We start from the raw sequence: 72,089 nt of genomic DNA, 5'->3' as shown, positions 1-72,089 counted from the left end.
TGCCCATCTTCGAATTCGATCTAAGTTTGACAATAATATTATGATGTACCAAGTTTGGACTAAATCGGATACTCCCTTCGAGAGTTACCGTGCACACCAGCTAGACAGACAGACGGACGACATCGCTAGATCGACTCCAAATGTCCTGAAACGGATTTGGTACAAAGAGAGCTTGGATCTTAAATCGTTATTTCGATAAGGTATATGGCTGAGAGTTTAGAAAACTCAACCTGGCCGAACTTACTGCTATATTCTTGATCAGCGTAAAATTCTAAGTCGATTTAGCGATGTCCGTCTGTCTGTCTGTTGTTATCACGCTATCTTTCGAATTAATTGAGATAGATGGCTAAAATTTTGCACACATGTTTATTTTTCCAGTAGGCAGGTTATGTTCGTAAATGTGTCCACGTTTTCATATAGCCCCCATATAACTGTACCTCCCTATATTCGGTATTTTGATGATTTTAGCGACATTATTCACCGGAATCGTTTCAAATTTGGTATTTAAAGTTCAAAATGGATACTACACCCTAAGACAGAAAATTGTCTGTGCAGGTCCACGTTTTCGTATAGCCCTCATATAACGGTACCCCCTATATTCAGTATTTTGATGATTTTAGCGACATTATTCACGGGAATTGTATCAAAATTGGTATTTGAAGTTCGTTATGGGAACTACAGTCTGTGCGGGTGCATGTCTTCGTATAGGCCCCATATATCAGTACCTCCCTATTTTCGGTATTTTGACGATTTTAGGTACAATACCCACCGAAATTGTTTGAGATGTGGTATTTGAAGTTCGTAATGAATGCTACAGCCTGTGACAGAAAATTGTCTATGCTGGTCCAGGTCTTCGCACAGCTCCAATTTAACGGCAACTCCTTATATACGATATTTTGATGATTTTAGCTACATTATTCACCGTTTATTTCAAGTTTCGAATTTGAATATGGTAATGGCTTATGACAAACAATGCCTATGTATGTCCACGTCGTATAGACCCCAATATAACGGCTATATTCGGTATTTTTAAAATTTTAACAGAATTTTTTAAGGATTTTATTTTTTGAAAAATTCCAAATTCGTTGCAAATGGTGGAGGGTATTAAAAGTTCGGCCCGGCTGAACTTACTGCTTTTTAACTTGTTATATATATATATATTTTTTTTGTACGATAGAAATTGAGTTATTGGCTTTACCAGGAGAGTAATAATTCGCGCCACCGGATATTTACTTCGGTCTGCTGAGCTTTTGGTGTCCGAAAATCCGAAATGAAAATTGCTGAACGCATTCCTGTTAAACAGTCAATTTTGTTTTCTAAAGTCAATTTTGTGGTGATTGGTCAATTATCAGGATTTACTCTGATTAAGATTTGTATGCAAAAGCATTTTAACACAACAAACTTGGTGCCTTAAAAAACTGTTTTATTGATTGGTGATATAAAGGGAATTGCTTTTTGTAGGTATGTTCTGCTTTGTAAATGCTACAGGAATAATTCCTTATTTTTGGCTTACTGGTGATGCAGAAGATAAGTCGTTGATTTCAATTTTGCCCTACTGGTAAGGCAGAAGATATGATGTTGTCATAACTGAAAGTGACACACGTGTTTACCAAATTCTTTCTAGGTACATGTTGACTAAAGTCAACTCTGGAATTTAAACACTGTGCCCCTTCGAACCAATACATGATGCATTATTACTATGAATAAAAAATAATAAAGTTCGCAGCGATAGTTTTGCTCGATTGAATGGTTAGTCGTCAGATGGATGGTTGTTGATGATGGTGTTTTAAGTTCATTGTTGCAGTTGCCGTTGCTGTTGTTTTTGTTATTGTTCATGGTGGTGTTTTTCATGGAGCTCTCCTTTTCACATGTTGGTGCAAATTTGTGTGTGTTTTTTTTCGTTTTGCCAACGATAGTTTTGGGGTAAACAAAAAAGAAGGAACTAAACACAAATGCAGTAGCATTTGTTGCTCTTCTTGTTCATTTTCTTCTTATTCTTTATATAATCAACGACGATCATATGGACTGCTGATAGTTTTTTCTCATTTTTTTTTGTTGCAGAAAAAAATTTTGCGAAAACAAAATATTTAAGAAAAAGTAATGAATCGGTCGTCGAGCGTTCAGGCTTTGGGCTGGTGGTCAGTTTAGTTGGTTGGGTATGAAAGGGATTGTTGCACGTAGTTCAAGATGTTGATGATGATCGTCTTCGTTGTAGTCGATCTTTACATAGATGTACTAATATCGCATCACATCATACAACTACTGTGTGTACGCTGTATATTAAGTACACACTCGGGTCACTGAACGAACGTATGTATGTATGTGTGTTTGTGTGATTGTACGTAGCCCATGGTCCCCTTTTGCGCACCATCATCAAATGTTTGGCCAATGGACGCTTTGAATTTAATGCAGGATGATTGCAGCTGCATCGGTAGAACAACAACAACATTAGTAGTAGCTGCAGCAGCAGCACCAGTTCCAGCACCAGCCACATCAGCAAAAAAAACATAATTTTAACGTGGTGGCGTCGTTTAAGTTTTAATTTTTTTTCGACAACATAATTGCAATGCATCATAGTCATCCACATCCACAAAGTGTGCATCATTGGTAATGTCCACTTCTTGATGATTTTGTGTGTATGTGTGTTCATGCGTTTTTCATCCTCTTGTTTTTGCATTAATTTAAAGTTTTTTTTTTCGGCTTTTCATTTTTATACCCTCCACCAAAAACGGTATGGAGGGTATATTAAGTTCGTCATTCCCTTTGTAACTCATCGAAATAATCATTTTAGACCCAACAAAGTATATATATTCTTGATCAGCGTAAAATTCTAAGACGATCTAGCCCTGTCCGTCCGTCTGTCCGTCTGTTGTAATCACGCTACAGTCTAAACGAATTAAGATAGGAAGCTAAAATTTTGCACAGATCTCTCTTTTGTCTGCAGGCAGGTCAAGTTGTCTATATAGGTCCACGATATCGTATATCCCCCATATAACTGATAACCGATATTCGGTATTTTGATGATGTTAGCCACATTTTTCAATGGAATTGTCTTAAAATCCACACAAGTAGTTCCTTGTGAGTACTTTACATCCTGAGAGAGAGAGTTGTCTATACAGGTCCACGATATCGTATATCCCCCATATAACGGTACCCCCCCCCCCCCCCCCCCGATATTCGGTATTTTGATGATTTTACCCACATTTTTCAACGGTGTTGAGAATACTTTGCATATAACTACTTTAATTCAACATTATTATTTAATCAAATAATCCTTGAAGTCTTTCTTTGTCATAGAAAATAAATTTTATATTAATATAAAATATTGTCTCAATAAAAGCAATACTTTTCAATATTCCATTGCGCATTTATTCTGATTCAATAGGTTATGGGCCCAGCGCCATAACGGGGATATAAGGAAAAATCTGAAGGATTAATTTAAACAATAATTTGGTGAGAACAAATATATTCAATTTTTGGGTTGTGTGAGTTAAGATCTCGTGCTGAAGAACAAATAATGACATCGTATAATGGCCGTATTCCGTTATTCAACGGAAATAATTATTTGACCTGGAAGACACAGATGGAAGCTGTTTTGCACAAAAACAGACTGCTTAACATTGTGTTGGGAGTGGATAAAGCACCAAATATAGGCAGTCTCCCCAGAAATCCTACAAACGAACAACGAGCTGAATTTGAAGAAAAAATGGAAGTTTTACAAAGGTTTATCGAAAAGGATATGGATGCAAGAGCCGAGATTTTGATAGCATTGGAACCGAATATAGTGAACACGGTAAGGAATATAAAAACGTCAAGCGAAATGTGGAAGCATCTTCAAGATACATACGACCGCAAAACAACAAGAAAAAAAATTGAGTGTTATAGGAAACTGCTGAACTTGAAAATGTCGGATAATCAAACTATTTCTGAGTTTTTTATCGAGTTTGAAACGTGTTCATCATCAATATCGGAAATGGGGGTTGAACTCGATGAAGATCTGCAAGCTGTTGTAATTGTCGATGCGTTACCAGATAAATTTTCAGCCGTTAAGGCGGCTGTTGATACTGCTAACGAATTTCCAAAACTTGATGTCTTGAAGGCAAGGTTGCTTGAAATTGGCGAAAAAGTTGAAGTAAGCCAAGATGCTGCAATGAAAGCAAAGCATTTCAAGAAGAAGGCAGAAACGTATCCGAATTACAACCCAAATCTAATGGAAGGTAGGTACAAAAAGACAATAACATGTTTTCGGTGTAAGAAAAAAGGACACAAGGCTAAAGACTGCAGAGCGAAAATATCTATTGAATGGAACTCAAGATCCAGTGAAGACAAGGAAAATTCTTTGGGCGCTACAGAAAATGCATATTTTGTCAGATCTAAACAGGAATGGGTAATAGATAGTGGCGCATCATCACACATGTGCAATGATAAATCTCTTTTTCTTAATCTTGACACGAGCTATACTGGAAACGTCAAGTTAGCGGACGATAAAGGAATAGATATCAAAGGCATAGGGAAAGTGGCGATTTGTGTAAATGTTAGCGGAGAAAAGGCCATTTACTTAAATAACGTCTTATATGTACCAGATTTAAAGCACAATCTCTTGTCTACCAGTAAGGCCACTGATTCAGGTTGCAAAGTAGTAATGGAAGAAAATAAGGCATTTATTATGCGAAAGGGCAATATCCTGATAGAAGGCTGTAAGAAAAATAGCATATATACTGTCAACATATTTGAAAAGGAGATAGCCGCAAATTCTGTGAGTAAAAGTGCTGAAAATGAGTTTAAATTATGGCATGGGCGTTATGGTCATTTAAACTGCAAAGATCTGAGTAAGCTATCATCTTTTCAAATGGTGAAAGGATTACCTAGCTTGAAGACAATAAAAATTGATTGTGAAGCGTGCATTCGTGGAAAACAAACAAGAAAATCTTTTCCCCGAAAGAATGAAAAATCATCCACCGATGTGTTGCAACTTATTCATACAGACCTATGTGGTCCAATGAGGTGTGAGTCAATGGGAAGAAGCCTTTATTTTGCAACATTCATCGATGATTTCTCACGAAAAGTTTTTGTCTATTTTCTCAGACATAAAGATCAATATTTAGAGGCTTTTAAGGAATTTAAGGCAATTGTAGAAAATGAGACTGGAAAGAGAATTAAGATATTGCGAAGTGATAATGCCAAAGAATTAGTCAGCGAAAAATTTTCAAAGTTCTTGAAAGATTGTGGTATTCATCGTCAGCTTACTGTAGAATACACCCCACAGCAGAATGGAGTTGCCGAACGTATGAATCGGACGTTAGTCGAGATGGGTCGCTGTTATATGTTAGAGGCTGATCTACCGACTTCTTTGTGGGCTGAAATTATAAATACATCAGCATATATTAGAAATCGATGTCCAACAAATTTAAATAATGGAAAAACCCCTGAAGAATTGTGGACAGGTAAGAGACCGTGCGTGAAACATCTGCGGCAAATAGGATGTAAAGCATTTGCCCTAAATAAGAAGTCTAAATCCAAATGGGAAGCAAGAAGTAATGAGTATATATTAGTGGGATACTCAAATGAATCAAAGTCATATCGGTTGTGGAGACCGGGCACCAAAAATGTTATAAAGAGCTGTGATGTAAGATTCATCGAAAACGAGTTATTCAAGAATACAAAAAAAGCTGATACTGATTTATTTTATGAATTTGAAATCAAAACTCTTGACAATATTAATAATGAAATATCAAATGATGATGAGCAAGAATCAAACGACGGGCTTTTGGAACGTGATGATAAGGAGCTTGACATAGAAATTTCCAAAGAAAGAATCAATCAGAAGCCAGATAAACCTGATAACAATAACACCAAATCTGTTGGAACGAACAGTCAAGAACCACTTGAATCCATTAAACATCGACTAAGGTCATGGTCATTTAGGAAAAATAATGAATCGTCCCATATGGTTGATGAAAAAAGTATGGACCCAAGATCAATTAAAGAAGCATTATCATCAAACCATGCTGCCGAATGGAATGAAGCTATTAATGAAGAATACGCATCATTGATGAAAAACAAAACATGGACATTAAGTGACTTACCAGAAGGAAGAAAAGCTGTTGGTTGCAGATGGGTCTTTAAATCAAAAATTAGACCTGATGGAACAGTAGAAAAACGCAAAGCAAGACTGGTCGCCAAAGGATACTCCCAAGTTATGGGTATAGATTATGTGGATACGTTTGCTCCGGTTGTAAGACAGACATCATTGAGATTGATTTATGCTCTTTCAGCGGAGCATAATCTTCAACTACGGCAACTAGATGTATCTTCAGCATTTTTAAACGGAACATTAGACGAAGAAATCTACATGGAGCAGCCAGAGATGTTTGTAGAAGAGGCAACAAAACATAAGGTATGCAAGTTACAAAAATCTATCTATGGACTCAAACAATCTGGAAGACAATGGTTTAAATGTATTGATGCTATAATTTTAGAGTTTGGTTTAAACCGATCAAAGTATGACCAGTGTATGTATTACATCAACAATGCAGAATCTTGCATGATTGTTGCACTCTATGTTGACGATATAGTCATTGCGTGTAATAACAATATATTGACAGAAAAATTTGTTAAGACACTTCAGTCAAAATTTAATATCCGAGACATGGGTATTCCAAAACATTGCATTGGTCTTGAAGTATATGTAAAGAAAAATGAAATTTCAATATCACAATCAGGATACATAAAACTGTTAGTAACGAAATATAATTTAGAGAAATGCAAACCAGTCAAGATGCCCATGATAGCTAATATGAAGTTAGAAAAGGAACCGCAAGTTGCAGGAGAAAAAGAAAAAGTTGACGAAAAGCAATATCAAGAATTAATAGGACATTTATTATACATATCACTGCACAGTAGGCCAGATATTACGTGTGCTGTTAATATGTTATCGCAATTTTCAACAGATCCGAGGAAACAACATTATTCTGCTGCTTTACAAGTAGTAAGATATCTTAGTACTACAAGAAATGCAGTTATTTCTTACAAGAAAACGTCAGCTCCTATCGAGGGTTTTTGTGATGCAAATTGGGCGCAAGATGTCAATGATAGAAAATCTCAATCTGGATTTTGTTTTATTCTAGCAGGAGGAGTGATCTCTTGGGAATCTAAAAAACAGAAAGTAGTTGCAACATCCAGTGCTGAGGCTGAATATGTAGCTCTTACGGAAGCGGCTAAAGAAGCCTCGTACTTGAGTTACCTGCTGGCAGAAATTGGTTTTCCTAATGAGGAATCTATAATAATAAACACCGATTCTCAAAGTGCACAAAAAATGGCAGAATTTGGTGCTCACCATTCTAGAACAAAACATATACACTACAAGTACCACTTCATAAAGGAGAAGATACAAGATGGGACTGTCAAGTTAAGCTATTTATCAACGAAAGAAATGATTGCGGATGCCCTTACAAAACCTGTACCCAAACCAAAACATATATTTTGTTTTACCAATATGGGCATTGTATACAATTGAAGAAATAATATGTTGAGGAGGCATGTTGAGAATACTTTGCATATAACTACTTTAATTCAACATTATTATTTAATCAAATAATCCTTGAAGTCTTTCTTTGTCATAGAAAATAAATTTTATATTAATATAAAATATTGTCTCAATAAAAGCAATACTTTTCAATATTCCATTGCGCATTTATTCTGATTCAATAAACGGAATTGTCTGAAAATCCACACAAGGAGTTCCTTGTTGGTACTTTATGCCTCGACAGAGAATTATCTATATAGGTCCACGATATCGTATAGCCCTTATATAAAGGTACCTCCGATATTCGGTATTTTGATGTTTTTAGTTGTATTTTTCAAATGGTCACAAGGGATTCTTTGTGAGCACTTTACCCCCCAACAGAGAATCTATATCTATAAAAGAGGGAAATGTTTGTATGTTTGTTTGTAATTTATGGACTCGAAAACCGCTGAATAGATTTTCCTGAAAATTTCCATATATACTGCAACATCGCCTGAAAGTAACATAGGCTATATACATTTTTGAATTTCCACTTGGAACTGGAGATATAGCATCAGAATCGGAGGTACCTCCCAAAAATTTAGATTTTATATGCACATATCTATTGATTGGTTGAAGATACAGTCTCCAAATTTGGAATACGTAACGGAATTTGGAACAAAAATAAGTTTGCCAAATTATATTGTAATCTGTTCAGATTTGGATATAGCTCCCATATATATTTTCGACCGATTTCGTTCATTTGATGCCTCAAACACAATATGAATGTTCGATTCCAATGAAATTTGGAATGTGTGACGGGATTTAATCCGAAAATAAATTTGTCAAATTATATTGAAATCGGTTCAGATTTGTATATAGCTCCCATATACATTTTCGGCCGATTTCAAGCATTTGATGCACCAAACACGCTATGTATACCCAATTTCAACGAAATTTGAAACGTGTTATAGATTTTATCTAAAAAATTGATTTCCCAAATTATATTGAAATCGGTTCAGATTTGGATATAGCTCCCATATACATTTTCGGCCGATTCCATGTATTTGGTGGACCAAACACGATATGTATTTCCAATTGTAATAAAATTTAAAATAAGTAACGGAATTGGGAGCCAAAATGAATTTGTCAAATAAAATTGAAATCGGTTCAGATTTGGATATAGCTCTCATATATATTTTCGACCGATTTCATCTATTTGATGCACCAAACACGCTATGTATCTCTAATTTCAATGAAATTTGGAATGTGTAGCGGAAATTAAAACAAATATACATTTGTCAAATTATATTAAAATCGGTTCAGATTTGGATATAGCTCTCATATATATATTTCGAGCGATTTCATGTATTTTATGCACCATACACGATATGTATGTTCGATTCCAAAGAAATTTGGAATATGTAACGGGATTTTGATTAGAAAATAAATTAGTCAACTTATATTAAAATCGGTTCAGATTTGGATATAGCTCCCATATATATTTTCCGCCGATTTCACATATTTGATGCACAAAACACGGTACGTATTTCTGATTCCAATGAAATTCGGCATGAGTGGCTAAATTTGATACAAAAATAAATTTGACAAATTATATTCAAATACGCTCAGATTTGATTATAGCTCCCATATATATACTCAGCCGATTTCACATATTTGATGCACCCAAAGCGAGAGAAACAAAATCTGGCACCAGAAAAAATTGCCAAATTATATTGAAATCAGTTGAGGTTTGGATATAGCTAACATATATATTTCGGCTGATTTCATACATTTTATGCACCAAACATCATATATATGACCGATACCAATGAAATTCAGAATGTGTGGCGGAATTTGGTTACAATAATAAATGTGACAAATTAATTGGAAATTAGTTAAGATTTGGATATAGCTCCCATATATATATTCTCGGCCGATTTCACATTATTGACGCACCAATTTCAATGAAATATGAAACGTGTGGCGGAGTTTGGTGTAAAAGTATTTTTTTTTTTAATTATATTTAAATCGGATCATATTGGGATATGATTTTAATAACAACCATTGACCCACAACGCCTTAGGCTAACACTAAAAAACAACACAACAATTGGTTTGAAATACGCTTATTACGGCGAAGTATGTTGCTATCTCGAATTCACTAATTGCAATAGAAATTCCACTCAACTTCAAAAGATTGCAGTTTACTGCTATGAAATAAATAAATCCGAAGGACAAACCCTTCGTGTATGTATGTCATTTTGGTTATTTACGCATTAAAGTAGTGCAATAATTTTTTTTTTTAATTTTTAAATTTGTTTTTTTTTTAACCAACATATATTCGTAAATAAAATTTTGAATGCATATAAAATCAAAAGGGGTAGCGAAGCGCACCGGGTTCAGCTAGTTCTCTATATAGGTTAACGATTACGAATAGCCCCCATATAACGGTACCATGCGATATTCGGTATTTTGATGATTTTAGCCACATTTTCCAATCGTATTGTCTGAAAATCCACACACGGAGTTCTTTGTGAGCACTTTACCCCTGAAACGGAATTGTCTTTATAGGTCCACAATATCGTATATCCCCCATATAACGGTACCCCCGATATTCGGGATTTTGATGATTTTAGCCACATTTCCCAATGGAATTATCTGAAAATCCACACAAGGAGTTCCTTGTGAGTACTTTACCCCCAGACATAGATTTGTCTATATAGGTCCACAATAGCGTATATCCCCCATATATCGGCACCTTCCGATATTAGGTATTTTAAAGATGTTAACAGAACTTTCAATGGATTTTATTTTTTTGAATATTTTCTAATTCGTTCCAAATGGTGGAGGGTATTCAAAGTTCGGCCGGCCGAACTTACTGCTTTTTTACTTGTTCTTCATTATACCCTACACCACAAGGTGGTCATTGTATTATGTATTTGTGCATTTGTTTGTAACAGGCAAAAGGAAACGAGATAGACCCACAGTTCCTTTTGATGATCTATATAGAATCACATTCTTAGTCGATTTATGCATGTCCGTCCGTCCGTCTGTCCGTCCGCCCGTCTGTCCGTCCGTCCGTCCGTCTGTCCATGTATTTTTGTAAACAAAGTACAGTTCGCATTTATTGCCCTATCCAGATGAAATTTTGTACGAATCATTTGTTTGGCCCAAGGACAAACCCTATTTAAATTGGAAATAATCGGTCAAAATTTAGATATAGCTCCCATATATATATATTCGTCCGATTTGCCTTTTATTGTGCACCAAACGTGTAATATCAGTCTGAATAGTATGGAATTTTGCACGTACGATCAGATTGGACCTGAAAATAAGTATGCCATATTTGATCGAAATCGGTTCAGATATAGCTATAGCTCCCATATATATTGTTCATCCGATTTGTCAGTTTTATCCTCCGCAGCTATAATATGCACTCTGTACCAACAATATTTGGGGAAATATATCAAACACAGCTCAGAAATACATTTGCTAAATTTTATCGAGATCGGTTCAGATTTGGATATAGCTCCCATATATAAATTCTTCCGATTTACCTTTGATTGTGCACCAAACGTCTAATATTTGCCCAAATTGGATGAGATTTGGCAATGACGACCGAATTGAGTCTAGAAGCTAGTATGTCAAATTTGGTGAAGATCGGTTCAGATATAGCTATAGCTCCCATATATACTGTTCATCCGATTTGTTATATTTGTTACCCACAGCCGTAATATGCACTCCGTAACAACGATATTCAGGGAAATATATCAAATACAGCTCAGAAATATCTTTGCCAAATTTTATCGAGATCGGTTTCGATTTGGATATAGCTCCCATATATATTTTTATCCGATTTTAAATTATTTGTGCACCAAATGGGCAACACAATTCCGAATTTAAAAGATAGAAATGCTTCGGCATATTTAGTCCTTTGAACTTTAAATTATAATTATAATCATAGCGTGTATGATTGAATTCTCCCATTAAAACTATTAATTGTTATGTGGAGCTCTACTAAATTAGCAATGTGGTGTAGGGTATCATAAAGTCGGCCCTCCCGACTTTAAGGCTTTCTTTATTGGTTTTTATATTATTTTCGTCGTTTTCGTTATTGTTTTTGGAAGAATAAACGCAATTGACTTTCTTTTTGTTTTATTTTTTATTTATTTTTTTTATCGACCTCCAGTAGATGGAACTTCTATTTGTTGCAAACATTGCATTGCCTATCCTAAGCCAGACGGCATCTATCCACTTGTTGCCATCGCTCCGTGTCTCGATGGGAATTTTCTGTTGCATTGGTCAATTTTGTGTTGAACTCCAAACATGACATTCACTTATTTTTGTCCAGTTTTTTGTTTATCAACAAATCGCATTCTTCACAATATGATGTCGACATGATTGAACAAAAAACTTAAAACAGAAAAATCTTCTATTAGGATGGAACCAAATGTACTCAGATGTATGATAACTATTTCTAAAGATATACTGTTGATATTTCAAGTGGATAGGAAAATTCAGAGGAAATGAAAATTGTTTTATAAAAAAAACCTAAATAGGTACAATAAATACATGGTAGAATAATAAAGCTTTTATATACGAAATTTTATCTGGACTAATAGCGCATGTACCACTAGGTTTATTAGAACCAGTGTGTTCAACTTGTGTGTTGAACTACACCCTTGGGAGGATATAAATGCCGCTCCGCTGATGTTAGTTTACGTATACAGGGTGAGATAAAAAAAAAACTACAACAAAGTCAAGCGACATAAGTTTGACATATTTTTTTTAATTTTATTGAATGAAAGCAAAAAATGTCGGAAATAGCATCAAATTTTAGAATAACTTTAGATTTGTTCGAATTGGTTACCTTTGTCACGAATTATGGCCTTCAAACGGCCAATGAAACTGTTATACGGCCAATGAAAGCGTCACACGCTGAATGTTGCTCTGCGGTATTTTGACCCATTCTCGGCGAAGCGCTTGCTTGAGATGATCGACACTTTGCTATTCTTTAGTGCCAACCATGCTTTTCAAAATACTCCAGACACAATAATCCAACGGATTGGTACCCGGAGATTTTGTTGATCATTGTGCGCTAGAAATGAAGCGAGGAACCTCATTTTGTAACCATTCTTGGGTGGCGCGTGCCGAGTCCTGTTGGAATGTCCAAGGTCTGCGGCCAAAATTTTTTCGTGCTCCAGAATATTTTCGCGATAATATTCGGCATTTATTCTGATGCCACGGTCGATTAATACGAGCGGAGAGCAACCATCGGCTGTTATGGCGGCCCACACCATCACCATGGCCGGCACCTGAGTTCTGGTGGCCAACCGAAGGTGCACAGTTTCGGCCAAGCTCTTTTGAGTCTATTTTCATTCTATTGCGGTGTAAGTTCTTGTACTTTTTGGAATTACAATGATTTTACCCCGAGCTCATTTTTCAATATTTGCCGAATGGAATATTGCGATATGCCAAGCTCACGAGCCATTTTTCGGCAACTGCGACGCGGGTTTCGATCAAGTCGCTTCTTTACTTTTCGAACCATTTCTGCTGATGTTACTGTTTTCTTCCGTCCACTTCCATGGAGGGTATGTTCGTCATTACGTTTGTAACTTATCGAAATAATAATTTTAGACATAATAAAGTATATATATTTTTGATCAGCGTAAAATTCTAAGACGATTTAGCCCTGTCCATCCGTCCGTCTGTTGTAACCACGCTACGAATTAAAATTGGAAGCTATAATTTTGCACGGATTTGTCTTTTGTCTGCAGGCAAGTCAAGTTCGAAGATGGGCTATATCGGTCCACGATATCGCATAGCCCCAATATAACGGTACCCCCCGATATTCGGTATTTTGATGATTTTAGAAATTGTCTGAAATTCTACACAAGGAGTTCTTTGTAAGCATTTTACGCCCTAGAAAATTATTACCTATATAGGTCCCCGATATTCTGTATTTTGATGACTTTAGCCACAATTTTCAACAGAATTGTCTGAAATTTTACAGAAGGAGTTCTTTGTGAGTACTTTACGCCCAGACATAGATTTCTCTTTATAGGTCCACAATATCGTAAGGGCACCTTCCGATATTCGATATTTTAAAGATTTTAACAGAATTTTTAATGGATTTTATTTTTTTTGGAAAATTTCCTATATTGTTTCATATGTTTGAGGGTATTCAAAGTTCTGCCCGGCCGAATTTACTGCATTTTTACTTGTTTATCATAATACGGAACATCAGAAGGGTACCCTTATATGGTGAATATATGATATCGTAGACCTATATACCATTACATTTTAAGCATTTCTCGATTTTTCAACGGAATTTTCTGGAATTTGGTATTTAAAGGTTGTTACGGGATCCTAAACCCTTAATAAAAACAGTTAACATAGTCCCACATTGTGGTATATCTAATGGCCTTACACTTACAAAATCAAAATGCTGGGTCAGGTGCGAAAATGGACAAACTTGACCCACTCCATCAAGTACCTCTCCCATAAAGTGTCAACATTTGTAATAAACTGTTATAATATGTGAAATAAGAGTTTGTTAAATTTTTTTGTTAAATTTCACAGATCCCAATATTTTTGTTTACACAAGATCTGGTGTGACAATGGCATATATCGGTTCACTTCTTTTGGTGCCTAACCAACAACGGTTCAAAATTGCTCATAAACAGCTCATGAAATGCGAATTGAGCATCAATTATCTTATTATTTCACATATCCCAATATTCTTACCAGGACAAGATCTGGTGTGAAGATGGGATGTATCGGACAACACTTTATGGCACCTCCCCCACAAAAGGCCAACATTTTGAATATTTAAAGTTCTCATAAAATGAGAAATAAACATCCGATTATCACATTTGGGCAAATATTAGACGTTTGGTGCACAATCAAAGGTAAATCGGACGAAGTTATATATGGGAGCTATATCCAAATCTGAACCGATCTCGATAAAATTTAGCAAATGTATTTCTGAGCTGTATTTGATATATTTCCCCAAATATTGTTGTTACAGAGTGCATATTACGGCTGCGGAGGACAAAAATAACAAATCGGATGAAAAATATATATGGGAGCTATGGCTATATCAGAACCGATTTCGATCAAATTTTGCATACTTATTTTCAGGTCTAATCTGATCGTATGTGCAAAATTACATACTATTCGGACTGATATTACACGTTTGGTGCACAATAAAAGGCAAATCGGACGAAGATATATATGGGAGCTATATCTAAATTTTGACCGATTATTTCCAATTTCAATAGGGTTCGTCCTTGGGCCAAGCAAATGATTTGTGCAAAATTTCATCTGAATAAGGCAATAAATGCGAAATGTACTTTGTTTACAACAAAGACCGGCGGACAGACGGACGGACATGCATAAATCGACTCAGAATGTGATTCTATGCAGATCATCAAAAGGAACTGTTACAAACAAATGCACAAAGACATAATACCATGACAACCTTGTGGTGTAGGGTATAAAAATTGGGCAGACGGACAGGCATGCATACATCGACAAATAATGTGATTCTATGATGAGCAAAGACACGATACTCTGTATCATAGCATGGGAATAAAAGTTAAGGAATAAAATGTCAATTACGACTTACATATTCCTGAATCCGTCTTCTGTGTTCAATACATGTAGCTCTTTTGACATACAGTTCCCTCCCTCCCTTCCACATTTCATATAAAATTATAAGATTTTTATAAGACTTCCATATACTAAAAATCTCCCTATATAGCTCATTTTTACAGACCATGAATATACGTTTCTCAAGTGGTAGGCATGGGCTTCTCACAAACTTGTGTGCGTTTGTAGATCACATAATTTGCTATATTTTTCTCACGAAATATTGAAAGAATCCACATTCAGCTTTAAAGTAGTAAAAGTAATAACTATCTCTCCAATAAAACACTATGAAATACACATCGACAAATATATTGCATGTCTGCAGAAAATAAAGTTATCACAAATATGCATGAAAATGTGGAGTGGTTTGTATGAAATATCATAGACATATGAAGACGAACACATTTTACAATTCTAAATCATCCCTATACGCATACTCATTTTGATTCTAGATGATGATTTTCGAAATTTCAAAAAAAAAACTTCTTCCCTTTCCCAGGTGATTTTTAGCTATTGTTTTGATGGAGTTCGTATATTTCCCTTCCAGAAAATAGAGTTGGAATGTGCGTATGTGTGTTTGAGTATATTCGAGAGAGTGCGTGCAATTTAATGTCAGGCGTGGGGATATTTTTACAAAAAAAAAAAAAATAACTCAGGCAACGACATTGCTTTAATTCCCCCTTTTTGGCTTCTAAAATTCATTTAAACGATTCGCTGTTGACGATAATGATGTTGATCACTCTGATCGTCGTCATCCTTATTATCTTTTTTTATGATTGTTGGCGATGGTGGTGTCTTGATGCACATTGGGATGCAATATTGAAGTGGGTTATTTCAGTTTTGTGAATCAGTTGATGAAGAAAAAATATTAAGTTATCTATAGTAATAAGATAATAAAGTGATTGACTGACAAACTTAATGATTCATCAACGGCGAGACGAATTATGTTAGGTGAGGGTCACTCTAGTCCGAATGTGCCAGGAAGTCAGGGTTTCTGGAAATTAGTAAGAGAACGATACGAATAGTACTAAAAGGTACCAAATATGGTACTATTTGTATTTGACGAACCAGAAGAGCTAGAACTCATTAGTTTAGAATGAGGGTAACTGATGGAGTGCTCAATGGATGTACCAAAGGGTTTTTGGAAACCCGCACCATAAAGTACACGAAAATTTACTACATTTGGTACCATTCCGTATCATGTCAACGGTTAAAGGTAAAAACTTGTAATTTTGGGTGGGTTGAGGAGTTGGGTCGATGTAAGGAGGTAGTTCTGGAAGTGTGTACTCATGTATACAAAAACTACTAAACTGTGTTAAATTTGATAAAATTTGATACAATTCGGAGGAACGGATTGATTTGGAATCCTCAAATTTGAAATTAACATTACTGGAGGAAAGTTGAATTGGGATATGGAGGTAGCTTTTCAAATTCATACTTATGTGCCCGAAAGGTACTAAATGGTACTAACTTTAATAACATTTTGATTTGGGAGAGCCGATATAGCTGAAATACTGAAATTTTGAAATAATACTATTTTTGCATTCTAGGACTAAGGTTTGTAGGTAGTTTTGAAAACTCGTACTTAATGGTACTGAAATTGGTACAATGTAAGTTTTGGGAGAATCTATAAAGTTGGAATCCGGAAGTTAAAAAAAATACTATTGCATTATAGGACTGAGGTATGTAAGGGGTTTTGAAAATTCGAAGTTATGTGTATTTAATGGTACTAAATTTGGGAGACCCGGACCCGGAGCTGGTATATTGAAATTTGGAAATAAGAGCTTTATAAGATTGCATGATGAAGTTATGAAAACGTGTACAGGGTTGCCCATATTCGACGGACCCATCTGGCAACGCCATAACTTTTGACAGAGATGTCACAAGCTGATTTTTACCATGAACCAATACACGCGCTCTAAAATAGTTGAAATTTACATTCAACAGAAAAAGTCAATTGTGAAAACTCAACGTGCTCTTAAAACATTAAAAATGTGAGAAGTGCGCCTTCTAAGAACACCATTAAGCGTTTATACGAAAATTTTTCGACTAGTAAGACTCTTTCTAATCCAAAGAGGCCATATGAAAGTCGACCAAGGCGATTGGCCGAGAATATCGCTGCCGTACGAGCCAGTGTTGAGAGGACCCCAAGAACATCCCAAAAACGCCGTTCTCAGCAGTTGGGCATGGCTCGGTCCACTTTACAACGGATTATTCGCATTGATTTGCATTTGTTCCCGTACAAAATTCAATTGACGCAAAGAATGTTGCCTGCGGAAAAGCCTCGTCGATTGGAATGGGCCCAAAGGGTCATCGAAAAAACATGGGTCCGTCGAATATGGGCAACCTTCTACTTATACACGGTGAGATGAACAAACTGCAACCCACTTCAGACTGCTGTCATGCCTAAGCCACTCGTCCGACAGCTGTTAAAATTATCCCAGTGACAGCTCATTATATTGTTTACAAGCGTGCAAAAGCATTTTGGTGAGAATTTTCCAGAAAAAAAGTTATTCGTGATGGAATTCAAGCGTGATAGTGTGATTTCTATATATATGGCTGGAAAATTACAAGTGGCTATCGTTAGAGCACTCCAGCATTTAAATGTGAATAAATCGTTTGTGTCTCGTACCATCGCTCATTACCGTGATACGTCGAGCTACGACGTCAAGGAAGTGGACGGAAGAAAACAGCAACATTAGCAGAAATGGTTCGAAGAGTAAAGAAGTGACTTGATCGAAACCCGCGACGCCGAAAAATGGCTAGTGAGTTGAACACATCGAAATATTCCATTCGGCAAATATTAAAAAATGAGCTCAGAAATTCCACAAAGTGCAAGAACTTACACCGCAGCAGAAAGAAAATAGACTCAAAAGAGCTAAAGAGTTGCTTCGCTTGGCCGAAAGTGGTGAACTGCCGAATTTGATTTTCTCCGATGAGAAAACATTCGTTGTCCAGCAGTTTGTAAACAAACAAAATGATCGTGTTTACTTGCCAAAGAGGTCAGCTGAAAATGTGCACCTTCGTTTGGCCACCAGAACTCAAGCGCTGGGAATGGTGATGGTGTGGGCCGCCATAACAGCCGATGAATGCTCTACGCTCATATTAATCGACCATTGCATCAGAATAAATGCCGAATATAATCGCGAAAATATTCTGGAGGTTGTATTAAAGCCTTGTGCACGCAAGCAGTTTGGCCGCAGAACTTTGACATTCCAACAGAACTCAACACCATCGCACTCAGCACGCGTCACCCAAGAATGGTTACAAAATGAGGTTCCTCGCTTCATTTCCAGCGCAAAATGGCCACCAAAATCTCCGGATACTAATCCGTTGGACTATTGTGTCTGTAGAATTTTGGAAAGCATTATTGGCACTAGAAAATACCAAATTATCGATCACCTCAAGCAAGTGCTTGGCCGGGAATGGACCAAAATACCACAGAGCAGCATTCGGGCTGCGTGTGATGGTTTCATTTGCCTTTTGAAGGCCACAATGCCAAAGGTGACCAATTCGAGCAAATCTAAACTTATTCTAAAATTTGATGCTATTTCCGACATTTTTTACTTTCATTCAATAAAATGTAAAAAATGTAAAAATTATGGCGTTTGACTTTGTTGCAGTTTTTTTATCTCACCCTGAACTAAATTTGATACAACGTGGATTTGGGTGAACCGATAGAGCTGAAATCCTGTAATTTGGAATTAAATTTACTGTTGCAGTGTAGGATTGGGTTATGTAGGAAGTTTTGGAAAAGCGTACTAATGTGTTACATGGTACTAAATTTGGTTTAATTGTACGTGAGCGAACCGATAGTGGGAATCCTTAAATTTGGAATTGGCATTACTGTGGCAGTGTGGATTGAGGCATGTGAAAAGTTTGGAATTTCGTTCGTTATTTGTACCAAATTTGGTACAATTTGGATTTGGGGTGAAAAGATATGGCTGGAAACCTGAAATTGGGAACTGTGGATTGGATAGTATGAAACAGGTTGTAATGGAAATTTTTGCTTACGTGTACTAAAAGGTACTAAATTTGGTATTTGAGAAAGGATTGAGTTGGATGTCTAAAATTATGATTACCTTTTTTGGGGTTTGATTGATACATGGCGGGAGATTCGGGAATAAGTACTATAAAGTACGAAAAGTACTAAATATAAATAAATTTGGTATTTCGGGAAGTATAGAGTAAGAAATCTGAAAATTGGAGTGAGTGTTTTAGATGTTGTGTTGGATAGATAAACTAAAGAGTTTTTCGAAATTCTAACGATAGATGTACCAAAAGTACGTAAATGCACTAAATTTAATAACATTTGCATTTTAATGAACAGAGGTAAAAACTTGAAATTTGATATGAAAACAAGTAAAAAAAGCTGTAAGTTCGGCCGGGCCGAACTTTGAATACCCTCCACCATTTGGTACAAATTTAACAATTTTCAAAAAAAAAAAAAAAATAAATAAATAAATAAAAAAATAAAATACCTTAAAACTCTGTTAAAATCTTGAAAATACCTAATGTAGCCGTATATAAGAGTCTATACGACGATGTGGACCTGCATAGGCAACTTTAGTTTATAATGCACAGGCAATTTTCTGTCATAGGCTGTAATATCGAACTTCACGAATTTCAAATGCGAAATTTGAAACAATTCCGGTAAATAATGTCGCTAAAATCATCAAACTACCGAATATCGGGGGGTACCGTTATAAGGGGGCTATATGAAGACGTGGACCTGCACAGACAATTTTACGTCATAGGCTGTAGCATTCATTACGAACTTCAAATGCGAAATTTGAAACAATTCCGGTAAATAATGACGCTACCGAAGATCGGGTGGTACCCTTATATGGGGGCTATACGAAGGCGTGGACCTGCACAGACAACTTTCTGTGAAAGGCTGTAGCATCCATTATGAACTTCAAATGCAAAATGTGAAACAATTCCGGTGTATAATGCGGCTAAAATCATCAAAATACCGAATATCGGGAGGTACCGTTACATGGGGGCTATACGAAGACGTCGACCTACATGGCCCATTTTCAGTTTTATGCTGTAGTATGTATTAAAAACGTCAACTACCAAATTTGAAACAATTCCGGTAAATAATGTCGCTAAAATCATCAAAATACCGCATATCGGGAGGTACCGTTATATGGGGGCTATACGAAGACGTGGACCTACATGGCCCATTTTCAATACCAAAAGTCCTGCAGACAAAGTACACATTTGAGTAAAATTTTATCAGCCTATACTATGGTGGACGGTATAATTAAGTCTGAGAAATGGGGTTGTTATAGGAAGGTGGTTTTGGAAATGCATACAACATTTATATAAAAAGTACTAAATGGTACTAAATTTTGTATAATTCGGATAGTGCTTGAAATCTGAAATTAGACATAAAAGTTGAATTAGGGTTAAGAAGCGTTTTTTTTTAAAATTCGTACAAAAATACGGAAAATACTCGTACTAAATATTACTAAATTTTTATAATTGTGGTAGAAAAAGGGCTAGAAATTTAAAATTTGATATTTGGATCACTTTTTGTGTGATAGGGTAAATACATGGCCGTCGATTTGGAAATCTATATACATATATAAAAGAAAGTTATGTTAGTTACTACGCTTTTAATTAAAAAACGGCCGGCCAGAAAAGGATAAAATCAAAAAATCGCGTAAAAATAAGCCAATATAAATGTGAATAAAAAATATTTTTTGTGATACTTTTTTTTATTTTTTATTTTTTCGTAATTTTTATATCGCATGACATTTTATACCCTCCACCATACTATGGAGGGTATATAAACTTTGTCATTCGGTTTGTAACTCCTCGAAATACTCATGTCAGACCCAACAAAGTATATATATTCTTGATCAGCGTAAAATTATAAGTCGATTTAGCGATGTCCGTCTATCTGTCTATTGTAATCACGAATTGAGATAGAAGGCTACAATTTTGCACACAAGTTTGTTTTGCCAGTAGGCAGGTTAAGTTCGTAAATGGGCCATGTAGGTCCATGTTTTCATATAGCCCCCATATAATGGTACCTCCGAAGATTCGGTATTTTGATGATTTTAGCGACAGCATTGATCGGAATTGTTTCAAATTACGTATTTAGAGTTCGTAATGGGATCTACAGTCTGTGACAGAAAATTGTCTATGCTGGTCCAGGTCTTCGTATAGGACCTATATATCAGCACTTCCCTATATTCGGTATTTTGACGATTTTATGTACAATACTCACCGAAATGGATTGAGTTGTCGTATTTGAAGTTCGTAATGGATGCTACAGCCTGTGACAGAGAATTGTCTATGTAGGTCCAGATCTTCGTATAGGTCCGATATAACGGTACCTCCCTATATACGGTATTTTGATGATTTCAATTACATTATTCACCGTTTATTTCACGTTTCGAATTTGAATGGTAATGGCTTATGACAAATCATGCTTATGTAGGTCCTCGTCGTATAGACCTCATTATAACATATATATTTTTATACTTAAGATTTTTACAGAACTTTTTTGAAAATTTCCAAATTTGTTCCAATTGGTGTAGGGTATTCAAAGTTCAGCCCCACGGAACTTACAGCTTTTTTACTGTTTACATTCTATTTGGGATTAAAAATGCGATTTTACTTTCATTCTTGTGCCAATTTGCCGACCTTATATAGGTGATAATCGAGTCATTTGTGAAGATTTAATAACTCACAAAATAACCCATTGTGACGGTTGTTTGAAATTGTTCGTGTTTGCTGTAATTTGCGCACTCACAGCCAGAAAAACGCAATTTACAGAACCAAAAAAAAAAAAAAAAAAAAAAAAAAACCTGAGCTGCAGCAATGCTTCATAAATGCCGGTTTCTTTGGACTAAACAATCACCATTGCCTGTTTGTCCCGATTATTAACTTTGAAAACTCACACATCTGTGTTCGCACAAATACTCACACACAGTCCAAAATGTATACCCGAAACTTTAAACTCAAAACGAATTTGCGAAAAACCTTGGGGACGGTCAGTGACCACTAGCGACGTAAGTAAAATAACGCAGAGTGCAATCTTCTGTCCTTTGGTTTGCAGTTTTTGTTGCTGCTGCTGTTTTTTTCGGTTGTCTGTCTGTCGGCTATGTGAAATCCACTCCCGATCAGAGTTTTGTAAAATTGTTTTGACTCTTTTGTTTTGTTTTTGCTATTCTCCACAATTTTGGAAATTAACATATCCTCTTTGCTCCGAGTTGAAGCAAAACGCATTATGTGCACATACATACATCTATCTATATATTCATTTTTATGTGTACATACAAACACATGTCTATAGCCCAATTTAAACTTATTCGTATTTTTTTGTTTTTAAAATAAAGTTGGGATTTGTCTGTGTGCTAACTTTGATCAGATAATGTCATTGGTCTAGTAAAAGCATATAAGTCCAACTTTAGAATTCATGGGGGCCACCACATGTTTTCTGTTAAAAAAATGTTGATTTTGAGCTACCCAGCATAAAATTGAAAGATGCATGAGTCGAATGTTCCATTACATAGTATTGTAGACTACTTTTTTTATACCATACTATGGAGGGTATATTAACTTTGTCATTCCGTTTGTAGCTCCTCGAAATACTCATGTCACACCCAACAAAGTATATATATTCTTGATCAGCTTAAAATTCTAAGTCGATTTAGCCATGTCCTTCTGTCTGTCCGTGAGTCTGTTGTAATCACGCTATCTTTCGAATGAATTGTGATAGATGGCTAAAATTTTGCACACATGTTTATTTTTCCAGTAGGCAGGTTAAGTTCGTAAATGGGCCATGTAGGTCCACGTTTTCATATAGCCCCCATATCTCGATAGTTGGTATTTTTTTATTATTCACCGGAATTGTTTCAAATTTAATACATTCGTATTCGGTATTTTGATGATTTTAGCGAGATTATTAACCGGAATTGTTTAAAATTTGGTATTTGTAGTTCGTTATGGATATTACACCCTAAGACAGAAAATTGTCTGTACAAGTCCACGTCTTCTTATAGCCCCATATAACGATACTGCCCTATATTCGGTATTTTGATGATTTTAGCGACATTATTCACCGGAATTGTTTTAAATTTGGTATTTGAAGTTTGAAATGGATACTACACCTTAAGACAGAAAATCGTTTGTGCAGGTCCACGTCTTCGTATAACCCCCATATAACGGTACCTCCCAATATTCGGTATTTTGATTATTTTACCGTCATTATTCACCAGAATTGTTTCAAATGAAGTATTTAGAGTTCGTTATGGGAACTACAGTTTGTGAAAAAAATTGTCTATGCAGGTCCAGGTCTTCGTATTTTGACGATTTTAGGTACAATACCCACCGAAATTGTTTAAGTTGTGGTGTTTGAAGTTCGTAATGGGTGCTACAGCCTGTGACAGAAAATTGTCTATGCAGGTCCATGTATTCGCACAGCTCCTGTTCTTTGGCAAGTGAACACGATCATTTTCTTTGTTTACAAACCAAATTCGGCAATTCACCATTCGGCCAAGCGGAGCAACTCTTTAGCTCTTTTGAGTCTATTTTATTTCTGTTGCGGTGTAAGTTCGTGCAATTTTTGGAATTTCAATGGCTTTATCCCGAGCTCGTTTTCGGCCACTGCGTCGCGGGTTTCGATCAAGTCGCTTGTTTATTTTTCGAACTATTTCTGCTGATGTTGCTGTGTTTTTTTGTCCACGTCCTTGACGTCGGGCTACGCTACCAGTATCACGGTACCGAGCGATGGTACGAGACAAAAAACATTTATTCACATTTAAATGCTGGAGTGATCTAACGATAGCCACTTTTGGTTTTCCAGCCAAATATAAAGAAATCACACTATTACACTTGGATTCCATCACGAATAACTTTTTTTCTGGGCGAATGGTTTAGAAATGACAGCAGTCTGAAGTGGGTTGCATTTTTTTCATCTCATCCTGTATATGATCCAGTAATAAATGCGAGTACATGGGCAGACAGACAGATGGACGGACGGACATGCCTAAAACGTGACCTATACAGACAGTCTTCAGGCACAGGAGGACTTTTACCCCGATCCAGAATATATATACTTTGTTGGGTATTTCCATGGTAGACTTAAGAAATTATAGGGCTGGGTTTTTTGGAATCTCGCACTTTAAGGTTACGAAAAGTTGTTAAATAGTAATAAATGTCTAAAGTGGTATCATATGGTATTGTGTATACGGATAGAGCTAAAAACTTGAAATTTAGCATGGGCATCAAGCTTGGAAAGTAAATTTGATATATGAAAGTGGTTTTGGAAATGTATACTAAGTGTGCGAACTGTTCTAAATGGTACTAAATTGGGAAGAGTTTAGTTTAGTGTGAACAGATAAAGCTGAAATTTTGAAAATTTATATGAGGATTCCTGTTGGTAGAAGTTTTGTGATAAGAATGGTTTTGGCAATGTGTGCTATAAGTGCACGAAAAGATCTAAATAGTAATATTTTTGGTACAATTTGATATTGGGTGAAAGTTTTGATATTCCCTGTGTAGCCTGGACATGTGGAGGTGGTTTTGAATATGAGTACTGTAATTGTTGAAATGTACTTAATAGTACCAACTTTGGTATTGGGTGAAAGAATAGAGGTAAAATTCCGAAAGTCGATGTAGATGTCATTGTTGGCCCCTGTGGTTAAGATATGAAGGTGGTATTGTAAATGTGTTCTATAATTGTACGATAAATACTAAATTTGGTATTTAATGAAGGAATAGAGCTAAAATCCTGAAATTTGGTGTAGATGGCACTGAAATTTGGTGTAGATGGCCAAATGTTGACGACCCCCGCAAACGTATAAAGGACCACGATCTGCGAATCTGCGCGCACGTTGAACAGAACAGGCGCAGTATTCGCTTTGGCGGATGTGCTTAAGAAGTACAAAGCCGATATTATTGCCTTACAGGAAATGCGATGGATTCGGACCACTACCTTGTGGCAGCCAAGGTTCGCACTTGTCTTAGTGTAGCAGCAAAGGTGCAATCTAACACAACACGGAAACTCGACGTCGAAAAGCTGCAATCACAAAAGATAGCAGAAGCCTACTCCGCCCAACTTACCCACCTGCTTGACGAAAGCACTCCTTGTCCTGATAATATAGAGGCACAATGGCAAAGAATTGCCCACTCCCTACAAACTGCAGCAAAAGCAACACTTGGGTACCAAAGACCACCAGCAAGAAACCCATGGTACGATCAGGAGTTTCGTAATGCTACTGAGGTGAAAAACACAGCGTATAGGGCAACCCTGCAGACCGTAGCAACACGTAATGCAAGAGAGAATTATCGGGAGAAAAGGAGAGAGGAGAAACGTATTTTCAGAAAAAAGAAGAAAGAACAAGAAAAACGTGAGCGCGAGCAAATCGAGATGTACAGGAGTAAGAATGAAGTCCGGAAATTTTACCAACGAGTAAAACACCAAACCGAAGGCTTTGGTGCAGGCACATCCTCCTATAGAGATGAAGAAGGAAATCTGGTGACAGAAACATATAGCGTGCTGAGGATCTGGAAGGAGCATTTTGCAAAGCTTCTGGTATCAAATAATGGCGGTGAGGAAGATACCCCAGAACCAATAAGTGATGACGGTATAGAGTGTATACCACCTAGCCAAGATGAGGTCAGAATAGCAATCAATCGGCTGAAGAATAACAAAGCAGCAGGTGCCGATGGTTTGCCAGCCGAACTATTCAAGACCGTTGGTCAAAAGCTGATTAGGAGCATGCATCAGCTGATTAGAAAAATGTGGCTAGAGGAATGTATGCCCAACGATTGGAACCTCAGCATCCTGTGTCCCGTTCACAAAAAAGGAGACAAGACGATATGCGGCAACTATAGAGGAATCAGTCTCCGTCCCATCGCGTATAACGTGCTTTCCAGCGTGTTGTGTGAACGACTGAAGCCAATGGTCAATGACATTATTGGACCATACCAATGCGTCTTCAGACCTGGCAAATCCACCATAGACCAGATTTTCACTCTGCGCCAAATCCTGGAAAAGACCCAAGAAAAACATATCGACACATTCCACCTCTTCGTCGACTATAAAGCCGCATTTGACTGCCCTACCCGCTCAGAGCTGTTTAAAGCCATGTCTGCGTTCGGCATTCCTGCAAAATTAATAAGGCTATGCAGGATAACTTTAACTGGCACAAGGTCAGCAGTTAGAGTCGGAAAGGACCTCTCCGAGCCCTTGAATACCGAACGAGGGTTCAGACAAGGTGACAGCCTCTCGTGTGACCTATTTAACATCCTGCTGGAAAAGGTCATATGAGATGCAAAGGTGAACAGAAATGGCACTCTGTACATCAAACAACACATGTTGCTCGCCTACGCCGACGACATCGACATAATGGGTCGAACATTGAGAGCGGTAACATCCACCTTTGAACAAATTGAGAAGGAGTCTGCCAAAGTGGGTCTGGCAGTAAATGGCGAGAAGACCAAGCTGATGGTATCAACGCGAAAGATGTCCAGTAGACTCTGACCAACTGTGGAACTTGAAAACTACAGCTTTGAGGTAGTCAGTGACTTTATCTACCTCGGTACCGCCATCAAAACAAAACAAATGACATCAGATTTGAGATTCGGAGAAGGATAGTGTTGGCCAATAGATGCTACTATGGTCTCGCCAGACCAAACTCACACTCTACAAGACACTGATACTACCCGTGCTGTTGTATGGATCTGAAGCATGGGTACTTGCGCAAGCAGATGAGGCAGCGCTTGAAGTGTTTGAGAGAAAAATTCTCTGAAAGATCTACGGGCCGATCTGCATCGACGGCGAATATCGACGTCGAATGAACATCGAGCTATACCATCTATACTCGGACATCGACATAGTCAGACGTATCGAGCTGCAGCGACTACGGTGACTAGGTCATATAGTGCGAATGGATGAGGATGCCCCAGCTCATAAGGTATATAAGAGCGAGCCTACTGATGGTTCACGCAGAAAGGGAAGGCCAAGAATTAGATGAGAAAGACCAAGTAGAAGACAACATATCGGAACATGGTCTTTCAAATTGGAAAAACTGCGCACAAGACCGACGAGCCAAAAGGACTAAATATGCCGAAGCATTTGTATCTTTTAAACTCGGACTTTTATTGCCCATTTGGTGCACAATTAATTTGAAATCGGATAAAGATATATATGGGAGCTATATCCAAATCGGAACCGATCTAGATAAAATTTGGCAAAGATATTTCTGAGCTGTATTTGATATATTTCCCTGAATATCGTTGTTACGGAGTGCATATTACGGCTGTGTGTAACAAATATAACAAATCGGATGAACAGTATATATGGGAGCTATAGCTATATCTGAACCGATCTTCACCAAATTTGACATACTAGCTTCTAGACTCAATTCGGTCGTAAGTGCCAAATTTGGTGCACAATAAAAGGTAAATCGGACGAAGTTATATATGGGAGCTATATCCAAATCTGAACCGATGTCGATAAAATTTAGCAGGTGTATTTTTTGAGCTGTATTTGATAAATTTCCCCAAATATTGTTGTTACAGAGTGCATATTACGGCATCGGAGGACAAAAATAACACATCGGATGAACAATATATATGTGAGCTATAGCTATATCTGAACCGATTTCGATCAAATTTGGCATACTTATTTTCAGGCCTAGTTTGGTTGTATTTGCAAAATTCTATACTATTCGGGCTTATATTACACGTTTGGTGCACAATAAAAAGCAAATCGGACGAAGATGTATATGGGAGCTATATCTAAATTTTTACCGATTATCTCCAATTTCAATACGGTTCGTCCTTGAGCCAAACAAATGATTTTTTCCAAATTTCATCTCGATAGGGCAATAAATGCGAACTGTGCTTTGTTTACAAAAATACATGGACGGACGGACGGACATGCATAAATCGACTCAGAATGTGATTCTATGCAGATCATCAAAAGGAACTATGGGTCTATCTCGTTTCCTCCTGCCTGTTACAAACAAATGCACAAAGACATAATACCCTGACCACCTTGTGGTGTAGGGTATAAAAATGCAGGTAAAATACGCAGTATAAAATACGTATATGCATTGATTTAATTTGACGTATAAATCCAGAAAACTGTAAATATGCTATAATAATTCAAATTCATAGGAAATTACATTACTCACTAGATATTAACAGAAGACTTTTACTTTGTAGAACTTTTAAGTGAGAACTAAGTGAGAAACGTATAAAATATTAAATATTTTATACGTAGGTGCCTTATATTGGCCATTTGGGGTGAAATATGCATTATTGTAATTCCTTAAATGAAAATTACATTTTATTTAATTTACTGGGTTTTTGCGTTCTTTTTTTTGGGCCAGGTTCAAGTACATGTTTCACATGGATGTTCGTAATTACGTCAATTCGTTGTTGTTGTTGTTTCTTTTTTGTTTGATTTTGGTTTCATTGTCTCCGGCTACGATATTTTGACTTGCGGTAGGTTATTTGTCTGCTGGTGGTACCTTGCATGCGATCTTCTCTCTTGTGCACATTTTTTTGGCGAAATGCTCAAAAGTAAACAGGGGAATTGAATTGCTGTCGATGTTGATTCTTTTTCAAAAAAAACTCGTTTAATGAGAATTTATTGATCTTTTACAATTCCCTGGATGTCTCATACCACTGAAATTGCTGGCTGAAGTGATGTTCGTCTTTTTTTTTTGGAAATTACCAGTTCTGCTGAACAGAAACCTCTGGTGAATGTGGTTTGGTTCTTTTTTCGGTTTATTTTTGGACTACCTTCTCTTTTCTCAGCACAAGATTTCAGTTTCATTTTCGGCAGAGTTTGGTGTTTGGTTTTTTTGTTTTTGAATTGTCTGGCAGGCCCGGCGCGTTTTTGTAGTCTGAGTCGCTTTGGTTGTGTTTGTGTTTGTCTGCGTGTTTCGGTCCAAAGGCCCATAAATCTACTCCACTGCCATAATTTTTTCGATGCATTTTCGTTTTTTATTTTAAATTTGTTTATGGGGCTTTACTAGCTCCCCAACCCCCAGCTTCAGACTCTCCTCTACACTTGATTGAATTTCGTATTTTGTCACGCTGGTTGATGGAGTCTGCTTGCAGTTTCGGTTTGTTTATTTTGGCATTTTCCTGCGATTTTTGTCTGCCATCTACTGCTACATTGGAGTTGACGGATGGTATTGCTTAGCTGGCTAGCTGGTCGGCTTGCTCTGCTGTATCCATCTGGCCTGCGTGGATGCATTTTGTGGATTTATGAGTTTTCTGTGATATTTTCATTTTTCAATTCTGCTTTTATTTTTGGCTGTTGATTTTGTATTTGTATTGTTGTTGTTGTTGATATTGAATTTTCGTTGTTCAAGGCCAGTCGTTCATTGAACCAAAATTAGCACAACAGCCAGCCAAATTGTTTTGGCGGATGGACGGGTTTTTTTTTTTTTTTGGTGCTGTAACTGCATTTCATTCAGAAATTTTACAGGGGATCACATTGCAAAAGAGCCTCCTTGTGTGTTGTTCTTTGAAGTTATGGTTTGTTTGTTTTATTGTAATTAATAAATGAAAGGAAAATTCAAACTGTCACGTGCATAATTGTTGATATAAATCAATTTTATGTGCGTACAATAAAATTTATTTCGCGAGGAGATCGGAAGGGTTTTTGGTGAATTAAGTTTAAGGGAAATATAAAAAGATGTAGGCTGCTGTAAAAAATTTATAGGAGACATATTTTTTAAGTACGATATCTATTTCTAGTCTATATATCAACAAGATAAAAAGTATCAGTCGGCATTGCAGACAGATGTATACCCTCAGCCTATATCCTCTATTTATCAAATACTGATAAAACTGTTTGGATGTGCAATATTTAAAGAAAATATATTTTTTCTTTTGTGGGGAAGGTACCAGAAAGAAGTGGACCGTTATATTCCATCTTCACACCTTGTGTTAATAAAAATATTGGGATGATCATCATTTCTCATTTTATGAGAGTTATCTACATATATATAAAAATCAATTGTTGTTTGTTGGTAATGGAATCAGTTGAGAATGGCTGGACCGATTTGCACAATTTTTTGCATAAACGTTCGTCATGCCCCAAGTTAGGTTTTTAAAGAAAAAAAATATAGACCACGCCTATTTTTACGCCCAAAATCTTTATATTTGCCAGATAATGAAGATATCGGTTTAGAAATTATTGCACGAGATACTGTTTACTTTCCCTCCAAACCTAGGGATTTATTTGGTGGCTGAGGAACTGACCACCCATACTTCTAATAAAAATGAAAGATTTCAAAATTTTCATTTTGACTTTTGAAATGTACAATAGTAATGTTTTATTTTGCATGATTTTTTCCATTTTGACTTAAGATTTTCGAATGTACATTTGTAGCGTTTTTTTTCTGTTTGAATTGTAATATGATATGTAGTCTTTTTGGGGAGTATAAAGCGACACCAGAATAGATGATATCAAAATAATTTAACGCGGTCAAACCAAAGTTGAAGGATAACTACTTTTTCAAAAAATCAAAAAAAGAGCCTATCGTAATGCCAAAATTCAAAAATTGGAAAAATAGTGAAAAGTGTTTCAAGAACGTATTGATGGATTTTGACAATTCATACAATTTCGGAAAAATGTAAATTTGGCCGGGTCGATCTTTGAATACAATCCACCATTTGATACAAATTGGGCAATTTTGTCATAAGCTATTAAAATATTCAAATGCGAAACTTGAAAAAATCTGTTTATAATGTAGCTAAAATCATCATAATACCGAATATAATGAGGTACCATGGGGGTTATAAAACGTGGATTGCACAGACAATTTTTTGCCATAGACTGTAGTATCAATTAAGAACTTCAAATACCAAATTATAAAAAATTCTGGTAAATAATGTCCCTAAAATCATCCAAATATCGCATATCGAAAGGTACCGGACGGACATTGCTAAATCGACATAGAATTTTATGCTGATCAAGAATATATATACTTTGTGGGGTCTAAAATGTATATTTCGAGGTGTTACAAACGGAATGACAAACTTAATATACCCTCCATTCTATTGTAGAGGGTATAAAAATGCGTTAAAAAATACCAATAAAAATATGAATGAACAAAATCTTTTTGGCACGACATTTTTTCAATTTAACAACCATATAGAAGTGTAAATTTTTTATTGTTTTGAATTCTGAATTACTAATATCAAAAATGAAATAGTGTGCAATACTATGTTAAATGGCGATCTTTCATGTCTAAAATTGCCATTTAGCTTTCAACTGGAAGATGTGAGTACATTTGAACAAACAAATATGTCCAAGCGTTATGGGGCTCATTTCAAAACTTGGACCTAATCAAAATGCAAAATTCATTGGGACTGCAATCAGTGAAATACCGAATTTAAAGGGCGCAAAATAGAAGTAAGAAAAGAATTCCTATCCATTCATAAATTCTTCCTTAACTTTCAAGGTACCTTAAATCGCTTTTGTAAGTCATGATATGGGTCATAACCCCCGGATAAGGGTACAACCCATATTTCAAGTCTATTTTACTTTTTTACCATATTTTCATACTAATTTCGGCAAATGTTTGTAATTTGGGGAGAAATCATCCTTGCGAAAACTGATCACGTTTTGTATAACCATCATATGATTGAAGCTATTTTTGCGGCCTTGGCCACTTTTTTATTTTTTTTTTTTTTTTTGTTTTGCCCTTATTTGGCATCTTTGTTTCTAAAGGGGTAAATGTTAGTAATTTGGGAAGAAACCATCATTGCAAAAACTGATCACGTTTTGTATAAACATCATAGGATTGAAGTGGCCTTGGCCACTTTTTTTTTTTTTTTTTGACCCTTATTTGGCATCTTTGTTTTTAAGGGGGTAGAAAACCTCTTCGCATACAGTTTTCGGAGTTGGGCCCATCTTGGTTTTGACAAAAATCATCAATTGGTTTGGATAAAATACTGTATTTAGGCTATTCTGGGGTAGAGAACCATCTTACAGATAATTGTCCACGTAGGCATTTATTTAAATATAGTCCCCACTATATGTGTACACCCAATTCCACTTTCCTAACCAATGGTCGGCAAAGAACATTTTGTATCCTATTGAATTTGCAATCCTCGAGAGAATACTGTTTGGGAACTTAGATTTGGGATGTACATACGTCTATATGAAATAAACTCCGAAATGTCAAATTGGGACTTATTCAGTCAGAAATTGTGGTAGAAACATGACAAATATTACAAATATTAAAAAGAAACACGGGACCGAACATTTGTTTAATCGTCATTGAATTATACTATGATGAGAACTATGGACATTATTTGGTCTCCACACAATTTCAATAACAAAAAAATTAATTCCCATCTAACGGTAATGGGTGTAAAATTGTAATTATCTTTGACTGTTCTTAATATGAATATTGAGACATGTCTATTTAGAAATTATTTAGAATCATTAAGTATAATAAAAATTGTGTCACTTACATAAGTCAGTTCTGTGATGTATTATGCTTTAAAATAAGCAGTTAAGACTAAAATTACGGGCCGGCAACGCGGACTGGGCCAGCTAGTAATTATATAAAATTTTGGCTATTTGTGGGGGAGGTACATGATGGTGTGAGCCGATATTATCCATTTTCGCACCTGACTTAGCGCTAATACTAATATTGGGATAACAAGGGTCTGTAACCGTTATTTCAATGAGGCACGTTTATGCCGCATCAAATGATATATAACCTCTGTAGTCATATGAGGCGGAGGCTTTTTCATATTTTACAAAAGCTTGAACAAAATTAAAAATCTTTTAGAGCAAGTCGATTCAGATTAAGAGATTGCTCCATCTGCAACACTTTCCTGAGACTTCCAGTATAAACATAGTGGCTACGGTTCGCAAATTGCGATCAATTTGGGATCACAATAATACTCCAAAAGAATCAACTGTAAAAAGATTAATGAATAAATTTACAGAAACTGTATCTGTTAGTGATGTAAAAAGACAAGAACACGCCTTTGAACAGTTTGATCGACCGAAAATATCGCAGCAGTACGTTATGATGTCCATTCATCTCGATTGGATACAGAGGTCAGGAAATTTCGAATTTCGACGAAAATTTTGCATCTTCATGCATACAAAGTTCAATTGACTCAGGAATAAAAACCAGTTTACCGTGGAAAATGTTCCTTAATTTCCTTCCTTAATTGGTTATTGGCGAGGCAACATGGAAATGCGGATTTTTCTGATGAAATCATATTCAGTGACGAGGCCCATTTCCATCTTGATGGCTTCGTGAATAGGCAGAATTTTCACATTTGGAGTAAGGAAAATCTTCGAGTTATTCACGAGAAGCAAATACATGCTAAACGTGTCTCTGTGTCGTGCAGTTTTTGGGCTGATGGAATCATTAGACCATTCTTATGAAAACGAGGCAGGTCAAACGCAAAAAGTCAGTGGTGTGCTGTGTCGTGAAATTATAACTAGTTTTTTCTTGTCTTTCTTATTTTGCGTTTTGGATACCAGAATTGGACGCCTAGATTTAGATATCGATAAAGTCGATGATTTACGCGAATAAGCTGACGACGACTCAAGCCTTGAAAGAGGAAATTGGACGCCGCATTAATGAAATTTCGCAGCATGAAAATGTCATTAAAAGACAGCAAAGCCGCGGAGGCCATCTGCACGATATGTTTTTATACCATCCACCTTGGAAAGGAGGGTATATTAACCTTGTCATTACATTTGCAACATCCTTTAATATTCGTCATAGACCCCATAAAGTATATATATTCATAATCAGCATAAAATTCTAAGTCGATTTAACGGTGTCCGTCTGTCTGTCTGTCCGTCTGTTGAAATCACGATACAGCCCACATTATTTGACGTAGAGTGCCAAAATTTAGCAGAACAATTTGTAGTGTGTCTAGGATGGTTGATATTGAAAATGAGATATATGGGTCCACGTTTTGGTATAGTACCCATATAACGGTACCTCCCGATATTCGGTATTTTGATTATTTTTGTCACATTTTTTCACAGATTTGTCTAAAAAGTGGTATTTGTTGGTCATAATGGGTTCCAGCTCCGGTGGCGAAACATTGCATGTAAGGGTCCACGATTTGGTATGGCCCCCATATAACGGTACCTCCCGATATTCTATATTTTTATGGTTTTTGCACATTTTTTCATGGATTTGTCTAAAAATTGGTATTTGGTGGTCATAATAGGTCCTAGTTCGTGTGACGAAACATTGTATGTATAGGTCCACATTTTGGTATAGTCCCCATGTAACGGTACCTCCCGATATTCGGTAATTTGATAATTTTTGCCACATTTTTTCACAGATTTGCCTAAAAATTGATATTTGTTGGTCATAATGGATTCCAGCTCCGGTGGCGAAACATTGCATGTAAGGGTTCACGATTTGGTATAGCCCCCATATAACGGTACCTCCCGATATTCGGTAATTTGATAATTTTTGCCACATTTTTTCACGGATTTGTCTGAAAATTGGTATTTGTAGGTCACAATGGGTTCTAGCTCCCGTGGCGAAACATTGCATGTATAGGTCCACGATTTGGTGCAGCCCCCATATAACGGTATCTCCCGATATACGGTAATTTGATAACTTTTTGCCACATTTTTTCACGGATTTGTCTGAAAATTGGTATTTGTAGGTCATAATAGGTTCTAGCTCCTTAAGCGAAACATTGCATGTATAGGTCCACGATTTGGTATAGCCCCCATATAACGGTACCTCCCGATATTCGGCATTTTAATGGTTTTTGCCACATTCATTCGCAGATTTGTCTAGAAATCGGTATTTGTTGGCCTTAATGGGTTCTAGCTCTTTTAGCGAAACACTGTATTGATAGGTCCACGTTTTTGTATAACCCCATATAGCCGTATTTCCCGATATTCGGTATTTTGATGATTTTTGGCACATTTTCCCATGAATATGTCTACAAATTTGAATATGTGGGTCATAATGGGCTCTAATGTTTCCTTTGCCCTAAGATGTTCCATACATAACCTCATTTTGTCTAATATGCGATATAATAACGTTTTACAATATTTTTAATATCTGTATTTTATTTAAAACACGTTAACAAGTATCAGTCAATTTTGCCGAAGATGTATACCATTAGTTAATGTCCGATTATTTAAATATATTTTGAATTCTGTTATGATTATTTGAATTATTGACCCTCTATGGAGTAGTGTTTCAAAGGAATGGATCAATATTGTCCATTTCATATCGGACCTAAATAAATATGATACAAAAATTGCGACGTGCCAGGTTTGCACTATATCGACTAACGAATTGCTAACGAAAATTTTCTAAAAATTCAAATATCGAGATGCGGTAAATTTCGCTCAGTTGTGCTCACATAGCACAATATTTCGTCATTACATAACGAATTTACTCGTTACTCGCTAAAAATTAAAAAAAGTAAAACTTTTGTTATATGAGGCATTTTTTGGAAATCTGCAAGTTGTGCTGAATTGTGCTCACCTAGCACTTGAGGAGAAAGACGTGGCTATATAAGAAGCATATATAGATGCTTCATCCCTTTCTTTGCTCTAATCAAAGCATTTAGAGAAAAAAAAAACACTTTCCTTTGATCAGCATTTTTCCGCTCAAAAACTCATGGAAATAAACGGGTAAGCCAAAAGACAAAGGATTTCTATTTCCTGTTACAAAACCAGGATCTGTGATATCTTGTCCATAAGTTCGTCGTTTGGGTCTGCGTAAAAATAAAAACTCTTCCGCAATTGGCTTTTGAATCCATAATTATTTACAAATAGTTTGTCCTTCTTATTGTTGTTGTTGTAGTATTTTTCCTGTATGAATATTTAAGACTCATCATCTGTCTGCTGGGGTGTTTGGCTGTTTGTTTGTGTGTGTATCCATAAATTTCTTAAAGTCTTTTGAAATATTCCTCCTATTGACAAACATCAATAGAAAAAAAAATATGAGGAGGGAGACCATGAGACAACATTAGCTGCAGAAGAACACTTCGTGTGTTCATCAATGGCGTTGTTTTCATTAAATTTGATAAAGTCTTTGTTGTATAGCAAACAGCCGCTTCGACAATGTGAATAGCAACGATTAAGCCTGGATAGCAGGTTGTCAGGCAGCAGGCTTGCTGGCTGGCTGGCTGACTTGGTACCTATGCCTCAAAAGTTGCATGTTAATCACCTTTAATGCCGAATGAATACCAAATGCAAACGACTGTGACGGCATTGGCAAACAACAACAAAAACATTAACAACAGCAGCAAAATTTTCGTAATCCTTTTTAAGCACTGACTGGACTCAAAAAGAAACCGCCGATTTATGGGTGCTTAGAAAGGAGAAGACGTGATTTAATCACTACAGCAACAGAAATAGCAACTAAACCATAGCCAACCTCCTCCTCCTTCCTTTGCATAGTATGGAGCGGCAATGGCTTGTGGCACAAAGCGTAAGGCCTAATAACTAATGCTTCTAAACAAACAATAGAAATGACATTTCCTTTTGTCAGTGTCAAGTGATGATGTCAAATTATGATTTTTTCGTTTAAGTAAATATTTTTGTAGGTATTATGCAATTTTGCCCTATGACGAATTCACTGGAACGTCATCCAAACTTATGCAATAGTAGACAGGAAAAAGCAAGGATATTTTAGTTAAACGTTTCCATGGAAATATGAAAAAACGTTAAAATTAAATATAAATGGCTTCAAGGAACAGTCCGTCTTTTGGAATGGAAAAGAAGTCCTAAGGAAACGAACAAAAGTTAAAGAATTACAGAAACTAGGCATGTATAAATTGTTTGATAATTAGTCCGAAATGTCCTTTAAACTCGGATAGATTAAATGAAACTTGTCTGGTGCAAGTATTGCCTAGTAAACATTTTCTTTGCCAAAATGTGGTTTATTGAGTACATTTGGATCTGGGGTGTTTGACAGCTCTCCTACCAGGGGCGTTCCCACTGGCGGATAAGGAGAGATTGATGACCAAACCATTTTGCTCGAGCTAATGCGTCATAGTTACGAACTGAATTGAGCGGAATAGTGCGATCACCCGTTTCTGGAGATCTTCGGATTCTCCGCGGGCAAAAAACTGACTATAGGCGTCTTCCCCTAAAACAAAAAAAAAAAAAAAAAAAACCAGTGAAGAAAGTCTTAAAGTCTGTCGGGGACGACTTTATGATACCCTACACCACTTTCTAATTTTGTAGAGTTGCGCATAACAATTAAAAGTTTTTATGGGAGAATTCAATCATACACGCTATCATTTTAATTTAAAGTTCAAAGGACTAAATATGCCGTAGCATTTGTTTTTTTTTATATTCGGACTTGTATTGCCCATTTGGTGCACAATTAATTTGAAATCGGATAAAGATATACATGGGAGCTATATCCAAATCGGAACCGATCTCGATAAAATTTGGCAAAGATATTTCTGAGCTGTATATCATATATTTCCTTGAATATCGTTGTTACGGAGTGCATATTACGGCTTTGGGTAACAAATAAAACAAATCGGATGAACAGTATATATGGGAGCTATAGCTATATCTTCACCAAATTTGACATACTTGCTTCTAGACTCAATTCGGTCGTAAGTGCCAAATTTAATCCAATTTGGGCGAATATTAGAAGTTTGGTGTACAATAAAAGGTAAATCGGACGAAGTTATATATGGGAGCTATATCCGAATCAGAACCGATCTCGATAAAATTTGGCAACCGTATTTCTGAGCTGCATTTGATATATTCCTCCAAATATTGTTGTTCCAGAGTGCATATTACGGCTGCGGAGGACAAAAATAACAAATCGGATGTACAATATATATGGTAGCTATAGCTATATCTGAACCGATTTCGATCAAATTTGGCATACTTATTTTCAGGTCTAATCTGATCGTACGTGCAAAATTCCATACTATTCGGACTGATATTACACGTTTGGTGCACAATAAAAGACAAATCGGACGAAGATATATATGGGAGCTATATCTAAATTTTGACCGATTATCTCCAATTTCAATAGGGTTCGTCCTTGGAAAAATCGATAAAATTTAGCAAATGTATTTCTGAACTGTATTTGATATATTTCCCCAGATATTGTTGTTGCAGAGTGCATATTACGGCTGCGGAGGACAAAAATAACAAATCGGATGTACAATATATATGGGAGCTATAGCTATATCTGAACCGATTTCGATCAAATTTGGCATACTTATTTTCAGTTCTAATTTGGTTGTATGTGCAAAATTCCATACTATTCGGACTGATATTACACGTTTGGTGCACAATAAAAAGCAAATCGGATGAAGATATATATGGGAGCTATATCTAAATTTTGACCGATTATCTCCAATTTCAATAGGGTTCGTCCTTGGGCCAAACAAATGACTTGTGCAAAATTTCATCTGGATAGGGCAATAAATGCGAACTGAACTTTGTTTACAAAAATACATGGACAGACGGACGGACGGACAGAAATCGACTCAGAATGTGATTCTATGCAGATCATCAAAAGGAAGTATGGGTCTATCTCGTTTCCTTTTGCCTTTTACAAACAAATGCACAAAGACGTAATACCCTGACCACCTTGTGGTGTAGGGTATAAAAAGTTAGTTTGTGATCCAGCCACGAGTCACACATCGCCTTTATCTAACGATCGTGAGCAAATTTCTCCCATAGATGTGTGTGCCTTGGCATCTGTGGTCTCCTTTCAACGACAGTTAGTGCCTCAGACTCCCAATGTTACAGCAGCAGCACCGTTTTGCAAATCGCAACAAAGAAGGAGACTCACAAAACGATAGAGGAAGTGAGCGACAGCTTGGCGAAGTTCACAACCAAAACGAAAAAGTTGTCTGGGGCTCAACGGCGAAAGCTAAGGAAGCAAGAGACGAGAAAAAATTAAGAGCGGCAGGATGCTCCAAAGTGGTATACGAGTACTCCTCCCCCTTCATAGGGAAGAAGATCAGGTCCTCTGAGGAACAGAACACTGCGAAGTCCACGAAAAAGAATAAAAGCTTTCCAACTTTAAGTGCTCCGGGCAAACCAAGTCAAAGATCTCATAAAGGAGGCTGTAATAATAATCCGAGGGCGACAAAGTTAGCCCCAAGACTGAGAAGGAATGCACGGCCGTGAAATCGACTGCTATGCCTTGGGTTTCTGACAAGAAATCTCGCCCAAGAGAAGAGAAAGCGGACCGCGGAAACAGATGAGAAGTCGCCATCTTATGCTAAAACAGCCAAGAAACATTATAGGGACGAAGTGCACTATGCATTGACCACTAAAGGTTCAGGCAATTAACCAAAAGACCACCTGAAAACAATAGACGAAATGGTTAAAAATAAAATCTTGGAAGGAGGTGATTCAATTTCCAAGCAACGCAAAACAGCGTACTCTCAATGATCGAGGTCATTCAGATCAACCTTTAACGGAGCGAGACGACAACTATAGTTCTGATGGAACTATTTAATACTGGTAAGATATACATTTGATTAAGTCAGGAAACTTGGACTGTTAAGAACAAGGTCTCTGTAAATGTATGTTTTCTTAAAATCATTTTCATATCTCAACTCCAGATTACCAAATTTAATTACATTTAGTACTTTTTGTACAAATATAGGACGCACATCCAAACCACCGCCAAATCCCGGATACAATCCGTAATCTAAATGTTAAATTTCAGAATATTATCTTTATCCCTTCACCCAACACCAAATATAAGACCATTCAGTATTTTTTGTACAATTGTAGTACACATTTCCGAAACCAGCTACATATGTCCAGGCTGCACATGAACAGCGACGCTAAATCCAAACTTCAGATTTCAAGCACTATGCCCATATTCGACGGACCTATCTGGCAACGCCATAACTTTTGACAGAGATGTCACATCGCTTAATGACATACTGCGTTTGAAGCGTCAGTCCAAGCAGATTTTTACCATGAACCAATACACGCCACGCGAGTGCTCTGAAATAGTTGAAATTTACATTCAACAGAAGAAGTCAATTGTGAAAACTCAACGTTCTTTTAAAACATTAAAAAATGTGAGAAGTGAGCCTTCTAAGAACACCATTAAACGTTTATACGAAAAATTTCGACTGTTAAGGATCCTTCTAATCCGAAGAGGCCATATAAAAGTCGACCAAGGCGATCGACCGAGAATATCGCTGCCGTACGAGCCAGTGTTGAGAGGTCCCCAAGAACATCCCAAAAACGCCGTTCTCAGCAGTTGGGCATGGCGCGGTCCACTTTACAACGGATTATTCGCATTGATTTGCATTTGTTCCCGTACAAAATTCAATTGACGAAAAGAAAGTTGGCTGCGGACAAGCCTCGTCGATTGGAATGGGCCCAAAGAGTCATCGGAATGGCCGAAGATGACGAGCAATTTTGGAACAAAATTATCATGTCGATGAAGCCCATTTCACATTGAATGGGACCGTAAATAAGCAAAATTGCCATTTTTATGCCACTGAAAATCCTCAGGAGATACAAGAAGTGCCTCTTCATGACGAAAAAGTCACAGTTTGGTGCGGCGTTAGTGCGAAAACGGTCATTGGGCCGTTTTTATTCCAAAATGAAAATGGCCATGCTGTTATCAGGAGCGTTATCGCAACATGATGACCAATTTTGTGATGCCAATTATTCGTCGAAAGCGTATGAGGCAGTTCTGGTTTCAACAAGACGGCGCTCCACCGCACACAAGTCGCATAACAATCGATTTTCTGAAGAATTTGTTTCCGGGCCGTTTGATGTCGATTTGTCGCGTTCGCCCGATTTGACGCCACCTGACTTCTTCTTGTGGGGATATTTGAAGTCAAAGGGTTACGTTAACAAGCCAAGAACCGTAGAAGAGCTCAAGGACAACATTCGTGAAGAAATAGTCGCTATTCCGGCCGAAATGTTGGCAAAAACGATGGAAAATGCAGCAAAAAAGGAGAGATATCATATTCAAAAATTGATGTAAACAAATCTACTTGGAACAAATTAAATGATTAACATTGCCAATCGCCAAATTTTTATTTTTTTTTTTTTTTTTTTGATTTCAAAAAAAAAAACATGGTCTGTCGAATATGGGCAACCCTGTATATGTTCATCTAATGTCGGTTCAGTCGGTTTTGTCGACATCATCTCCACAATCCAACCAAAAATGTTTGGGTGTGTGAAATTTGAAGAGAATTGGATGCTTGTTTCGCGTTCTCTTTTTCAAAATTGTGTACCCTTGGTGGGGGGAGGTACCAGAAGGTGTGCGCCGATATATCCATTTTCACAGCAGATATAGAGTTAGTAAAAATAATGGGATGTGTGAAATTTGAAGAGAACCGGATGCTTATTTCAGATTTTATGGTCGTTTTGGTTATTCACAATTTTGACCCTTAGCGAGGGAGGTACCAGAAAGAGTGGAGCGAGATTGCCCATCGTCGAACTCGACCTAAGTTTATTATTAATATTACGATATATCAAGCTTGAACCATATTGGATACTCCCTTCGATAGTTATCGTGCGCACCAGTCAGACAGACAGACGGACGGACATCGCTGGATCGACTCTAAATGCCCTTAAGCGGATTTGGCCCAAAAAGACCTGGGATCTATCACCGTTATTTCGATGGGGCACGTTTTGACCGCATCAAATGATATAAACCCTTCCTAGCCATATGGCAGAGGGTATAAAAAAAAAATAATAAAAAAAAATAAAAACAAGTAAAGAAAGTCTTAAAGCCGGGCGGGCCGACATTATGATACCCTACACCACTTTGCTAATTTAGTAGAGCTCCGCATAAAGTTTCTATGGGAAAATTAAATCATACACGCTATGATTATAATTATAATTTAAAATTCAAAGGACTAAATATGCCATAACATTTGTATCTTTTAAATTCGGACTTGTATTGCCCATTTGGTGCACAATTAATTTGAAATCGAATAAAAATATATATGGGAGCTATATCCAAATCGGAACCGATCTCGATTTAATTTGGTAAAGATATTTCTGAGCTCTATTTGATATATTTCCCTGAATATCGTTATTACGGAGTCATATTACGTCTGTGGGTAACAAATATTACAAAACGGATGAACAATATATATGGGAGCTATAGCTATATCTGAACCGATTTTTGACATACTAGCTTCTAGACTTAATTCGGTCTTAAGTGCCAAATTTCATCCCATTTGGGCAAATATTAGAAGTTTGGTGCACAATAAAAGGTAAATCGGACGAAGTTATACATGCGAGCTATATCCAAATCTGAACCGATCTCGATAAAATTTAGCAAAGTTATTTCTGAGCTGTATTTGATATATTTCCCCAGATATTGTTGTTACAGAGTGCATATTACGGCTGCGGAGGACAAAAATAACAAATCGGATGAACAATATATATGGGAGCTATGGCTATATCTGAACCGATTTTGATCAAATTTGGCATACTTATTTCTTATTATTTTCAGGCCTAATTTGGTTGTATGTGCAAAATTCTATACTATTCGGGCTGATATTACACGTTTGGTGCACAATAAAAGGCAAATCGGACGAAGATATATATGGTAGCTATATCTAAATTTTGACCGATTATCTCCAATTTCAATAGGGTTCGTCCTTGGGCCAAACAAATGATTTGTGAAAAATTTCATCTGGATAGGACAATAAATGCGAACTGTACTTTGTTTACAAAAATACATGGACAGACGGACGGACGGACATGCATAAATCGACTCAGAATGTGATTCTATGCAGATCATCAAAAGGAACTATGGGTCTATGTCGTTTCCTTTTGCCTGTTACAAACAAATGCACAAAGACATGTTGTGTAGGGTATAAAAAAAATCAAAATTCCATGCACATAGACTTAATACCCTGTGCAACAGTATGATGTAGTTTATACAAATATTAATACTGTTCTCTTTTAAGATGCAACTATTTAAATCGGCAGAGACGTGGTTTCTATTTTGCACCATTCCAAATGTGGTTTTCAATTTTATTTGTATATATATTATAAATCATTTAAAATGTCGTTTACAATGTTATTTTTTCGCATCCATTTTCAGACAAATTCCCTTAGCCCTTCCTGTAATTTTGTCCGCAGATTTTAATTTTGTTTCCTTATACGAATGGAACTAATAGAACAATTATTCTTAGGCTTTGCGCATTGTACAATATCCCCTGATCCGCTACCATTGACCACACATTCTTTTATCATTAGCCCGTCGTGGAATCATTTTGTCGCTGGTTCATTGCATGGCAACGAAATATTAAAAAACACAAAATTCCAAAAGTGCAAATTTGTGGCAATGTAAACGATTAATGAATGCTAACAAACAGCGCAATATCGCTGTTGTTGTTGTTTTCTTCTTTTTAGGGCATTTGCTGTATCATTTGATGGTGGTTGTGTTGTCTTTTTTGTTAAGCTTTGTATGGATATCCTGGTAATTTTGTTGTTGTTTATGACATAGAGGACATGCTTTGTTGCTGTTATTTCGAATATTAGAATTTGAACTGCGCTCTGCAGTTGTATTTTTTGTTGCTTTAATTTTTGTTGCTGTTGTTCAATTTGCGGTTTTTGTTAGTGTTGCTGGTACATTCTCTGTTGTTTTTTTATTGGAGGAAAATTAAAAATGAATGCAGAACAGCAATTTTTGTAAATGAATGTTTTAGTTTCACGACACATTTCCCGTTTTAGCCAGTCCTTGCCCGCTCTCTGCCTGCTCTGTTATGGCCAAAGGAAAGAGCAAACATTGAAAGCAAATAGAATTCTATAAGCGTTGAATTAATAATTAATCCATGTTGGTATGAAAATCGGTTGGAGGTCACACAATTCCGTCCATACAATGTGTCTAGCGAATATTGTTGGATTTTTTAGGCCTTATTAATCCTTTTTTGCCACATAGATGATGGATTAACAATTTATTTGTGTTAGCATTGTTTTGCTGTTTTTGTTTCGCTCTTGTCCTTTTCGTTTATTTCAGTTCTGTTGTGAGCTAAAGGCTGTGCGATTTTGTAGCGTTAAATTTTTAAACACGTTTTAAAAATGTTGTTATAAATAAAAATTTTCTAAAAGTTTTCCTTTGTATAAACATTTCTACTAAGAGAGCTTTACCGGATGAGGTGCAAATTCTAGATCAGGATAAGCCCACTCAATTGAAGTTCGGATTGGAATGATTCCGCATGTTCAGTTATTCTGAAAATCTTTGACTAATTTACCTACTACCACTAATGGTAAGGTAAGACAGAGATAATCTCACGAACTTGCACATCAAAGAAATCTTCCTTAAGAGGAAGCCCCACGTGAAATATTTTGGTAGAGAATCATAACCCTCATATACAGGGTGAGGTGTAAAAACAACCACCTTCAGACTGCTGTCATTTCTGAGCCACTCGTCCGACAGCTGTTAAAATTATTCCAGTGACAGCTCATTAGACAAGCGTACAAGCGTACAAAAGCATTTTGGTGCGAATTTTCCAGAAAAAAAGTTATTCGTGATGGAATTCAAGCGTGGAAGTGTGTTTTCCTTATATTTGGCTGGAAAACCACGCATTTAAATGTGAATAAATCTTATGTGTCTCGTACCATCGCTCGTTATGGTAGCCCAACGTCAAGGAAGTGGACAGAAGAAAACAGCAACATCAACAGAAATGGTTCGTAAAGATAAGAAACGACTTGATCGAAACCCGCGTCGCAGTGGCCGAAAAATGGCTCGTGAGCTGAACATATCGCAATATTCCATTCGGCAAGTATTGAAATATGAGCTCGGGGTGAAGCCATTGAAATTCCAAAAAGTGCAAGAATTTAAACCGCAACAGAAAGAAAATACACTCAAAACAGCTACACTCAAACAGCTAAAGAGTTGCTTCGCTTGGCCAAAAGTGGTGAACTACCGAATTTGGTTTTCTTCGATGACAAAACATTCGTTGTCCAGCAGTTTGAAAACAAACAAAATTATCGTGTTTACTTTCCCAAGAGGTCAGCTGATATTGGTAACTTCGGTTGGCCACCAGAACTCAAGCGCCGGCTATGGTGATAGTGTGGGCCGCCATAACAGCCGATGGTCGCTCTCCGCTCGTATTAATCGACCGTGGCATCAGAATAAATGCCGAATAATGTCTCGCGAAAATATTCTGGAAAATATCCGCAGACCGTGGACATTCCAATTCCAAATACCAAAGTGTCGATCACCTTAAGCAAGCGCTTCGCCGGGAATGGGCCAAAATACCGCAGAGCAACATTCGGACAACGTGCGATGGTTTCATTGGCCGTTTGAAGACCATAATTCGTGCCAAAGGTTACCAATTGGAAGAAATCTAAATTTATTCTAAAATTTGATGCTTTTTTCGATATGTTTTGCTTTGATTTAATAAAATTCGAAAAAAAAAAAATAAAAATCATGGCGTTTGTACGATTTAGTACATTTTTTAAGCATTTTGTAGTTATTGAGAGTTTTAATTATTTCTGTGAAAAGTATTTTTGTAAATTTAATCTCTTTAAAATTAAATTTATTTAAATTATTTTTTAGATATTGGATTTCAACATTATTTATTATTATAAAATGTTGTTGTATATATTTTTGGCGACCAGTGGTTTTCTAGCTGGCTTTTACTACATTTTTGCAACATTTTTTCTTGAGAGAGAACATTTTCAAAATACTGTGAAAGTCACTGTGCACCCTTACTAACAAAGTTGACATATTAAACAAGTAAGCAAAGGCTATAGTAGTGCGGGGCCAACTATGTGATACCCTACAACACTACAATATATTAGATATAAGTCATTTATTATCCAAAGTGCTAGAATTCTTTTCAGTCCTTAACTCTCTTCTAAGAGGTGTCGACTGGCTTCAATTGTTTTTTTATACCCTCCACCATACTATAGAGGATATATTAATTTTGTCATTCACAAAATATATATATTCTTGATCAGGGTAAAATTCCAAGACGATTTAGCCATGTCCGTCCGTCTGTCTGTTGTAATCATGCTATCTTTCGAACAGATTGAGATAGAAGGCTAAAATTTTGCACACATGTATATTTTGCAAGTAGGCAGTTAAGTTCGTAAATAGGCCATGTATGGACCGTGGTCCTACAAGCTATCATATAGCCCCCATATAACTGTACCTGCCGATATTCGGTATTTTGATGATATTAGCGACATCATTCACTGGAATTATTTCGAATTTGGCATTTGAAGTTCGTAATGGATACTACAGCCTAAGACAGAAAATTATCTGCGCAGGTCCACGTCTTCGTATAGCCCCCATATAACGGTACACCCCCCCCCCCCCCCCCCATAATCAGTATTTTGATGATTTTATCGACATTATTTACCGGAATCGTTTTAAATTTGGTATTTGAAGTTCGTAATGGATACTACATCCTAAGTCAAAAAATTTGCCATGTAGGTCCACGTCTTCATATAGCCCCCATATAACGGTACCTCCGATATTCGGTATTTGCATGATTTTAGCGACATTATTTAACGGAATCGTTCCAAATTTGGTAATAGATATTGCAGCATAAAACAGAAAATGAGCCATATAGGTCCACGTCTTCGTATAGCCCCCATATACCGTTCCCCCCATATTCGGTATTTTGATGATTTTAGCGACATTATTTACCGGAATTGTTTCAAATTTCGCATGTGAAGTTCGCAATGGATACCTCATCCCAGAAAATTGTCTGTGCCCCCATATAACGGCACCCCCTATATTCGGTATTTTGATGATTTTATGACTTATGACAAAAGTTGCCTATGCAGGTCCACGTCGTCATATAGGCATTCGGTATTTTTAAGATTTTAACAGAATTTTTAACGGATTTTATTTATTTTTTTTTATACCTTACACCACAAGGGTATTATGTTTTTGTGCATTTGTTTGTAACAGGCAAAAGGAAACGAGATAGACCCATAGTTCCTTTTGATGATCTGCATAGAATCACTTTCTGAGTTGATTTATGCATGTCAGTCCGTCTGTCCGTCCGTCCGTCCGTCTGGCCATGTATTCTTGTGAACAAAATGAAGGTCGCATTTATTATCCGATTGAGATGAAATTTTGCAAACAATATTTGTTTGGCCCAAGGACGAACCCTATTGAAATTGGAGATAATCGGTAAAAATTTAGATATAGCTCCCATATATATCTTCGTCGGATTTGCCTTTTATTGTGCACCAAACGTGTAATATCAGCCCGAATAGTATGGAATTTTGCACGTACGATCAGAATGGACCTGAAAATAAGTATGCCAAATTTGATCGAAATCGGTTCAGATATAGCTATAGCTCCCATATATATTGTTCATCCGATTTGTTATTTTTGACCTCCGCAGCCGTAATATGCACTCTGCAACAACAATATTTGGGGAAATATATCAAATACAGCTCAGAAATACATTTGCTAAATTTTATCGAGATCGGTTCAGATTTGGATATAGCTCCCATATATAACTTCGTCCGATTTACTTTTTATTGTACAGCAAACGTCTAATATTTGCACAGATGGGATGAAATTTGGCACTTACGACCGAATTGAGTCTAGAAGCTAGTATGTCAAATTTGGTGAAGATCGGTTCGGATATAGCTATAGCTTCCATATATACTGTTCATCCGATTTGTTATATTTGTTACCCACAGCCGTAATATGCACTCCGTAACAACGATATTCAGGGAAATGTATCAAATACAGTTCAGAAATATCTTTGCCAAATTTTATCGAGATCGGTTCAGATTTGGATATAACTCCCATATATATCTTTATCCGATTTCAAATTAATTGTGCACCGAATTTTAAAGATACAAATGCTTCGGCATATTTAGTCCTTTGAACTTTAAATTATAATTATAAGCATAGCGTGTATGATTGAATTCTCCCATAAAAACTTTTAATTGTTATGTGGAGCTCTACTTAATTAGCAAAGTGGTGTAGGGTATCATAAAGTCGGCCCCGCCCGACTTTGACTTTCTTTACTGTTTTTTTTTTTTTTGTGTTTCAGTTTAACCCCCAAATATTTTTCGACCATCTCAAAAAACAAGAGGCATCTACGTAACGATCAGAATTAACCTGTTCGTCTATTTGTGATTTAGCCGGGATTAAAAGTATTCTCGGTTTAATGGAAAATTTGACTTTTGTTTAACACAAATGTCATGGTCTATTTCACCCATTAAATATTATCCGATGACCGTCAAAATTGAAAGTCTTTTGTCCAGCCCTAAGCTCTAGCCCCATGCTAACTTCCACGTGGATTGGTCTATATTTGCGACCTGTATAGCAACTGCAAAAACAGGAATTTTTTCAGTTTTTGGTCCATTTCAACCCGTAAATATTACGCGATCATTTTCAAAAACAATAGGCTTCTATTCTGGCCATAGTCCCACCTCCATTCTAAATTTAACATAGTGTTGTAGTGTATAAAAACTACGAAGTTTTTATTGTACATTATGTAATGCAATTCCAATTTGCACACCCTTTTCGAAAAAATTATACTTCTTATTTGACAATAGAGCACAGAGCGAAAAGAGCTAAATTTATGATAATGGTTTAGCCTCGCTGAGAAACAATGACGCTAAAACAAAAGGCAAAAAACCAGCCAAAGTTTGGGAAAAAATGACATTAGTTCATCATTATTGCCGTTAAACATGCTCTTTTGATGTTGCTGTATAAACATTCTCAGCGTTTTTATTTTGTTTTGTGTTATTTGGCGATAGTCGCTGTTCTTCTGCATTCACATGTCCTTTTACATTTTGTGGTATAAGGTATTTTAAGTTGTTCCAGCAATATGTAACAGAAACGAGATATCAGCATGTTTCTCGGTAAGCTTCTAAATAATAATGTGTATTTAAAACAAGTAAAAAAAACATTAATTTCGGCCGGGCCAAACTTTTAATACCCTCCACCTTAGGGTAAAAAAAAACATTAGAAGAAATGTGGCAAAAACCATTAAAATGCCGAATATCGGGAGGTACCGTTATATGGGGGCTACACCAAAACGTGAACCTATAATTACAATGTTTCGCCACACGAAGTAGGACCCATTATGACCAACAAATACCAATTTTTAGACAAATCAGTGAAAAAATGTGCAAAAACCATCAAAATACCGAATATCGGGAGGATATATCAAATCATGGACCCATGTATGCAATGTTTCGCCACCGGATCTGCAACCCATTATGACCAACAAATACCAATTTTCAGACAAATCCGTAACAAAATGTGGCAAAAATCATCAAATTACCGAATATCGGGAGGTACCGTTATATGGGGGCTATACCACAACGTGGACCTATACATGCAATGTTTTGCCACACGCTCAGGGACCCGTTATGACTTACAAATACCAATTTTCAGACAAATCCGTGAAAAAATGTGGCATAAATCATCAAAATACCGAATATCGGGAGGTACCGTTAGATGGGGACTATACCAGAACATGGACCGATATATCTCATTTTCAATATCAACCATCCTAGACACAATACCAATTACTCTGCTAAATTTTGGCGCTCTACGTCAAATAATGTGGGCTGTATCGTGATTTCAACAGACAAACAGACGGACAGACGGACAGACAGACAGACGGACATCGATAAATCGACTTAGATTTTTATGCTGATTATGAATATATATACATTATGGGGTCTAAGACGAATATTTAAGGATGTTACAAACGGAATGACAAAGTTAATATACCCTCCTTTCCAAGGTGGAGGGTATAACGAGACGCATTTTCAGAATCAGAGTTGAAACAGGATCCTCGAGGTTTGCAATCAACCAATGATGTGGAGAGAACAGTAAATGTTGTCACAAGTGCCCTTCTTTAGAGCTATAAGAAATCTTGTCCAATAACATGCTAACTATCTAAGGACCTTGCCATTCTTCGGAAAATAGAAAGGTTGTCTTATAACAGGGAGGGCAACACTAAACGTATCACTGATTAGAACGCCTACAAGGCAGACTTTTATAAATACAAAAGTGAGTTAAAGAAGACCAATCGTAGATCTTCGATCAGCTTTTGTGAGTCTATAGAGGAGGTGTCCAGTCTATGGAATGAGAGAACGGAGAACTATATTTCCAAAGCTTGGAAAATCTAGTCGCACATTACCTAAAGTCGACAGATCGATTAGCCTCTCTTCCTTTCTTATATAGACCTTCCTTTCTATTGAAGACCTTAAAGGGGGCTTTCAACCACATGAAGCTGAAATAGATCCATAATGCTATCTATGCCTCTCGTATTTCCTCAATTCTGATTTAATGGAAATATATAGCATACCATCAAAAGCAGAATAATCAATTCAAGCTCGGAAGAGAGTCATATTAGGAAATCAGTCAGCAGGGCCGGTGGAGTTTTCTCACCCCCCGCTTTAGTTTCTGGTGATTAAGGAAATACTTGTGAGTTTCGGTCAGCTTCGAATAAAGGTAGTCGAATATGCCGACGACGCTGATAGTGGAAGATTTCTTCCAACTATTTCTGACCTAATGCAAAGATCCAGTTGTCTGGTTTAGCCGTGGACATTGGTCTGGGGGTTAACTCTGCAAAGACAAAACTTGTACTGTTCATAAAGAAACACAAAGTTTCAGTACTGGATGGAGTTATATTAAATCTCTCCTCGTGCGTCCAATGCTTCGGTACGATCCCAGGTCAGCGTTTAAACTGGAAAGGACTAAAAACGAATCATTGCACTCTATTCATGCAGGCACGCCATAGGGAAGAACCGGGGCTTAGATCACAAGTATTACACTGGATGTATGTCACAGTGGTTTTACCTGTTCTGACATACTGGTGCCTCGTCTAGTGGCATGTGATTAAATCCAGAGCACTCATGTCCAAATGAACGACCGTGCTGAGGCTGCGTCCTTATTGACAACCGCCGCTCTCGAGAGCACTACCTAATCTACCTTTGGATGTGCTGCTAAGCTTCCAGCCACGTGGAATTTTGCCTCAATCCCAAACAGCAAATAGTGCGAGTATGACCCTCTTCACGTTTTGGTTACGTACAAATCCTGGACTTACAAATTAGTTGGAAAATATATATATATATATATATATATATATATATATATATATATTATAGGTATATATATATATATATATATATATATATATATATATATATATATATATATATATATATATATATATATATATACTCCCGGGGATAACAACAAGCTCACTTCTATCACTTAGTAGGTCTGGTCTAACAACCGTGGTGCGTATACTGACTGGTCACCGCAGTATTAGATATCTGACCTTAAGATGGGAAAACAATGTTCCTGACACTACAGGGTGAGATGAAAAAACTGCAACCAACTTCAGACTGCTGTCATTCCCAAGCCAACATTCTTTCCTTTAATTCAACAAAATTTAAAACAAATGTAACAATTATGGCGTTTGACTTTGTTGCATTTTTTTATCTCACCCCTTATAGACAATGTGAAGATGAAGAAAAGGTTGAGACGATAGAACATCTACTTTGCACATGTCCCGTGTTATCCAAATAGAGGCTATTAGCAGGTGAGAGTTAGAAACTCTAATGTTCTTCTCAGACATAAATCCCATTATCGCTTACAAATTTTTGCAATACGAATTTTTCAAGAAAAATACCGACTATATTACAGATCACATATATCTTTTTTATAACCAAAATAGAGTTACTCGATTGCCCATATTTTGTGAATGAAGTGCAGGTTGAGTCTAGAGCACACAACTTTCCATTTTTTATACCCTACACCACATAGTGGTAAGGGTATTATGTCTGTGTGCATTTGTTTGTAACATGGGGAAGGAAGCGAGAAAGACACATAGTTACTTTTGAGGATCTTAATAGAATCAATTTCCGAGTCGATTTATGCAGGTCAGTCCGTCTGTCCATGTATTTTTGTGAACAAAATGCAGGTTGCATTTATTATCCCATTGAGATGAAATTTTCCATACATCATTTGCCAGACCCAAGGACGAGCTTTATTGAAATTGGTGAAAATCGGTTCAATTTTGGATATATCTTAACCCGATTTCGGACCAAATGGCAAATATTAATCCAAATGACCTGAATTTTTGCACATTCGACTCAATTCAATGTAGAAGCAAGTACATGAAATTTCATCATATGTTTCATCTGATTTGGTGTTTAAATCCTTCACATCCATAATATGCACTCCACAAGAATGATATTTGATACCAGAAATACCTCTGTAAAATTTTATCGAGATCGAATCAGATTTGAATACAGCTCCCATATATATAGCCGATTTCAGGTTAATTGTGTATCAGCCCAAATGAAAAAAAAACTGAATTTGGCACATCCAACGAAATTCAGCCCAGAAGCAAGTACATCAAATTTGGTGAAAGCTGGTTCAGATATAACTATAGCTCCCATATATGTATGTTTCATCCGATTTGGGGTTTTATGTGCCTCACATGCGTAATATGCACTCCACAACAATAATCTTTGGTAACAGATAGCAGACACAGCTCTGAATGAAGCCCAATAAGCCCAAATGAACTGAACTTTGGCATTTTCGGTGGAATTCAGCCTAGAAGCAAGTACTTCAATTTTTAGGTGAAAATCGATTCAGATATAATCATAGCTTCCGTATACAGGGTTGCCCATATTCGACGGACCCATCTGGCAACGCCATAACTTTTGACAGAGATGTCACATCGCTTAATGACATACCGCGTTTGAAGCGTCAGTCCAAGCAGATTTTTACCATGAACCAATACACGCCACGCGAGCTCTCTGAAGTAGTTGAAATTTACAAGAAGTCAATTGTGAAAACTCAACGTGCTTTTAAAACATTAAAAAATGTGAGAAGTGCGCCTTCTATGAACACCATTAAGCGTTTATACGAAAAATTTTCGACTGGTAAGGCTCTTTCTAATCCGAAGAGGCCATATAAAAGTCGACCAAGGCGATCGGCCGAGAATATCGCTGCCGTACGATCCAATGTTGAGAGGTCCCCAAGAACATCCCAAAAACGCCGTTCTTAGCAGTTGGACATGGCTCGGTCCACTTTACAACGGATTATTCGCATTGATTTGCATTTGTTCCCGTACAAAATTCAATTGACGCAAAGAATGTTGCCTGCGGACAAGCCTCGTTGATTAGAATGGGCCCAAGGAGTCATCGAAATGGCCGAAGATGACGAGCAATTTTGGAACAAAATTATCATGTCCGATGAAGGCCATTTCACATTGAATGGGACCGTAAATAAGCAAAATTGCCGTTTTTACGCCACTGAAAATCCTCAGGAGATTCAAGAAGTGCTTCTTCATGACGAAAAAGTCACAGTTTGGTGCGGCGTTAGTGCGAAAACGGTCATTGGGCCGTTTTTCTTCCAAAATGAAAATGGCCATGCTGTTACCATCAATCAGGAGCGTTATCGCGACATGATGACCAATTTTGTGATGCCAATTATTCGTCGAAAGCGTATGAGGCAGTTCTGGTTTCAACAAGACGGCGCTCCACCGCACACAAGTCGCATAACAATCGATTTTCTGAAGAATTTGTTTCCGGGCCGTTTGATGTCGAAAAGTGGTGATTTGGACTGGCCGCCGCGTTCGCCCGATTTGACGCCGCCTGACTTCTTCTTGCGGGGATATTTGAAATCAAAGGTTTACGTTAACAAGCCAAGGACCGTACACCCAGAGAAAAAATGACAACATCCGTGTATGAAATGACCACATCCGTGTATGATAGTGTATCAACCACGTTTGGTGTCAAAATGAGCACGCTGTTGTCATTTTGACACCGAGATTTTGGCAACGATTTCAACAACAGATGTGCATGAAATGAGCACATACGTGGTCATTTCGAGCACGCCCCGTTGTCAGATTGTCAACGCTTCGTTGTCAGATCGTCAACGCTTCGTTGTCAGATTGTCAACGCTCCGTTGTCGGATTGTCAACGCCCGTTGTCAGATTGAAATCAATGGTGGTCATTTTTTGATATCCGTTCCTTTTCCATTTTATACCCTTAGTAGAAGAAACGACATTTTTTGAAAAGTATTTTATTGAACGAAACCAATTACATAAATTCAATATAAATACATATTTGATTTAACAAAACAATTCGAATTACATATATTCAATGTATAGAAACAAATTAAATTAACTTAAATCTGAAATAAACTTTTCCATTATTCATAGGATATAAGTGAAATGGGTAAGTAATAAAATCTAAAATTGGTGGATACATAATATCGAAATCAATGTTGACCTAAAACGAAACATTAGTATCCATATACAAATAAATAGCTCATGGCTACTTACCAATTCTGAAGCTCTTGCATCGGACAACTTCGTCCATTCAAGGAGAAATGTATGGCTACTTAAATTTTTTATATCTCTTTGCCGTATGTTAAAAGATCTTTTCCATTTTTCGCAGATCGATCCCCAATCATTACATTCTCTTAGTAAGGAAGCTTTCAATGAATTTTCAACTGATTCATCAATTTCGGGAACATCTTTGTTACAAAAATTAGGAGATGTGTGAGTTGCTGCTTTGCTTGTGCTAGGCTCGGAAATCAAAAGCTTTATTCTTTTGGACTTCTTGTTTCTATACTTGGCATAAAGTTTTCCGCTTGCGTTGTTCTTTCCTTTTCTTGAAATGTAATAATAATCCTAAAAATAAAGACATATTATAAGTTAAGAAACTACATAATCAGATACGTTGTTTATATTGTTAATCTTACCCTCATTTCGTTTTCAAGAGGAAAAACGGAACAAATTTCATCCAATATGCGCATATAGTCTTGAGTGTAAAGAGTAACATTGTTGGTTAAAATATCTTCAATAATTATATTAATTATATCATCTCTTTGCTCGTCACTTAATTTCTTATTAACGCTACTACATTCAAGCGCTAGTTTCCCCTTCGAGGTATGTGTTAACAATTCCGTTAGATCCTATATTAAATAAAAAAACTACATTAACTATGCTTACACAAATATTACTCTTACCTTACCTCTGACAAAATTCCTTTGGCTTTTGAGCAGTTCGAACCTGTAGTGTCGGGAGTACCAGGAGTACTTGCAGGTGTCTCGTTGCGTTTCCACCATTCACCTATTTTAGATGGAACTGACATAGTTTCGTCATCAATCCCGAGCTATTGTTATGACAATATTAATACTGAGTTCAACTCTGTAAAACAAATAATACGTACCTTTCGTTTTTTCCAAGCAAAGAGCTTTTCTCTGAATTCAACACGCAGTCCCAATGGTGGCACTGCTTCCTTTAAATCTTCTTTTTTCAAGTACTGCAAGCTGCGAAATGTTACATGTGATGCTAAAAGAACAAAAAAGAAAATTCTTTGTTAATTACACTGATTAACTGAAAAATTCATTTTTATTTACTTACCTTTTAATTGTTCAAAAAGCGACTCCATATTTATTCCTTTTAAGAACTCCCTTAACATATAATCGTCCTCATTGTTTTCCGCATCTTGACTGCTGCAATGGTTTGTATCGCGAACCACAACAATATTGCCATCGATTTCTAACAACTCACCAATGATATTTTGAGGATCTTGCGAATTATTATTCATTTTCAATAAATTTTTTGCACAATGCGTCCTTTCTCTTTCAATAACACGGAAAAAATGGTAAATATGCAGCCGATTGCACACGAGTAAAAAAAATGACAACGGTGGTGCATGATTCATACACGGTAGTTGCTAAAATGGCAACGATCGTGTACGATTCATGCACGTCGGTGTACAAAGTAACAACGGTGGTGCATCATTATGCAGGTGGTGGTGCATAATTCATACACGACCGGTGTCATATTGACAACGACCGTGTGTGAATCATGCACCACCGTTGTCATTTTTTACTCGTGTGTAATCGGCTGCAATTACCAATATTACAAATGGACAAATTAAGCACGGCTGTTGTTGGTACCGAAAGTTGACCACGTCTCGGTGTCAATTTGAGCACGTTCGTGCACAATTCACCAACAGCCGTTGTTGAAAAATATAACAACGGGTCGTTGCGAAAATGACAACATACGTGCTTGATTTCGCAACGGGATTTTTCCCTCAGTGTAGAAGAGCTCAAGGACAACATTCGTGAAGAAATAGCCGCTATTCCAGCCGAAATGTTGGCAAAAACGATGGAAAATGCAGCAAAAAGGGCACAATTCGTCATCAACGCCAGAGGCGGCCATTTGAGAGATATCATATTCAAAAATTGATGTAAACAAATCTACTTGGAACAAATTAAATGATTAACATTGCCAACCGCCAAATTTTTGTTTTTTTCTTTGATGAAAAAAAAAAAAAAAACATGGGTCCGTCGAATATGGGTAACCCTGAATATGTTTCATACGATTTGGTGTTAAAGTCCCACACATGCATAATATGAAATCCACAACAATGATATTTTATACCGTACATCAGATACAGGTCGAAAATACCTCTGCCAAAATTGATCGAAATTGGTTCAGATTTTACGGTTATTGTCCACCGTATATGTAATATCAACCCAAATTGGATAGGTTTAAAAAAATTAATGTAAATAAAAGCCTCCGACAATTTATTTATTTATTTATTTTTTTTTGAAAATCGGTTTAGAGTTGGATGTAGTTCCGAAAAATTGTGACTATTGTAAAGCCATGATATGCATTCAAATAAAGTTCAAAGTAGATAAGGGAGCTCTAGCAAATACGTATCATATAATCGCCCCCGCTCGACTTTTGATCTTTCGTTACTGCTTTTCGTTGAACGCGCAAACTCTGTACCGATGATACTCATTACTTGGTATAATGGAAAGTAAGTTCTTATACATTTTAATGTTTAAAGAATTAACCATTATTTTCAACTTGGTTGTAATGCAATCGGTCGCTTATTCACATTACTATGTAATGGGATGTACTTACCGCTCTATGTCATGGTCGACTGCGACCAGTACTTTTTATGTTTGCATTGTTTTGTTCGTTGATCCTTATTTAGCACAGCATAGCCGCTCCTCCATCTGGAATATTGCTGCCAGTTGTTGCCGTCGTCGCCTGCTTTTATGAAATTTGTTTTTTTTTTTGTGTTGGTTGACTGTAAATGAAACAATTGTAAATCACATTTAATTAGAAAAATCTATGAATAATTGTTACAAATGTTGATGTTAGACTATTTTGTGTGGGGCTTTTTCTGTTTGAATGATTTTTTTTGTTTGTTTGTAGACTTTTTGTTGCCTTTATTGTTCCCATTGCATTTTAGCTACTTAACACTGAGTACAATTATTTGCTGTTAAAACAAATTTTAAGCGGAATGTTATTTATTTTTAATTCCGTTTCTTTTTATGAATTAGTATTGTATGAATTTTATCTTCCATTGTTGGATAGCCTATTATCGCTTAATAGGAATCAAAGTAAATAGAATACATTGCACGAAAATAAAAATATTTGTAAACAACGAAATATGTCTAATATGTTTTCCAAATGAAAGTTTATCTTATAGTACAGGGTGAGATAAAAAAACTGCAACCGAACCAAACGCCATAATTTTTACATTCTTCTTAAATTTTATTGAATGACCAAAAATGTCGGAAATATCATCAAATTATAGAATAAGTTTAGATTTGTTCGAATTCGTGCCACGCTATATCTTCATCTGATAAAATTTGGCAAATTTAGCAAAGGCAAAGGGTTGCCCATATTCGACGGACCCATCTGGCAACGCCATAACTTTTGACAGAGATGTCACATCGCTTAATGACATACCGCGTTTGAAGCGTCAGTCCAAGCAGATTCACGTCACGCGAGCGCTCTGAAATTTACATTCAACAGAAGAAGTCAATTGTGAAAACTCAACGTGCTTTTAAAACATTAAAAAATGTGAGAAGTGCGCTTCTAAGAACACCATTAAGCGTTTATACGAAAAATTTTCGACTGGTAAGGCTCTTTCTAATCCGAAGAGGCCATATAAAAGTCGACCAAGGCGATGGGCCGAGAATATCGCTGCCGTACGAGCCAGTGCTGAGAGGTCCCCTAGAACATCCCAAAAACGCGATTCTCAGCAGTTGGGCATGGCTCGGTCCACTTTACAACGGATTATTCGCATTGATTTGCATTTGTTCCCGTACAAAATTCAATTGACGCAAAGAATGTTGCCTGCGGACAAGCCTCGTCGATTGGAATGTGCCCAAAGATCCCAAAGGTCCGTCGAATATGGGCAACCCTGCATTACTGAGCTACATTTCATTTCTTTTCCGCAATATCGTTATTATGGAGTTTATATTACGGCTGGGGAGGAGAAAATTAACAAATCGGATGGACACTATATATGGGATCTACAGCTACATTTGAATCGATTTCCATCATATTGGTCGCATGTGCAAAATTTCATGAAGAGAAGAGATATAATATAATATCAACCCAATAAGGATGCAATTTTGCACAAGAGACCAATATGATGAAAATCGATTCAAATATAGCTATAGATACCATGTGTATTGTTCATCCGATTTGTTATTTTTGTCCTCCCCAGCAGTAATATAAACTCCATAGTAACGATATTGCGGAAAAGAAATTACCAATTAGAACTTCAAATACGAAATTTCAAATAATTTCGGTGAATATTGCACTTAAAATCATAAAAATATGTAATACAGGGAAGTATCGTTATATGGGAGCTATACAAAGACCTGGACATGCATAGACAATTTTCTGTCATATACTATAGTTCCCATTACAAACTCTAAATACGAGATTTGAAACAACTCCAGTGAATAATGTCCCTAAAATTTTCAAAATACCCAATAGCGGGGGATAGCAGGTACTCTAAAGGAACTCCTTGTGACAATTTCATTGAAAATGTAGCTAAAATCACCACAATACCGAATATCAGGAGGTACCGTTATATGGAGGATATACGATATCGTGAACCTACACAGACAATACTCTTCCAGGTGGTTAAGGGCTAAATCGTCTTAGAATTTCAATGTATTAAGTAAACGGGTAATGAAATTAAAACTAAAAAGATTTAAAATTTTGTTGTATTCAGCAACCTAAATTCCAAAAAAAATGAAAACTCAACATTTAGCTTGCTGAATTACAATAGAATGAATCAAGTAAAAGTGTAATGAAATTAAAATCAAAAAAAATTCAAATTTTGTTGTATTCAGCTAGCTGAATTCCAAAAAATTTTTGATATCTCAAAATTTATCTTGCTGAATGACAATAGAATATATTAAGAAAAAAAAACGGGTAATGAGATTAAAATTAAAAAAATTTCAAATTTTGTTGTATTCAGCTAGCTGAATTCCAAAAAATTTTTGAAAACTCAAAATTTAGCTTGCTGAATTACAATAGAATGTACTAAGTAAACGGGTGATGAAATTAAGCTAGCTGTTTAGCTAGTTGAATTCCAAGAAAAGTTTGAAAACTCAAAATTACAATAGAATGTATTAAGTAAACGGGTAATGAAATTAAAATTTAAAAAAAAATCAAATTTGGCTGTGTTCAGCTAGCTGAAATCAAAAAAAAAAAAAAAAAAATTGAAAACTCAAAATTTAGCTTGCTGAATTACAATAGAATGTATTAAGTAAACGGATAACGAAATTAAAATTAAAAAATTTTAAAATTTTGTTGTATTCAGCTAGCTCAATTCCAAATAATTTTTGATATCTCAAAATTTATCTTGCTGAATTACAATAGAATATATTAAGAAAACGGGTAATGAAATTAAAATTAAAAAATTTTTCAAATTCCTGAATTCCAAATTTTTTTTGAAAACTCAAAATTTAGCTTGCTGAATTACAACTGAAGGGATTAAGTAAACGGGTAATGAAATTAAAATTAAAAAATAAAATTTTGTTGAATTCAGCACTTAATTCCAAAAAATTGAAAACTCAACATTTAGCTTGCTAAATTACAATAGAATATATTAAATAACGGGTAATGAAATTAAAATTAAAAAATTTTCAAATTTTGTTGTATTCAGCTCGCTGAATTCCAAAAAATGTTTATAACTCAAATTTCAGCTTGCTGAATTACAATAGAATGTATTGGGTGTTCGGATTATGAAATTACAGTTAAACTATTTCAAATTCAGCCAGAAACATTTGAAAATTCACTGGGTATTCGGGTTATGAAATTAAAATTTAAAATTGCGTAAGTTTTGGTGTATAAAGCTGGCTGAATTCCAAAAAAATAAAATTTAAAGCAGCGTTGGCTGTTGTTTCAAAATGGCTTTATATATATATTATAAAAACAACAACAAAGATATTAAGTTTTTATAAAAACAACAACAAGGGGATTAAGCCTGATCATTTTTCAACAACAAAAATTGGGAACTCAAAATTCAGATTGCTGAATTGTAGTAAAATGTACTGAGTATTCGGGTTATGGAATTAAAATTTAAAAAAATCTAATGTTGTTATATTCTGCTAACTCAGTTACAATATTTTTATACCCTCCACCATATTATGGAGGGTATATTAACTTTGTCATTCCGTTTGTAACTCCTCGAAATACTCATGTCAGACCCAACAAAGTATATATATTCTTGATCAGCGTAAAATTCTAAGTCGATTTAGCGATGTCCGTCTGTCTGTCTGTCCGTCTGTCTGTCTGTCTGTCTGTCCGTCTGTCTGTCTGTTGTAACCACGCTATCTTTCGAATGAATTGAGATAGATGGCTAAAATTTTTCACACATGTTTATTTTTCCAGTAGGCAGGTTAAGTTCGTAAATGGGCCATGTAGGTCCACGTTTTCATATAGCTCCCATATAACGGTAACCCCCCCCCCCCCCTTATATTCGGCATTTTGATGATTTTAGCGACGTTATTCACCGGAGTTGTTTCAAATTTGGTATTTGAAGTTCCAAATGGATACTACACCCTAAGACAGAAAATTGTCTGTGCAAGTCTATGTCTTCGTATAGCCCCCATATAACGGTACCTCCCGATATTCGGTATTTTGATGATTTTAGCGACATTATTCATGGGAATTGTTTCAAATCTGGTATTTGAAGTTCCAAATGGATACTACACCCTAAGACAGAAAATTGTCTTTGTATAGCCCCATATAATGGCACCTCGCTATGTTCGGTATTTTGATGATTTTAGCGACATTATTAACCGGAATTGTTTAAAATTTGGTATTGTCGGTGCGGGTCCAGTTTCGAATTTGAATATGGCAATGGCTTATGACAAACAATGCATATGTATGTCCACGTCGTATAGACCCCAATATAACGGCTATATTCGGTATTTTTAAAATTTTAAAATAATTTTTTAATGATTTTATTTTTTGAAAATTTCCAAATTCGTTGCAAATGGTGGAGGGTATTAAAAGTTCGGCCCGGCCGAACTTACTGCTTTTTAACTTGTTATAAACTTCAAAGTTGACATTGGTACAGATTAGCAAAATTTTGAAAAAATCTTGAAATTAGGTTATGAATTGATTAAGCTGTGTTGCTGGCATATACGCGATATTTTAATGAAATTTTCAATTATTTCCTTAATGCTGCCAATTCCGCTTTTTAAGGCATGAGTCGTCGTCGGTTTACAATTTGTCAATTTATCCATTAATCTCTTTACAGTTGACTCTTTTGGAGAATAATTGTGTCCCAATTGTTTTTCAATTAGAGTAGCGCTCTATTTTTATTAATCTGGTACCTCCTACTACTAGCAAACAATAACAATTGTTCAAATGTTAAACAATGGCACTTCGAAAGGCGCCAAATTTAGAAATTACGTTTTAGTTGGGACATTATGTTCTAGTTCACTAAAAACGTCCGAAGAATCCAAAAATTAATAAAATTGGTTTACCACAAAGGATCAAAATCTTGAATAATCATACTTCTCAAACATAGCAGACTCCTATATCTAATGTCCACCAAGAGTAATAAAATCGAATTCAGGCCAAGATATATTAAATCGTACTCGATTTTGTGCTGATTTTGGTTGAGCAGTAAAATCAATTGATTGCTAAGCGATTGGAGAGCAAAGTTCGGAATGTTGCAGATCGTGTTGTTCTGGAATAATCTACAATAAGAAACCGCTAACAGAGACCAACTAATATCTGGATGATAAATCCGCCTTCGGATGAGGCCTGACACAGTGTATCTCTAAATTTTTAAAACACATTTTTTTAAAATAGCCTTTTTACATTAAAAAAAATAAAATAAAATAAAATAAAAAAACCAACGCCAAAGTGATTTCCCTTACTTATCTGATCACCCTTATAACTAACCTAACACAATGCACAACGTATTGTCCACATATCAAATTCGATGATGGACTTTGTATGTGTGTGTGCGTGTGTGTGACTTTTTAACCAAAAAGTCAAACACCTGCTTACCCAGAATGAACAAAATTCTGAGTAGAACTCAAACAATGCTACGCAGAACAAAAAAGAAACACAATTTTCAAATTATTTTCTGCACTTCCCGGTTGAGAGAGGGGTGTAGCGACGTTTAAAGGGGGATTCCAGAATACCATCACCGTCACCATCATCAGTGTTGACACTGACTGGCATTGAGGTAGGTGCAATGACCAGAAACCTAAGAACCAAATGAATGGAGAGCTACAGCTACCACTTAAACAAATGTGGCCAACACATGCAAAATATGTTCGTAGCGACGTACTTACCAACCTGGACAAAGCCAAAAGACCATGGCTTTAAAAGAATGTCCATATGTAAGACTAAGACTAAGGTAGCTGTCGTCGTTGCTTTTTTAACAGAGATATCAAATGCCAAAAAATCTCTTAACTACAACAGCAACAACAAAACTAAAAACAAAAATTAAAACAAAAACCAAAAAACATAAACTGGAGATGATCATATACGAAAAAAACAGAACAGAACAGAAGTGAAGTTAACTGAACTGAAGAAGTAGAGAAGCCAATAGGCAACCGTATAATTTGTACTGAGAACCCAGGGGATAAATGGCGGCGGTATTGGCAACTCTTTTCGGTTCCATATGATATGGTTTGTTTGCGCCAATGGTTCTTGTTATTTTGCCTGATGGACTCCGACTGTATGACGGGCTAGATTTTCATGTTTGTCGTATTACTGTAATTTAGAGAAGTGAAAGAGGGGAAGAATGCCGGCGCAGGTTGTGTTATGTGTGATTATGCAGACATACGCACTCCATTGCCATTTGGGCCTAATGTTATACACTCAAAGAAAGTGTATCGTCGATGGGAATTAATTGGAAGGGATAAAGGTTACTAAGGTTTTCTTGGTTGCCGATTTTTGATAAAGAGGTGGTTTTGGATGTGGGTACTGCAAGCACACGAACAGTGCTAATTAGTACCATATTTAGTGAAATTTGGTGTTGAGTGAACAGATAGTGCTTGAAATCTGAAAATTATTATTAAGCTCGCTGTTCACGTCTAGCCTGGACATATGGAGGTGGTTTCAAAAAGGTGTACTAGTTTTGTAGGAAAAGTACCGAATGATACTATATTTGGTATTGGTTGAAGGGATAGGATAAAATTCTGAAATTTAATATTTAGTTACAGATGATATATGTGATTTGATTTGGCGGTATTTTGGAAATGCGTCTTATGTTTGTGAGAAAAGTAATAAATAAGTATTGGGTGAAGGAAATCCTGAAATTTGGTATAGATGTCACTGTCGGGGTATGTGGTTAAGATATAACAGTTGTATTGGAAATATGTACTATAATTGGTCGAAAGGTACTAAATGGTTCGAAATTGGGTATTGGGCGAAGGCATGGAAGTGAATTCTTTTAATTTGATATGGATGTCGCTGTTGGTGTTTAAAATTTAAGTGGTTTTGGAAATTCATACTATAAACGTACGAACAGTGCAAAATGCCACAAAATGTGGCATTCGGTGTTGGGATAGAGATGAATTTCTAAAATTTGGTATCGCGGTCTCTGTTGGTATCTTGAGTGGAAATTTTAACTTTATGGTTAATGGCAGCATTCAGAATTATGAGAGTGGTATGAGAATCAAGATTGGAAAATAAACTCGATAAATTTAGGTAGGTTTGGAAATGTGTATTACAAGTGCACGAAAAGTACTACATAGCACTATATTTGATATTAGGTGAACTGATAGTGCTTGAAATCTGGAATTTGGTATTAGGGTCGCTGATCATGTGACCCTGAATATATGGCGGTAGTTTCGGAAATTTGTACTATAATTGTGTGAAAAGTAATGATAGGTACTTTAATTGGTATTAGGTGAAGGGATAGAGATTAAATTCTGAAATTTTATATTTAGATTACTGATGGTATCAGTGTTTGAGATATAGTTTTAAAATCCGTCCTATATTTATACGAAAACTACTAAATAGTACTGCATTTGGTATATGGGGAAATCAAAGAGGTGAAGGGATAGAGCTGGAATCCCGAAATTTGATATTGAGGCCTCTGTTGGTATATGGTGTTAGCCAAATTTTATTATGGAAGAATGTTAAAAAATTACATAAAAATTAGATGTGAATCGATTGTCCAATGGTTTTACTTATATCCTATTCAGAAAATTTAAAAAAATTAAAGTTTGAAGATTTTTTTCTTGAAAAAGGTAAACATGTTCCGATAGTTCTTTCGAAAATAACACTTTTCGAAAAATACTTGATTTTTATACCCTACACCACAAGGTGGTCAGGGTATTATGCCTTTGTGCATTTGTTTGTAACAGGCAAAAGGAAACGAAATAGACCCATAGTTCCTTTTGATGATCTGCATAGAATCACATTCTGAGTCGATTTATGCATGTCCGTCCGTCTGTCCATGTATTTTTGTAAACAAAGTACAGTTCGCATTTATTGCCCTATCCAGATGAAATTTTGCACAAATCATTTGTTTGGCCTAAGGATGAACCCTATTGAAATTGGAGATAATCGGTAAAAATTTAGATGTAGCTCCCATATATATGTTCGTCCGATTTGCCTTTTATTGTGCACCAAACGTGTAATATCAGTCCGAATATCATGGAATTTTGCAGATGAAACCAAATTAGGCCTGAAAATAAGTATGCCAAATTTGATCGAAATCGGTTCAGATATAGCTATAGCTCCCATATATATTACTAGCTGGCCCGGTCCGCGTTGCCGGCCCATAGTTTTTGTCTATTATGCATATTTGTCAAAGCATAATTATTCAAAGATGTTAATATTATAAATTTTCACGTACTGGTCGATTAGTTTTTAATTTTTAGTCAAATGAGCAGTAATTTGGAATTTACTGTACTTTGTACAACTCATAATTGAGGGCTAATTGATTTAAGAATAGGCAAAGTTAATTACTTTTTTAAACCCATTAGCACCTCAGATTGTGCATTTCAGTCCTCATAAGTCCCCCTAACCATGTCGGTCTGTCTGTCCGCCAAAAGGTGGACTTCAGGGGATACTATTACATGGAGAAAATCCTAACATTTGTAGATATGTTGAAATTTTTGTGTAAGATTTTCATCCCCAAATACTCATTTTTGGCCAAATCCTTTGAAATATGGTAAAATGCGAAACATCGACCTACATTGAAAACTTTCTTCACCCCTTATAATCCAAGATGACAAATAGAGGCCAAATCGAAAATATAGTAGAACAACATAGCATGACCTCAAAATTCAATAGAACACAATTCTTTCTTTTCTGACCACACATTAGATGTGAAAGTAGACTTGGGGATACTCCAATGTGGGGACTTTACATGAATAAATTTCTATGTGGCAATTATCTGTACGATGGTTCCTTACCCCAGGGTAGCATAAATAAAATTTTTTAGTGGTCAAGACCAATATTGGCCCTACTCCGAAAATTTTATGCGAAGAGGTTCTCTACCCCCTTAGAAACAAAGATGTCAAATAAGGGCCAAAAATAGAAGAAAATAGTGAAGACTCCAAAAATGGCTTAAATCATACGATGATTATTTATGATCGATATCATGACCTGCAAAAGCGATTTAAGGTATCTTAAATGTTCAGGCAGAATTTTTGGAAGGATATAACTCCTTTTCTTACTAAAAGTCCCATTCGCTCTACTATTTTGCACCCTTTATATTTGGTGTTTTACTGATTGTACTCCCAAAAATTTTTGCATTTTGAGCTCTCATTGGACGGATTATTGTCACATGAAAGAAGTAGGGCCACGCTTTGAAATAAGCCCCATTAGTCTTTTTCGGTCATTTTTGTTTGTTTAAATGTCTGCGCATCTTCCAGCTGAAGCACGATGTAGGCCCTGGAGTTGAATGGTAGATGTCAGTTACCATCGTATTTCGCACTTATTTCATTTTTTTGGTGAAAAATTGTATATAGTGAAAAATTATTCTTTATTTTGTTCACAAAAAATCCACTGAATTCAATATGATAATACAAATTGAAAAAAATGACAAAAGAATAATAACAAATTGAAAAAATCTTCAACTTGTTCGCTGATTTTTTACAGCAACTGTTTAAAGATCCTTACAAAGTTTGTCAATAGAATGTACTTTTATTTTAAAATTCAATTCCATTGGAATTTTTTTCGATATTTTCCCGTTTTGAAAATTTTTGTAATGAGATCTCTTTTTTCGTAATTTTTTAGCGATTTTGAAAAGGTTATTATCTTCTAACTTTGGTGTGACCGCGTTAAATTATTTCGATATCATCCATTCCGTTTCGCCACCACATAATTCGGTACTACACTTCCATGTAACCCGTCATCAATTTCAGTTCTCAAGAAATCAAGTCAAATAAAATATAAAAAACACTACAAATGTACATTAGAAAAAAGTAAGTCAAAATGGAAAAAATCATGCAAAATAAAACATTACTATTGTACATTTCAAAAGTCAAAATGAAAATGTTAATATATTACATTTTTACGCGATTTTTTTGGATATTATCCTTTTCGGAGAGGACACAATTCCGAATTTGTATGAATCGTTAAAATCAGATCAGCGGTTCTGGAGTTATAAGCGTAGTAACTAACACAACTTTCATTTATATATATAGATTCATCCAATTTGTTATTTTTGTCCTCCGCAGCCGTAATATGCCCTCTGTAACAACAATATTTGGGGAAATATATCAAATGCAGCTCAGAAATAACTTTGCTAAATTTTATCGAGATCGGTTCAGATTTGGATATAGTTCCCTATATAACTTCGTCCGATTTACCTTTTATTGTAAATTATTATTATTTTATTGTAATATTGGATGAAATTTGGCACTTACGACCGAATTGAGTCTAGAAGCTAGTATGTCAAATTTGGTGAAGATCGGTTCAGATATAGCTATAGCTCCCATATATACTGTTCATCCGATTTGTCATATTTGTTACCCACAGCCGTAATATGCACTCCGTAACAACGATATTCAAGGATATATATCGAATACAGCTCAACAATATCTTTGCCAAATTTTATCGATATCGGTTCCGATTTGGATATAGCTCCCATATATATCTTTATCCGATTTCAAAGAAATTGTGCACCAAATGGGTAATACAAGTCCGACTTTAAAAGATACAAATGCTTCGGCATATTTAGCCCTTTGAACTTTAAATTATAATTATAATCGTAGCGTGTATGATTGAATTCTCCCATAAAAACTTATGCGCAGCTCTACTAATTTAGCAAAGTGGTGTAGGGTATCATAAAGTCGGCCCCGCCCGACTTTAAGACTTTCTTTACTGGTTATATATGAGGCATTAAGACGCAGTAGACGTCAGTCATCAATTATTCTCATAGATATGATTGGAAATACTGAAATATTATTAGTGGTCTGGGGCGGAAGGTTTTACAGAATTACAAATGTTCTCGTTAACGAACAGTATTGAAAATTGGGTTTGAAGAGATATCTTATGCACTTATAATTAAAGATCGTCAGTTAGGGCAAACCGTTTGAAAAATGTTAAACAAAAACATGAAAAACTAATAAGGAAAAGTCAGAAGTCGGGTGGGGTCGACTATATAATACCCCACACCACTATGCGTATTTACTAGAGTTCCCGTTACAAAACAGTTTATATTGGTAATTTAAGTGAAGTAGATTATACCAACTATGATCCAAATAACATTGCTATATAGTGCATGATATGACTTCAAAAGAATTATTTTAAAAAATATTTATTGGAGCAATAGGTATAGCGGAGCGAGTTTTACCAAATGTAAAACTTCGGTTGAGATTCATTACTTATCTGGTACCAAATATCATTGTTGTCGAATGTATATACGAATATGAGGGACTTAAAAATCAAATCGGATGAAACATGTATATGGGAGCTATAGCCATATCTTCTAGACTGAATTCGCTCGGATATGGCAAAATTCAGGTCATTTTGACTGATATTGGCTATTTGGTGCCCAATAAACCAGATATCGGTTGAAGATATATACGTGAGCTATATCCAAATCTGAACTAATCTTGACAATATTTAAAACACGTATTTCAGAGCTGTATCTGATATCTGGTACCAAAGATCATTGTTGTGGAGTGCATAGTGGAGTGATTTCTAGGATGAATTCAGTCGTATTTGCCAAAATTCGGTTCATATTTGAAACACTTATTTCAGAGCTTTATCTGATATCTTGTACAAAAGATCATTGTTGTGGAGTGCATAGTGGAGTTGTTTCTAGGATGAATTCAGTCGTATTTGCCAAAATTCAGTTCATTTGGGCTGATATTAGCCATTTTGTGTACAATAAACCTGATATCCGAGAAAAATATATATGGGAGCTATATTCAAATCTGAACCGATCTCGATAAAATGTGGCGTATGTATTTTCGAGCTGTATCTGATGCCCGGTACCAAATATCAAATATCTTGCGGAGTGCATATTACGCATGTGAGGGATTTAAAACTCCAAATCGGAAAAAAACATATATATATAGGAGCTATGGCTATATCTAAACCGATTTTCTCAAAATTTGATGTACTTGCTTCTAGACCGAATTCGGTCGGATGTGTCAAAATTCAGGTCATTTGGACCATTTGGTGCAGAATTAACCCGAAATCGGTAAAGGTATATATATATGGGAGCTATATCTAAATTTGAACCGATTCTCACTAAATTCAAAGGGGCTCGTCCTTGGGCCGAAACAAATTGTTTGTAAGATTTCATTTCATTCGGATAATAAATGCGACCTCCATTTTGTTCACAAAAATACATGGACGGACGGACGGACTGTAAATCGACACAGAGTGATTCTATGACGATTCTAAAAAGTAACTATGAGTCTATCTCGCTTCCTTCTCCCTGTTACAAACTCTTACTACTATGAAAAAACTGGAGACACAAATCGACAATCCGAAATGCTCACCTTATAAGATTTTTCCTCGAGAGAATTCTCCTCCAACATTTTTTTTGTATTATAATTTGTAAGCATTACAAAAACAACATGTGTGTTTATTTTAGCATGAAAACGATGTCAAAGGAATTAATTCCCAATTCATCAAGTTTCGGTCGTCTATGCCATGTGCAAAACAACAAAATGCACGAATGTCTGAAATGGTAGGTAGATGGAGAATTTTGAACAGGGGCTGTGGCGGCTGCGGTAGTCAGAGTAGACAAAACACACCAAACGCTGCACAAAAAACGACTTAAAATAAATACAAAAAATAAATAATAAAAAAAAAACGTTCTGCCCAAAATGTCATGCCTTGCCACAGAGCGTGGAATTGGACGACAGCCGGGAGAGAGTGGATGATGACGACAACTAACCACTAGGCACTCCACCATCGGCCATAACTGCATCAGACTGTCTTCCGAGTGGCATGCTCCAACGACAATGGCTTTGAATACAGAACGGCACAGCACACATTCGCCATTCTCCAGCCTACCGAAAAGCTAGTAATCATAATGATGGTGATGATGATGATGATGACACATCGTCATCGTCGTTGCCGTCGTCATTATCGTCAGCGTCATCATCAACGACATGTAATAAGCCACTTAGGCGAGTGGTGTCTGTTTTTTTTTTTTATTTTTATTTTCGTACGTTCCTCTCCCAGCTGCAGTTTGCCAGTTTGAACCAAAGTTTAAACAAAAGAAGCCCCCCAAAAGTCGGTTCGTCGGTTTAGGCCTTTGAATGAGATTTTTTTGTTGCATTTTTCTTAAGTTCTCAAATTACTTAAGTATATGCATGACATTGTCAGGCTAAAAATTTTTTTGTTTTTTTTTTTTCATTTACTTCTTTTCATCATTCTCCTTCTATTTTCGTTGATTCGTTGCTTTTGGGGCTGTTTCATTAGTTTTGTGGAAACAGTTGTGCTGAATTTTATGGATAGTTTCTTTGCTTTTTTATACCCTCCACCAAAAAAAGTATGGAGGGTATATTAAGTTCGTCATTCCGTTTGTAACTCATCGAAATAATAATTTTAGACCCAACAAAGTATATATATTCTTGATCAGCGTAAAATTCTAAGACGATTTAGCCCTGTCCGTCCGTCTGTCCGTCTGTTGTAATCACGCTACAGTCTAAACGAATTAAGATAGGAAGCTACAATTTTGCACAGATCTCTCTTTTGTCTGCAGGCAGGTCAAGTTCGAAGATGGGGTATATCGGTCCACGATATCGTATAGCCCCCATATAACGGTACCCCCGATATTCGGTATGCCACATTTTTCAATGGAATTGTCTGAAAATCCACACAAGGAGTCCTTTGCGGGCGTTTTACCCCCTCAAAAAGAATTGTCTATATAGGTCCACGATATCGTATATCCCCCATATAACGGTACCCCCCCGATATTCGGTATTTTGATGATTTTACCCACATTTTTCAACGTCTACAAATCCACACAAGGAGTTCTTTGTGAGTACTTTACCCCCAGACATAGATTTGTCTATATAGGTCCACAATATCGTATATCCCCCCATATATCGGCACTTTCCGATATTAGATATTTTAATGATTTACAGAATTTTTAACGGATTTTATATCTTGAAAATTTTCTAATTCGTTCCAAATGGTGGAGGGTATTCAAAGTTCGGCCCGGCCGAACTTACTGCTTTTTTACTTGTTAGTACTTCAACATTTTTTGTCGGTATTTTTATTAATTAAGTTTGACGGGATTAACCAATCACAATAACGTAACATGGCGCAAATGTTAAGAATAAGATTCAACGTCAAAAATTGTTTACATTTTGTGTGCTAAAAACTAGTAAAAATTATTAAGTTCAGAACTTTTAATACCCTCCACCATTGGGTAAAGAAAACATTTTTATATAAAAGTATCTGGATTCAAACGTGTTCCACTTTTAACTACAAATACCCTGTTTGGATAATGCTGTTAAACTTTTCAAAAAACCATAAAGTTGGTGAGGTCGTTGTATGGGCGACATACCAAATCGGGAACCTCCATAGACAATTTTATACTTCAAGGATTGTCATCTACCAACCAAATCTTCTTAAATGTGCCTCATCGAAAAAACGGTTTTAGACCTTAGGATCCAGCGACTCTGCTGGCTAATGCGCACGATGGGAGCATCCGATTTGGTGCAAACTTGGAACATCGTAATATTATTATCAAACTTAGATCGAGTTCAGAGATGGGCAATACCGGCCCACTCCTTCTGGTACCTCACCCTCAAAAGGTCAAACAAGTAAAAAAACAGTAAGTTCGGCCAGGCCGAAATTTGCATACCCTCCACCATTTGGAACGAATTAGAATATTTTCAAAAAAATAAAATCCATTAAATTTTATTTTAAATCTTTACAATATCTAATATAGGAAGGTGCCGATATATGGGGGTATATATTATATTGTGGACCTATTAAGACAAATCTATGTCTGGGTGTAAAGTACTCACAAGGAACTACTTGTGTTGATTTTAAGACAATTCCATTGAAAAGCGTGGCTAAAATCATCAAACTACTGAATATCGGGGGGTATCGTTATATGGGGGATATACGATATTACGGACCTATATAGATAATTCTCTGCCGAGGTATAAAGTACCCACAAGGAACTCCTTGTGTGGATTTTCAGACAATTCCGTTGAAAAATGTGGGTAAAATCATCAAAATACCGAATATCGGGGGGGGTAACGTTC

The 72,089-nt window shown here is 36.2% G+C and overlaps 2 protein-coding genes across 2 annotated transcripts; one reads left to right on the top strand and one right to left on the bottom strand.

Moving 5' to 3' along the window:
• The first annotated feature begins 25,096 nt into the window (after positions 1-25,096).
• Positions 25,097-33,716, top strand: LOC131804200 (uncharacterized). Its single transcript, XM_059126704.1, has 2 exons — positions 25,097-25,937; positions 33,529-33,716. The coding sequence occupies exons 1-2, from the start codon at positions 25,097-25,099 to the stop codon at positions 33,714-33,716; spliced, it is 1,029 nt and encodes a 342-aa protein (XP_058982687.1).
• Positions 33,717-38,885: 5,169 nt separating this feature from the next.
• LOC131804199 (uncharacterized) lies at positions 38,886-56,189 on the bottom strand. The gene is made up of 6 exons (XM_059126703.1): positions 55,501-56,189; positions 55,307-55,428; positions 55,109-55,249; positions 54,837-55,049; positions 54,433-54,765; positions 38,886-39,029 (listed from the first exon to the last, which is right to left on the bottom strand). The coding sequence occupies exons 1-6, from the start codon at positions 55,802-55,804 to the stop codon at positions 38,886-38,888; spliced, it is 1,257 nt and encodes a 418-aa protein (XP_058982686.1). The 5' UTR covers positions 55,805-56,189.
• Positions 56,190-72,089: the final 15,900 nt, after the last annotated feature.

Source organism: Musca domestica, unplaced genomic scaffold, assembly GCF_030504385.1.
Source record: "Musca domestica strain aabys unplaced genomic scaffold, Musca_domestica.polishedcontigs.V.1.1 4, whole genome shotgun sequence".
In the NCBI taxonomy this organism is placed as follows: domain Eukaryota; kingdom Metazoa; phylum Arthropoda; class Insecta; order Diptera; family Muscidae; genus Musca; species Musca domestica.
This window is presented reverse-complemented; position numbering and strand designations above follow the sequence as displayed.

Excerpts from the sequence above, each read along its gene's own strand:
- LOC131804200 (XM_059126704.1), top strand. The coding sequence starts at position 25,097 with ATGGATTCGGACCACTACCTTGTGGCAGCCAAGGTTCGCACTTGTCTT. Across the intron at positions 25,938-33,528 it reads AAAAATGTGGCTAGAGGAAT|TTTTTGGGCTGATGGAATCA; the intron begins GTATGCCCAACG and ends TGTGTCGTGCAG.
- LOC131804199 (XM_059126703.1), bottom strand. The coding sequence starts at position 55,804 with ATGAATCATGCACCACCGTTGTCATTTTTTTTACTCGTGTGCAATCGG. Across the intron at positions 54,766-54,836 it reads CTCTTGAAAACGAAATGAGG|GATTATTATTACATTTCAAG; the intron begins GTAAGATTAACA and ends CTTTATTTTTAG. Across the intron at positions 39,030-54,432 it reads AATGGACGAAGTTGTCCGAT|CTTTCGCCGTTGAGCCCCAG; the intron begins GCAAGAGCTTCA and ends TTGCTTCCTTAG.